Source organism: Lactuca serriola, chromosome 9 (genome assembly GCF_051521515.1).
Source record: "Lactuca serriola cultivar US96UC23 chromosome 9, Lser_US96UC23_V15, whole genome shotgun sequence".
Lineage (NCBI taxonomy): Eukaryota > Viridiplantae > Streptophyta > Magnoliopsida > Asterales > Asteraceae > Lactuca > Lactuca serriola.
Window position 1 is genome coordinate 94,375,553 of NC_136416.1, and position 72,089 is coordinate 94,447,641.

Sequence of the window (72,089 nt, forward strand, 5' to 3'; positions counted from 1 at the left end):
TGTGGGTCGAAGGCACCAATGTCGGCCCGCTAGTTCATGCTTGTAGTGTGATGATGGTCTTTGTGATAATCATATGTTATGCCTGTATTGTTTGATGACTCCATGATTTTTTTGCTATGATGTTATGTGGTAGTGGTAGGGGTGAAATATCCATGATATCCGGTTGAAATAGACTGAAGGGGAATGCAAGCATCCATATATGCTTGATAGTAGTCGGTTGAAATAGATTAAAGGGGAAAGCAAGAACCCAGATACGCTTAACTGTAGCCGATTGAAATATACTGAAGGGGAATGCAAACACCCATATATGCTTAACAATAGTCGGTTGAAATATACTGAAGGGGTATGCAAGCACCCAGATTTTCTTAACAATATCTAGTTGAAAGAGACCAAAGGGGAATGCAAGCACCCATATATGCTTGACTGTATGTTTGTATGCTATGTGGTATTTTGGAGGAACTCACTAAGCTTTGTGCTTACGATTTATTGTTTATGGTTTTAGGTAGTTCTGGTACAGAAGAGAAGAGTCTGGTGTGACTGCACCTCATCCATCCATGTTTCCGCAACCTTATGATTTTGGGATTGCACTTTGATAACTGTTTTACATTAATATACTTTTGAATGATTGGTAATACTAAATGGCGTTTTAATGGTTGAATTAAAAATGAACTTTACCTTAAAATTTTTAGGATGTTACAAATAACCTAACTACTTTCAATATGTATTTGTCAAATTTTAAACATATAATTTTACCATGTGTAACGCATGGATATTCGCTTAGTAATTATTATCAATTTGGTAGGAAATATCTAATTAAAGCATTCGATTTCGGCCGCTAAACTAAAGTTGGAGGCATCCAAATTTTTATAAATGGGAAAGGGAAGAGATGCGTTTAGAACTAGTATTGGGATGATGCTCGCAACGGAAGCTTGTGGTCCCCTATTGCCTTCTAAAATAATGAGGCCTTCATAATATTAATTTTTTTTTAAACTTATTGTCATGGATTAACTGGTTATTTAAGGTTTGACCGGTTCGATTGAACTAATTTTAGAGTGAACCGGCCGATTTTTGGCGTTTCATTTACAAACGAATTTTGGGCTATAGAAAACCGATAACCTGACCGTTTCGTAGTTAAACCGGCCGATCCGGTCCAATTTTCAAAACAATGATTTTTCTTTAAACAATTTCATGTGTTGGATAATCAATTTCTATAATATCATCATCGCCACCTTCAGTGTGACACATACCACAACGTTTTATATGGTACTAACGTTGTTTAATATGGTGTTAACGATATTTGATATGGTACAAAATATCCAGGATCGGTATACCAAATTTATTGATACGTATAATTGTTTTCATAAAAAATTGTAGATTGAATTGGTGTTGTATTGGTGTTCCATATGCAACATATCCACCAACATTTTAGGATCATTTGGAGTGATGATGTGCATACCTACTTGATTGTTGCTATCTTTTTCTTTCAATCTGATCTCAACAAAGATTTTTCTTAATCTACTACTAGACACTCTTCCGTTGATAGATCGGTTTCCACAAACAACATATCGAAAATGTTGTTTCTCCTCCATTGGATCATTATCCCCTAGATACAGATGTACATGAGTTGAAACATGAAAAATAATTTCTTTTAAATGTTTCACTTCACCTTCATCAACTATCTATATAATATATTTCAATGTAGGGTGTTGGAAGGAAACATTGATATTATGTTTGTAGTCTAAATTTGTTCTCTCCTTGACCAATTTGTATAAATCCACGAAATTAATATTTACGGGAATTACAACACCAAATTTTATACCAAATGGTCTAACGTATATCAATTCCTCATTTTATGACTGTTATGAACCACCAACACAAACAAAATTAAAATATTCATTTGTAATGTTAGAACTCATGTTATCTTTAAAAAAAAAGTTGTAGAAAGTTGCAAGTGAAATCAAACAAATAACATACTAAAAATTTTACTCCATAAATCATACAAATGTTTGGAAAGATTAAAAACGTCCTTTTGATTTTTCAAAATCACATTTCACGTCGATTTTCACAAACTTGGTTTGGAGATATTGTGGCTATTTTGACTATTTTCGATATCATGGCTATATCAATGTTTTAAAACCCGGTTCGACCCGGCCGGTTGAACCGGTTGGACCTTGACCCAGGATAGAAGATGGGTTAATCGAGACTGGGTTTTTGTAAAAACACCGACCGGATCGAATCGGCCGGGTTTACCATAAACCGCGGTTGAACCGGGTATTTTGAACCGGTAAAAACCGGATTGGCCCGTTTATTAGGGATTGCTTAATTAACTGAGTATCGTTGTATCGCTCCAGGCCACAAAAGAGACTTCCGTTCTTCGTTCTTCTCTGGGAAACGAAAGCAGCAAGTCGCAAATTGACTGGTGAGTTCCATTCTCCGGCGACTTCCATTCTTCTCCAGCCTCCAGGTGAGTTTCCAATTTCCTTTCTTTTCTTTTTTCTTTTTTTTTGCTGCTACATCGACTGGTGTTTCAGAAGTGCCTTGGTTGTTCCTTCTCCACCTAAACCCAATGCAGTGACCTCAACAACGACTGCAATGCAACGACTTCCTTTTTTTATTAGCTATAGAGACTTCCGTTCTTTTGATTAGCTGTTATGAAGTTAGTTTTCTTTTGGCTGTGAAAGACTGAAATCAATTGACTGTGAAATCAGTTGCTAGATTTGTTTTATTTTCTTCTCCAATTTTCTTTTCTTCTCTAATTGACTTGGAAATTAGGTTATTTTCTTCTATGGCTTCTGATTAGCTTTTCTTTTGAAACAAGTGATAGATTTGGTTAGTTTATTTATTGTTAATTATAAATTACAGTTCATTTATTGTTAATTATCAATTACATGTGATAGATTTGGTTAGTTTATTTATTGTTAATTATCAATTACAGGTGAAATCAATTATAGTTCATATATTGTTAATTATCAATTACAGGTGAAATCAATTATAGTTCATATATTGTTAATTATCATTGTTTCAAGGTTTTTTTTGACAAATTTGGTTAGTTTACATTTCATTTATTGTTAATTGGTCATTGTTTCAAGGTTTTGATTATGTAGATTATGAAATTAGGATCCAATTGACATATGTTTATTGATTATAAAATTACTTTTCAATGCAGTTAGATATGGAATCAAGGGAAGAACAACCATTGCAAGCACAATCTCAAGCTCAATCCCATTCTTCGGTTCAATCAAATGTACGAACAAAGACGGATATAGCATGGGAACATGTTACTCAAGTCGTTGACGAGAAAGGGAAAAAGGCATAGATATGTAACTTTTGTCAAAAAGTTATAGGTGGTCGTGGAATAAACAGGGTTAAGAAACATCCTGCTGGTATTAAAGGTGAGGTAGTAACATGCCCAAAAGTTAGTCCAGAAGTGCGGTTTACAATGCAAGGAAAGTTGAAAGAGACTGCCCAAAAAGAAAAAGAAAAACGTACCACTAGTGTTACTATCTTGGATGATGATGAAGAGATGGAGGAAATAGAAATGTCAACTGTGAAAAAGGGTAAAAGGAAATCTACTTCAAACTTGCATCTATTTTTTACAAAAGGTATAAATGATCCTTCCCAACCCACTATCAAATCTGCAATGCAAAGTAAGGCAAAAATACATGATGTGGATTTAGCTATTGATATGTGGTTTTATGATGCATGTATACCTATGAATGCATGTATACCTATGAATGCTTGCAACTCTCCTTTTTTCAAATTTAAATAAATTTTTTGGTTTAACATTTATATTTAATTTTTTGTATTATCGAACTCGTATGTTATTCATTCTCACAACTAGTTACTCAATACACTTTAAAACAATTTGATGCGTGAGAAATACGGAATTAGTGTGGGACACGTAACTGATCGTAGATGGCATGCTACACTACTATATATAAGTGGAGTTCATTCTAAATTTCTTATCTTTCACATCCATAGCATTTCCTTGGTGAAACTATTTACATTTCCTCTTAACTAATTAAGGTTTTAGATACTGGTAATTTCTCCCACTCTCGCTAAATCTCTTTTTGAACCTGTTGTTATGATTAATGGTTTATATGGGTTCAATCATTGGTCTAATTTGATGTGTATATGGTATTGTTATTGACAGATTCGAAGACATGGGTCGGTGGAAGGTACCCATGGAACACATCAACAACAGCAAGAAACGCAATCTCACATTCCAAACAAGAAAAAATGGCATCATCAAGAAAGCCCTCGAACTCTCAACCCTCTGTGACGTGAATGTATCCATGATCATCCGTACTGATCATCAAGAACCAGAGATCTTCCCTCCTGATCCTCATAAATTCACCAGTCTGACCGAACTTTACAAACGAAATCGCATTATGGATGCGGGGAAAATTCGGTATTATACTTTAGCAGATTTCTTTAAAGAGAAGACGATGAAGGTTGAAGAAGAACTCGCTATGGCCAAGAAGAAGAACTTGGAAGCCAAATACCCTACGTGGTTTGATTTCCTAAACAACTATAAGGAAGTGGAATTACGAGAACTTGCATTAAAGTTGGAGAGTAAAATCAATGATCTTAAAAACAAAGTTGAATCGCTCAAGGACATCTCCAAGATTCATAATCAAGACAATTACACAATCTACCCTACTACTACTACTGAGGTTAATGCCGACAGTTCTTCCATGATGCCATCTTCAAACCTTTGCGGAGGGGATTACGATGACCTTAGCCTTGACCATGAAGAGTTCATAGGTGATGAAAATAATGACTGCTACCCTCAGGAGAACTTCACTCTTCCACCTTATTTTTCACCAGAGAAACTAGAGCGACATGAACCAACATCGGGTGATGAACCGAACAAGTTGATCATGCAAGCATCAAACCCATATTCCATGATGAAGCTGCCATCAAGTGAAGATTATAACTACTACTACAAACAGAATCAAGAACATAACCCAATCTACCCGACTACTGTTCCTAATGTTCAGATTTCTACAATCATGCCACCTTTAAATCATTGCCCGAGGGCCGAAGAGCTTGGCTTTGACCCTATAGAGCCATTGTATGATCAAAATAGCGGCAACTACCATCATGAGAACATGAGTTTTCAACCTTCCTTTTCGCCGGAATCACTCATGCCACCTTTCAACCATTGCCCGAGGGATGACGATGAGCTTCGCTTTGACCCTACACAGCTATTGAATGAGCTTGGCTTTTCACCGGATATACTGTCACTATATAGTGATCAAAATAACATGATCATGCATCCATCAGAGCTTGATTCAATAATGAAACTAATAACTAGCGAAGATGATAGCGACCACTGTGATCATGAGAGCTTCAATCTTCAAAACGATTAGATCACCACACATCCACTTACATAGTTCTAGATGTATCTTTATTAGAGTGATTACATTCCAAGCCTACCTTGGTAAGTGTTTAGTTGTATAGTCCACCGTCTCCCTTTTTTTATAGAAGGTTTGAGTTCTGCCACAATAAAACTTATAGTTTATTATGCATTATAAATTGCTATCAAATTTTAGCATCTTTATATCCATAATGTATGAGTATGTTGATTGAAAACCGAGCCAGAATGTAAATCAATTGTCATGACCATGTGCAAACAAAGTGTATCTATTTATATTTAATCCGTTTTGGTTAGTTTGGAACTTATTATATGTCATTTTTTTTAGTGTCAGATAATATGATTAAATTTCTAGAGGCTTTACGTAGCCAATTCTTTTGTGAAACGAATTTAGGGGAAAGAAAGATTTCTTAGATAAGTTGGAGGAATTTTATGAGGAAAGAAGAATGTGGTATTGGAGTAGCTAGGCAACTTGTATTCTTTCAACCGTGTTCTCGTATACAAATTGAAGTGGCTTTATTTGCATAACGATAAGGAATTGGAAACATGCATGCTTCAATTCTCTCAGAATTTGTTTGGCGAACAAATTGAATAAAATCCTTTTAATGGATAATCAACAAACTACATAGAACAAATGAAAATTTCTTTTTTGCCAATTTATGACCTTAATCCTAATATAATCTCAGTAGAAGTTTATATGTGATTAAGAATCTGGATACAAATGAGTTGATAAGAAGAGTTGTTAACTTTACTAGAATAGTGACATGCTCCAATAATAGCAGCAGATTTAGGTGGTGAAAAGTTAAGGGTAGATCATTAAGGAAACCAAAATTAAATGTGGAAAACTTAATCTATATGTCAAAAAAATTTGGTAAAATTTAAATGGAAAAGTTAATTAACATTTTACATATAAAAAAAAATTGGTAAAATTAAGGATGAATTTCATACACTACAAGAAACCATGCCATTAGCGGCGACACAATTACCAGCGACATAAGGTTTTAGCGGCGATTCTACCGTTTGTCGCCAGTAAAACCCTATGTCGCCGCTAAAGACATTCCACCCGAATCCGCGTTATCCCCTTCTGATACACCCAGCCGTTCGATCGAGTATCTTATCCAACGGTTGGGGTGTTTTATCCGCACATAACCAATACTGGCAACATTTTGTCGCCGCTAAAAGTCGAAAATGTTGCCGCTAATAGTGGTCTAAAAAAAGACGCGGTATCCTTCCCTCCAGATAGTCGCCGCTATTAACATTTGTCGCCGCTAAAACCTAAATAGTCGATGCTAAAAGTATCGCTACTATAGGCTATCGCAGATTAATAGACACAAAAACATACACATTCTTTTCTTTTGCTTCCTCTCTTCCATCAAACGTTGCTGCTTCCTTCTTGCCCCATTCTTTGCGTTCGTTTCCGACGATTTCAACAAGAACTCTCACCACATTGTGAGATCAGGGATCAAAGGTGTTTAGGGGCTTCAATTAAACGGGTTAACTCACGACTTCTACTTCCATCTTGGGAAAAAAGGTAACTTCAAGCTCTTATATCTCTTTGTCTTTCACTTTTAGCTTCGATTTCTAGCTCCATTTAACCACACTAAAACACACCTTAATTTAACCATCAGTTTTCATCAGAAAAGTTGAGTCTCATTCAATGACTCTTTTAAACACCTTAAACTTTTTAATTTTCAAAATTGTACAAGGTGAATTTTGTTCAGGTTTCTTCCTTTAAAATGCCTACTTGCACATCTCCATACGATTTGTCTACAATTTATGGTGATTTTTACAAAACTGTCTATCACTGTAGATACGAAATCGGACCAGTCTGTGAACATGGACGTTTTCACACAAGTTAGAGGTCACTAAAAATCATAATAAAATTTATGAACCAACTAGACATAATTTCTAAACTCTCAGAGTTTATAGAATTAGTTTTAGAGTCCGTTTTTCCTGTGATTTTTCTAAAACAGTGCAGATAGACTAAAAATTTTAGTCAACTGTTTACACTAGTAATAACACTTTGTAACATGTTGAGCAAAGTATATAACAATAAATTCCGAATGTTGAATGTATTTATTGTTAGTTTTCATACTAAACATAATTTGGTTATTTAAAATATGTACTCCATGCATTACACACACATACAAATGAACTATAAGAGGTATAATTATAGATTCTACAATACAAACACTTTGATAAACTATTATAGGTATAGTTTATGACACATTTACTCTACAAACTCACCACAAAAAAAGGATTTTACATTCACACAACACGTAAACTTGTTAACGTAAATTGTGAGATATTACTTTATTGTTCTCTTAGAGTACGGTTTAAAAATTCCTGTAAGTTATAACCAGAGTATCTTGTAGGGAGAACGTGATAATTGTATATAGATCTATATTGGGATTGACACCCCACACCTTACTGTTAGCTGCAGTAGGACCGGCAGGTCTACGTGTGACAAATGTCATAACACTCTAACGTCTGAATAACCTTGTAGCAGGTTCATCTAGTCATATTATGGTTATAACGACTCACATAGGGAGTTAACGAAACATAAGGTTTATAGGGAAACTCTACTTTAAAAATGGTTTTTTTTAAAAAAATAAAATAAAACTACATACATCATTACTATTATAAAACTCACTCATACATTTGGTCTTGGGATTTAAGGCTACATAACACATTATATGGAAAATATTGGATTTTTCTTGGTTATACAATACTGTTACAAGCGAGGTTTTCAAACTCTACTTTCAAAAGCTTATGAACTCACCAACTTAATTGTTGACACTTTTTCAAAACTATTTGTATTCTCAGGAAATCAATGAAACAGGTAATCAATAGCTTTTGAGGATGGGACGTTAAGACGTCAGACATTTCATTTTTATCATCATAATGTAATTGATTTTGAAACATGTAAACACAAACTATGATGTAACTTTTTCAATTATATTTATGATGGTTGTATTGCTTTGATCATTATTATACTCGTTGTTATGATACTATACATGAAGTCTGCCGCCCCCGGACATTTCTGTCATCCTTGGTTTGGGGGTGTGACATAATGGTATCAGAGCATTGTTTATAGTGAACTAAGTATATCGAACCACATAAGATATACAACTATAAATACATTGGGACTAAAAGTCTCTGATTTAACATTTTCAAAACAATTATACTTTTAGAAATGAAATAGTTTCTTATTAAAAAGTATGTGTACATACATATGAGCTAGTATAGTGTCATACCTAGGATAACACAAAAAGTATAATGAGGAGTTGGACACTACGAGTAGACCTTGGGATATGTAATTAGACTTGGGATGAATATAGCCTTATCAACTATATTTATCCGAAGTGTGACTAATGTATGCCGAGGTATGGTCGTAGTGAGCAACAAGCCTAAAAGCTTCCCATACAAGAAAAATTATTAAGAACCAAACATAACATTTGAAATACTATAGGAGTATTTTATATTAATGTAACTCAAGTGAAAACTAAACAGATTTTTATTAGTAGATCTATAATCACTAAGTGGATATACTAAAGTTATGTATAATATAGAGGTCATAGACTTAGAATTTGTGATCATTACTTTGCTTCCTTTTCCTTGTTTTGATGTGGTCTTAGGGCAAGGTCACTTATTCGAAGGTCTATCATTTCTTTTGTTGTATATAACTAATATGCACTATGTCATTATAGAAGTAACTACTGGGGATCAAACCCCTATAAGTAATTCTAGGAATATGACTATTATATGCCTCTCACATCTCCCCTTCTCGTACAGACGTCATGGCAGGATTTCATCTACCCGGAGACCCCTACTTTCCGAATCAAGGCAACGGTGGTTGGATTGAAGAAGACCCGGAAGAAGATCCCGAGGATAAACTTGAGCAAAACCCCGAGGAAGAAGAAGGAGTAGACGAGGAAGAATTTGAAGAAGAAATGGAGGGCGAAGAAGACGAGGAGGAGCCGGAGGAAGAACCGAAGGTGATCAAACCTCCTTACATAGCCAGGGTTCCTTCAAACCGATTTGGTTACAACGGACCTGAGCCCCGTTGGGCGACCGAAAGCGAAAGGTGGAGTCGCCAACAGCGACAACGGTCACCGTTTGGCGATCAGCGAGGTTACTACAACCTCAGCCACGGAGTACCGGCTGACAAGGCCCTCCCAATCGTGATCCAACAAATCACGAACTTGGGAAATCAGAATAGGGAAACGGCCAACCGTGTTCAGGAGTTGAGCGTCATTACAGAAGTTGCCAACGTGCGCACTCGCAACTTGGAAAGAGACCACTATCCCAGGGACGGACTCATAAAGGAACTTGCCACCGCACGGGCGGAGGCAAGGGAATCTCGAGAGAGATGCCTAGCTCTCGAGGAGAGAGTACTCATAGCAAAGCGACGACTAGCAGAGCTACAAGGAACATCGACTTCGTCTCAAGCACCACAGGGGGCAGATAGTCGTGACTAGAGTTCGTACTACTCACGAGACCTTGTATATTAGGTTTATGAGTATGCGTTCGTGCTACTCTTTCAACATGTAAGCTTAACCCTGCGACTTAGTAGTTGCACCTGTTGGAGGATTATTTGCTGTCAAAACTTTTCCTTGCATGGATATGATGTAGACTCGTATCGAGGTCGAATTTTCTCTAAAAACTATATGTACTAAAATTCATATCAATGTAATGGTCTTGTATGTCATTTCACTGGGAGCTCTACCGCTAAAAATTTATTTCAATGTTTATCATTACTAAGGGTAGGGAGGACCTAGTATGGGTTAAGTCACAAGATTTTCACTTGAAACAATATTACTAAAAGTTCATAAGTTTACGCTATGTTTATAGACTTTCATTATGAATTATTTGCTATCGCTTTAAGTCAGGAATAAAATGATGATAATTTAATTCAATAACATCCGATATTGCACTGTTATCAATGACTTACCGTCTCATCACTTTTCGAATCTTGTGGCAGAATCATGCCACCACGGAAAAATCCCCGGCCTTCTGGCAACACACCACCACCTCCGCCGCCGCCTCCTCAGTAGGATCCCACTGCGATTCGGGCGGAGATAGCTGCCGCCGTAGCAGCGGCTATGGATGAAGTGAGCCACCAGGGTACAAGTGGGTCTGGAAGTGGTACCGATACTCCCAACAATGGTGAGGGTTAAGGGCATTCGAGGGAATGCTCCTACAAGGACTTTAACAATGGCAAACCCAAATCCTTCGATGGAAGCGGGGGTGTTATCACTTTGATGCAATGGTTCGAGAAGACTGAATCAGTCTTCGAAATATGTGCTTGACCCAAGCAAGAAAGGTCAAGTTTGTTGCTTGCACTTTCTCCGGCAGGGCCCTCACCTGGTGGAACGGCCATGTCAAGGCATTGACACTCCTGGTTGCCAACTCAATGAGCTGGAAAGACTTGAAGTCCATGATGATGAAGGAGTACTGCCCAAGGGGTGAAATGCAAAAATTAGAGCAGGAACTCTAGAATCTCAGGATGGTAGGCTCGGACCTCACAACCTACACTGCTCGATTCAGCGATTTGGCACTTCTATGCCCTGGGATGGTCACCCCGAAAGAGAAAAAGGTGGAAAGGTACCTCTGGGGACTGTCTGCCCAGATTTAAGGAAACGTGGTCTCAGCAAGACCCTCTACTTTTTAAAGTGCCAAGGATCTGTCACAAAGCCTTATCGACCATAGGGTCAGCCAGATCACGGTGGCAGCCACCCCGGATCAAGCAGGAAATGGGAACAATAAAAGAAAGTTCTGGAACAACAAGAAGAAACAACCAACTTAAGATCCCGCCAAGAAACAACAAATTGTGGCACTTCATGTTGCAACTACCCCTGCTGCTCCAGTGCCCTTGAGGCAATATGCTGGAAACTTTCCAAGGTGCAACAAATGCAACTTTCACCATAACGGCGCTTTTCGGGAAATGCACTGCAACAACTGTAACAAGAAGGGCATACAACCCGCTTCTGCAGGGCAGAGGTAGTTGCAACATGAAGTGCCACAATTTGTTGTTTCTTGGCGGCACCCACACAACTAACCAACCAGGCCGCTAATGCTAGAATAAGCCGAGCCTGCTATGGCTGTGGTGAGACGGGAGACTTCAAAAGAGACTGCCTAAAGTCGAAGAATGCCAATGTGGGTGGCGTAGGAAGGGTCTTGGCTATAGGACACGGAGAAGCAATGGAAGACCTCACAGTGGTTACCGGTACGTTTCTCCTCAATAAATCTTATGCATGTATACTAATCGATAGTGGAGCGGAGAGGAGTTTTGTTACCCACCAATTCAAACACATGCTTAAACAAAATCCACAATCACTAAAAGACAAATACACCATAGAAATGGCAAACGGAAAGATAGAAAACACTAACGACATATACACGGGTTGTATCCTCACTCTAGGTAACCATTCGTTCGAAGTAGATCTCATGCCAATTTCAATAAAAAGCTTCAACATCATTATTGGCATGGATTGGTTGAGTTCTAATCGTGTTGACATTCTGTGATACGAAAGGGCCGTTCGCCTCAATCTGCCGAATGGAAAAACTTTCGTCGTCTATGGCGACAAACCTAGTGCGAACCTACAAATCATATCTTGCGTCAAAGCCCAAAAGTATCTCTGTAAGGAATACCACGCCTTTTTAGCCCATGTTGTGGATAAGAAACAAGAAGTAAAAGAAATCAAGGACATTCTGGAGGTCTGTAATTTCCCAGACGTATTTCCAGAAGATCTTCCCGGAGTGCCACCTGCGCGACAAGTCGAATTTCGAATCGATCTAATCCCTGGCGCTACCCTCGTAGCCAAAGCGCCATACCGTCTCCCACCGACTGAAATGCAAGAACTGTCCAGTCAACTGAACGAGCTGTTGAGCAAGGGATTCATCAGACCAAGCTTCTCACCTTGGGGAGCACCGGTCTTATTCGTAAAGAAAAAGGATGGATCTTTTCGTATGTGCATCGACTACCGCGAACTGAACAAGGTCACCATCAAGAACCGATATCTCCTACCCCGAATCGACGACCTATTTGACCAACTCCAAGGGTCGAGCTACTTTTCAAAGATTGATTTATGGTCTGGTTATCACTAGCTGCGAGTCCAAGAGGAAGATGTTCCGAAGACTGCATTCAGGACTCGCTACGGTCACTACGAGTTCGTGGTGATGCCTTTTGGATTGACAAACGCACCCGCGATATTCATGGACTTAATGAACCGCGTGTGTCGGCCCTACTTAGACAAGTTCGTGATCGTCTTCATAGATGACATCCTAGTTTACTCTCGAAGCAAGGAGGAGCACAGTCAGCACTTACGACAGGTATTGGAGACCCTAAGGGCGAAGAAATTATATGCGAAGTTCTCGAAGTGTGAATTTTGGATCAGAGAAGTGGGTTTCCTTGGCCACATGGTTAGCAAGGAAGGAATACATGTGGATCCTTCAAAAATCAAGGCGATTGAGAATTGGTCAACACCGAGGACGCCTACAGAAATCCGATAATTCTTAGGCCTCGCAGGTTACTACCGAAGATTCATACAAAACTTCTCTAAGATAGCTAAGCCAATCACCTCGGTGACATAGAAAAATATGGTGTTTAAGTGGGAGGACAAACAAGAAGTTTCTTTTCAAACGTTAAAACAAGCCCTATGCAGCGCACCGATCTTGTCTCTCCCCGAAGAAACGAAATATTTTGTAGTGTATTGTGATGCTTCGAATCAAGGTCTCGGATGCGTGCTCATGCAAAGAGGAAAGGTCATCGCTTATGCTTCGAGACGACTTAAGACGCACGAAGTTAACTACACCACTCATGACCTCGAATTAGGAGCACTAGTATTCACCATAAAGATCTGGAGACATTACCTCTACAGCACCAAATGCACAATTCTCACCGATCACAAGAGCCTTCAACACATCCTCAACCAGAAAGAACTCAACATGAGGCAAAGATGATGGTAGAACTGCTAAATGATTACTAGTGCGAGATTCGATATCATCCGGGCAAGGCCAATGTGGTGCCGGATGCCTTAAGTTGAAAGGAATACACAGGACACTGAGTAAAGTCATTAACAATAGCAATCCATTCACACTTGTCCACGCAAATTAAAGAGGCTCAACAGGAGGCCCTGAAACCAGAGAATGTGGTAGGTAAGGCGTTAAGAGGGATGGATAAGAACCTAGAAGGCAAGGATGATGGAGCTCGTTATCTCATGGACCGAATTTGGACACCGAAGTTCGGTGGATGCAGGGATGTCGTCATGAACGAAGCACACAAAACTCGATACTCCATACATCCCGGTTCAGACAAGATGTACCTAGATCTGAAGAAACTCTACTGGTGGCCGAACATGAAAGCCGAAATAGCTACTTTTGTAAGCAAGTGCTTGACTTGCACCAAGGTTAAAGTGGAGTATCAGAAGCCTTCGGGACTACTTCAACAGCCAGAGATACCTGAATGGTAGTGGGAGCGGATAACCATGGATTTCATAACCAAGTTACCTAAGACAACGAGTGGACTTGACACCATTTGGGTAATCGTCGACAGACTGACCAAATTTGCGCATTTCCTACCAATAAAAGAGATCGAAAAGATGGAAAAACTGACTAGGACGTACATCAAAGAGATAGTACGACTTCATGGCGTGCCGATATCCATCATCTCTGACCGAGATAGTAGATTCACTTCACGTTTCTGGCAGTCTTCACAGAAGTCTCTAGGGACCAGGCTAGACATGAGTACGACTTACCATCCACAAACTGACGGACAGAGCGACGCAAACCTTTAGAATTCTAGGTTGGATACCGGGTACTACTGAAGGTCTCACCCTAGAAGGGTCTGATACGTTTTGGTAAACGTGGGAAGCTAAACCCTAGGTACATCGATCCATTCGAAATCCTTGTCAGGATTGTCCCCGACCATCCACATATCAAATTTAAAGAAGTGTCTGTCGGACGAGACTCTTGTAATACCACTCGATGAAATCGAAGTTGACGAGAGTCTCCACTTCGTAGAAGAACCGGTTGAAATCATGGATCGGGAGATCAAAAGAATGAAACAAAGTCGCATTCGTATTGTGAAGGTCCGTTGGAACGCTAAACAAGGACCCGAGTTCACCTGGGAGCACGAAGATCAGATGAAACAAAATTACCCGCATCTTTTCTCCAAACCTTGAAGTCCCAGTCGAAACGCAAATTTTGGGACGAAATTCCTTCTAATGGGGGGATGATGTGACAACCGTCAATTTCAGGTCAAGTCAAAGTCAAATAAAGTCAACAAGTCAAAGCGGTGAACTTAGCTAACCCTAGTATATTAGGTTTTCCTTACGTTTAAACTTGTACATCTCGCCATGTTAATACAAATTAATCACTTGAAAGTTTCATGTGTTCAGAAATTTTAACCCAAATTAGGGTAAGAGATGAAACTATTCGATAAAACACTATTTCATACCCTACGGGGACTTATAACACTCACAATAAGGCTTAACGGGGTTTACACACCTTGCGTACCGAAGCTAAGCATCTAAAAAGGTCTCAAACGAAATCTCTCCCAAATCTCTGTAAGTATGTGAAATCTCTCCCAAATCTCTCTAAGTATGTGAAATCTCTCCCAAATCTCTCTAAGTATGTGAAATCTCTCCCAAATCTCTCTAAGTATGTGAAATCTCTCCCAAATCTCTCTAAGTATGTGAAATCTCTCCCAAATCTCTCTAAGTATGAGAAATCTCTCCAAGTATGTGAAATCTCTCCCAAATCTCTCTAAGTATGTGAAATCTCTCCCAAATCTCTCTCAACTCTTTATAATCACACGGGGCATCACGACCCTTGATTTAGTCAAAAACCGCTCGAAAACGGAAGTTTATGCGAAAAACAGCCTTAAGGAGCCAAACCCTCTTAGGAGTCGAACCCTCTTGGAGCCGAACCCTATTAGATTCGAACCTGCCGGAAGCGATCTTGTCAGAACCGAGCCTCAGAGGACTGAACTTCGCAGCCTCGGTTCCTCCTCCGAGACTTCGGCCCACCTTCGGTTCCCACCTTCTGAGAGCTGAACCTTACAGGTTCACCCCTAATTGTCCGGTTTTCGACTACTTTCGCCTGTTAAGCCCGTTTTTGACAAGGATTTTCCCCTAAATTCATATTTTTATCATTTTAAACTCCCTAAACTCATATTTTAATCAATTTTGACGGTAATTCTTTGTAACATCTCAAAAATCAGGTATACCTTGTGAACCTTCTTCTTTGAATGATTGTCATATTTATCCCCTGATAGGAAGATGTTAGGTTGGCAGGTACGCAGGGCGTACTGGGGTGTATGCTCAACGTACTTGTTCGCGTTCTGATCGTGAGGGATTGCCAGGTACGCGGGGCGTACCCAGCCCAGAAGAGAAACCCTAACTCCTTGAGCCTCCCTATTTAAGCAACCTTATGGCCCTTTTGTTGGCCACCCTTCCCAGAGCATTATCATTTCTAAACCCTAAATCTCGTTCATATAGCAAAGGAGTGTCTAAGAGAGCCTTGTAGTGTGTTCTTGGTCATTTGGAGCAAAGTGAAAGCCTTGGAAAAGGAAGAGTTAGAGCTCAAGCTTGTAGATCCGAGTTTAGCAGTGAAAGAAGCTTCATTTTGAGGTAAAAAGCTTCAAGCTTTACATCTTTTCTGTTCATACCTTGTAAGAGAAGTTTTAGGGTTTTTGTCCCCAAGTTGATAGATTTATGAGTTAATGAGCTCTTAGAAGCCGAGATCTGTCCCATGCTAGCCCATTTAGGGTTGTTATGTGATAAAGCTCCAGTTTTGGTTGTCAAAAGTTGTTCATGCAAGAGATATAGACCTTTAAAGGTTGGAAATGGGGTGATTTGGGTGTTGGTGACCTCCATAGCCATGAAAAGGCTTAAAGTCACCAACTTTATGGATTAAGTCGTATTAGAGAAGTCAGATCTGGAATTTGGACGCAATTCTTAACTAATTAAGATCCAAGAATCAAAGAAGACTGAAACTAGGAGTTACGTCGGGCGTAATCCCAGTACGCGGGCGTAGGAGTCGCGTTCCCCCATTTTTGAGAGGTTTCCGGGTACGCCCAGCGTACATGTCTGGTACACGCAACGTAACCCGAAAAGGGTTGACTTTTGTTGACTTTTAGGGTTTGGTCAATATTTGAGTCGTTGAGCCATGGGAGGGGTATAATGGTCTTTCACCCTTCTGAGAGTGCCAAGAGAGAGTTTAGTCTAGCCTTTGAGAGTGATATTGATTAGAGTGTTTATTCATGTGATTAGGCGGAGGATAGACCAGATTTCACCGAGTCAGAGATTTACCGAGACACCCGAGGTGAGTCTTCTCACTATACTTTACCTTGAATAGGTAACCCAAGTTATGTGATAGAGTATCTTGTATGCTATCTATGTGATGTGTTGCACTGCATTATTTCTAAGTGATTTATGCTGTGAGTATATCAGAGTTAGGACCGGAAGGTCCACAGAGCTAGGACCAGGGGGTCCACAGAGTTAGGGCCCAAGGGCACACGAGACTTATAGCCTTCAGTGACTAATATGTGTTATATGTGATATTTTGGGTAACTCACTAAGCATTTTTGCTTACAGGGTTTTGTGTTATGTGTTTCAGGTACTAGTGACGATCGCAGTAAGGCGCCGATATGATTCGTACACACACTCAGAGTTTTATATGTTCTTTTGATCTTGGGATATGTTTTATGCATCGAGATGTGACACATTGAGATTTTTACAATAAATATGAATGGGAATGTGTTTTGAAAATGCGAAAAATTGTTTAAATTTTTTACGGTGTTACAATTTGGTATCAGAGCCTTGGTTTGAGGGATTCGGGTACACCTTCGGGCGTATCTGAACTCAAACTGAGGATTTGAGAGATATTTTTCAAAAAGTGAAACAAAGTTTTTCTAAAAGAGTAAAAGAATCTGAAAAGAGCATAGCAGAGCCGTGCGTACGATCAGCCAGCGCCCGAACGGTGATTTCCTAAAATACCCTTATGTTATGTGTTTATGAGACGATATGATATGTTTTGCATGCTAGAGCAGGCTAGGAATTTCTGTTAGGACTAGAGTGGCCTGATTTGTGATGCCTTAGCCTAGGGGTTGCTGCTAGGAGATGCTTGAGAGGAGGTAGATAGCAGCGAAAGGCTTATGAGAGATCTGCTGGAGAGTAGACTATGCTTAGTGAGAGTAGAGTACTTGGAATTTGGGATCCTAGGAGGAGGACTTGGGGTGTATACTGATGTGGTGTGGACAATAGTATTGGGCCCATACTACTGAAGACACCGGAGCGGTGCACAGTCAAAGTAAGAATCCTTGGAGAATTAGAGATCAAGTAGGATAGTGTTATCAAGTGCGAGTATACTCGAGCGGGTCCCTGATATTATCTTATGTTGTGTTTCAGAGATATCATGGTCAGGACATGCCTTACACCAGAGAGCAGCGGTACTAGTGATGAGGAGATTCGTAGGATCATTCACGAAGAGGTGGCTGCGGCCATCAGGGCAGGGATACCAGAGATGTTTGGGTCTATCAAGACCACACTGATAGAGAATTTTGATGAGAGATATGATGCTCTTTCTGATGCTGCTGTTGTTGCGGCCACTGCAGATGTAGATGCGGCTAGACCGTAGGGTGGTGATGCGTTGCTGTTCCGGGAGTTCAGCAACACATAACCACCAGAGTTTGATGGGACGCAGGATCCGATTATGGCGATGAGGTGGATTTCGGACATTGAGGGGAGTTTCTTCACATGCTCATGTCCAGAGCATTTGAGGGTTCGGTTCGCGCTGAACCAGCTTCACTTGGGAGCGAAGGACTGGTGGAAGTTTGTGACGGCGCACTATTCGCTTGCTGAGCTTACTGCAGTGACCTGGGAGAGGTTCACCGCTATGTTCCGAGAGGAGTATATTCCCCAGGTGGAGAGGGAGCGTTTGGCCCAGGAGTTTTTGACCCTCAAGCAGGGTACTGAGTCTGTTACAGTGATTACCAGGATGTTCCATGAGAGGGCGATGTTCTGCCCAGAGCACGTGTCTTCCGAGCAGGCACGCATGAGCCGATATCTGAGCGTTTTGAGGAGGGGTATACGAGAGTTCACAGCGAACTCATCATACCGGACATTTGCCGAGCTTCAGGCAAATGCTCGGAAGAGGGTGATCAAGCTGGAGACTCAGGCTAAGGAGGAGGCGGAGTGTCAGGGGAGGGACAGGCGACCGGCACAGTCTCACCCGGCAGCCAAGCGGGAACCAGAAGGGTCGCACTTGTGGAAAGTGCGGCAAGAGTCATGATGGGGTGTGTAGAGCAGGGTCTTGCTACAAATGTGGCAAGGAGGGGAATATGGCCAAGGATTGCCCTAAGGAGTTTGCAGTCTGTTTCCACTGCATCCAGACCGGACACCGGAAGGCAGAGTGTCCGCATTTGCGAGGATCAGCGCAAGGAGCATCTCAGGGATCTACCCCTACTACTATCAGAGCTACAGAGAGTAGTCCGGTGAAGGCTGAGGCACCTAAGGCACGAGGGAGAGCCTTCCAGTTGATCGCGGAGGAGGTCCGCGCAGCACCCGACGTTGTGGCTGGTATGTATACTTTCATGTATCTTTTTTTAATGTTGAGATATTGTGCTTATATTATGATATGCGTAGGTACTTTTCTTGTGAATTATGTACCTGCCTTGGTGTTATTTGATTTGGGTGCGAGTCGGTCTTTTGTATCTTTAGCCTTTAGTCAGCACATCAGTATTAGTCGAGAGGCTTTGAGCCGACCTCTAAGAGTTTCCATAGCTGACGAGAGAGCAGTGTATGCCACAGAGGTGATTCGAGGATGTGTACTCGAGATCTTCGGCGTTGCATTTCCTATTGATTTGGTCCCGATTGCGATGGCGGACGTCTGTGTTATCGTGGTAATGAATTGGTTGAGCAGGCTCGGAGCGGTATTGACTGTGAGCAACAGCTGGTAACCATACGAGAGCGTAGTGGGGGTGTTCTTACGGTATACGGTGAGGGTACGCATTCTGGGTCGGCATTTTGTTCGGCTGCTAGAGCGAGGCAGAGTCTACAGTGGGGCTGCAGTGGGTTTGTGGCGTATGTGATGGATACGAGGGATGATTCAAAGAGACCAAGGTCAGTTGATGAGGTTCTGATAGTGCGAGAGTTCCCGGATGTTTTCCCCAAGGAGTTGTTGGGTATGTCTCCCGAGAGGCAGGTAGAGTTCCGTATCGATTTGGTTCTGGGGGCAGCGCCCGTCGCCAAGGCGCCCTATCGCCTTGCACCGCCAGAGATGCATGAGTTATCCTCGCAGCTTCAGGAGCTGCTGGGGAAGGGGTTTATTCGGCCGAGTAGCTCGCCGTGGGGAGCACCGATCCTTTTTGTCAAGAAAAAGGATGGTTCACACCGAATGTGCATTAATTACCGGGAGTTGAACAAGCTGACGGTCAAGAACTGTTACCCCTTGCCGAGGATCGACGATTTGTTCGATCAGTTACAAGGAGCGTCTTGGTTATCCAATATTGATTTGAGGTCTGGATATCATCAGATGAGGGTGCGTGATGAGGATATCCAGAAGACGGCGTTTAGGACTCGTTATGGGCATTATGAGTTCGTGGTGATGCCTTTCGGGCTCACCAATGCACCGACAACATTCATGGATCTCATGAACAGGGTGTGCAGGTCGATGTTGAATCGTTTAGTGATCATGTTCATTGATGATATTTTGGTGTATTCGAGGTCTAGAGAGCAGCACGAGGAGCATTTGAAGGAGATATTGGTCGATCCGGCCAAGATCGAGGCGGTGATGAACTGGGAAGTACCGAGATCCCCTTCGAAGATCAAGAGTTTCCTGGGGTTGGCCGGATATTATCGGAGATTCATTCGGGATTTTTCCAGGATTGCAGTTCCTCTCACCAGACTGACCCGGAAGGGCGTGACTTTCAGTTGGGGCCCGGAGCAACAGGCAACATTCGAGACACTTCTCCAGAAGCTGTGCGAAACCGCAGTGTTGGCCCTTCCGGAGGGAATGGAGGACTTTGTGTTATACTGTGACGCGTCGATATCAGGTCTGGGCGCGGTGCTGATGCAGAGGGGGCATGTCATACCATATGCATCGAGGCAGCTGAAGCCTCATAAGACGAGATATCCTACGCACGATCTGGAGTTGGGGGATGTGGTGTTCGCCCTCAAGATCTGGCGTCACTATTTGTATGGGGTTCGGTGTACCATATACACGGACCACAAGAGCTTGAAGTATTTGATGGATCAGCCCAACCTGAACATGCGCCAGAGGAGATGGTTGGATGTGGTAAAGGATTACGATTGTGAGATCTTGTATCACCCGGGCAAGGCTAACGTTGTAGCCGATGCCCTAAGTCGTAGGGCGGAGAGCGCCCCGATACGAGACGTTTGTATTTGGTTGACAGTGATGACTCCGGTGTGGGACACCATTCGAGGGGCCCAGGCTGAGGCCGTGAGACCGAAGAACCGTAAGAGAGAGCGGGTTATCGAACAGGTATCGGAGTTCGTCACCGATAACAGAGGGCTTATGACCTTCCAGGGTTGGATTTGGGTGCCATTTGTAGGCGGGGAACGTACCATTCTGATGGAGGAGGCACACCGATCGAGGTTTTCGATCCATCCCGGGGCCACTAAGATGTATTTATACTTGAAGAGAGAGTATTGGTGGCCTTGTATGAAGAGGGATGTCGCATGGTTCATAGAGAGGTGTTTGACATGTCGTAGGGTTAAGGCCGAGCACCAGCGTCCGCATGGTAAGTTGCAGCCTTTGGAGGTTCCCGAGTGGAAATGGGAACAAATTACCATGGACTTTATCACCAAATTGCCAAGGACTGCAAGAGGTGTCGATGCAATTTAGGTGATTGTAGACAGGTTGACGAAGAGCGATCACTTTCTTGCTATCAGTGAGAGCTCCTTTGCTGAGAGGCTGGCAGAGTTGTGCGTGAGGGAGGTGGTATCGCAGCATGGAGTACTGATCTCGATCGTCTCAGATCGAGATGTACGTTTCATTTCCAGGTTCTGGAAGAAATTTCATGAAGACTTGGGGACAAGGCTGCATATTAGTACCGCATACCACCCACAGACTAAAGGGAAGAGCGAGCGGACGATTCAGATGCTCGAGGACATGCTTTGGGCATGTGTATTGGACTTCGGAGGGAGTTGGGACACGTATTTACCCTTGGATGAGTTTTCCTATAACAACAGCCATCATTCGAGCATTGGTATGCCACCCTTTGAGTTGTTGTATGGGAGGAGGTGTCGGACTCCCATCTGCTGGGGAGAAGTAGGGCAGCAAGTGATGGGCAGTACAGAGATAGTGCTCCAGACGACATAGCAGATATAGCAGGTCAGGCAGAGGTTGTTGACCGCCCAAATTCGCCAGAAGAATTATGCGGATAGGCGATGATCCGAGCTCGAATTTAGGTGGGGTATTTTGTACTCATGAAGGTATCTCATTGGAAAAGAGTGATCCGATTCAGGAAGAGGGGAAAGCTAGGGCCCCTGTATATTGGTCCATTCAGGGTGACTGCGAGGGTCGGACGGGTAGCGTATCGATTAGAGCTACCCGCGATGTTGGGGCAGATTCATGACACCTTCCACGTATCTCAGTTGAGGAAATGTATAGCCGACGAGTTAGCGATAGTGCCATTAGAGGATATTCAGGTTGACGCGAGCCTGAATTATGTCGAGAGGCCAATTGCGATAGTGGATCAGAGGATTAAGGTTTTGAGGAACAAGGAGGTGCCACTAGTTCAGTTTCAGTGGCATCATCGGATAGGGTCCGAGCTGACTTGGGAGCCAGAGATAGAGATGCGGGAGCAACATCCGGAGTTGTTCGCGGAGTGAGACTTCGGGGGCGAAGTCTGATTCTAGTGGGGGAGAATTGTAACATCTCAAAAATCAGGTATACCTTGTGAACCTTCTTCTTTGAATGATTGTCATATTTAGCCCTTGATAGGAAGATGTTAGATTGGCAGGTATGTAGGGCGTACTGGGTGTACGCTCAGCGTACTTGTCCGCGTTCAGATCATGAAGGATTGCTAGGTACGTGGGGCGTACCAATGTGTACGCGGGGCGTACCCGGCCCAGAAGAGAAACCCTAACTCCTTGAGCCTCCCTATTTAAGCAACCTTATGGCCCTTTTGTTGGCCACCTTTCCCAGAGCATTATCATTTCTAAACCCTAAATCTCGTTCATATAGCAAGGGAGTGTCTAAGAGAGCCTTGTAGTGTGTTCTTGGCCATTTGGAGCAAAGTGAAAACCTTGGAAAAGGAAGAGTTAGAGCTCAAGCTTGTAGATCCGAGTTTAGCAGTGAAAGAAGCTTCATTTTGAGGTAAAAAGCTTCAAGCTTTACATATTTTCTGTTCATACCTTGTAAGAGAAGTTTTAGGGTTTTTGTCCCCAAGTTGATAGCTTTATGAGTTAATGAGCTCTTAGAAGCCGAGATATGTCCCATGCTAGCCCATTTAGGGTTGTTATATGATAAAGTTCCAGTCTTGGTTGTCAAAAGTTGTTCATGCATGAGATATGGACCTTTAAAGGTTGGAAATGGGGTGATTTAGGTGTTGGTGACCTCCATAGCCATGAAAAGGCTTAAAGTCACCGACTTTATGGATTAAGTCGTATTAGAGAAGTCAGATGTGGAATTTGGACGCAAGTCTTAACTGATTAAGACACAAGAATCAAAGAAGACTGGAACTGGGAGTTACGCCGGGCGTAATCCTACTACGCAGGGCGTAGGAGTCGCGTTCCCCCGTTTCTGAGAGGTTGTCGGGTACGCACAACGTACATGTCTGGTACGCGCAGCGTAACCCGAAGAGGGTTGACTTTTGTTGACTTTTAGGGTTTGGTCAATATTTTGGTCATTGAGACATGGGAGGGGTATAATGGTCTTTTGCCCTTCTGAGAGTGCCAAGAGAGAGTTTAGTCTAGCCTTTGAGAGTGATATTGATTAGAGTGTTTATCCATGTGATTAGGCGGAGGCTAGACCATATTTCACCGAGTCAGAGATTTACTGAGACACCCGAGGTGAGTCATCTCACTATACTTTACCTTGAGTAGGTAACCAAAGTTATGTGATAGACTATCTTGTATGTTATCTATGTGATGTGTTGCACTGCATTATTTCTATGTGATTTATGTTGTGAGTATATCAGAGTTAGGACCGGAAGGTCCACAAAGCTAGGACCAGGGGTCCACAGAGTTAGGGCCCAAGGGCCAACCAGAGTTATTGCGTTGAGTGGCTAATATGTGTTATATGTGGTATTTTGGGGAACTCACTAAGCATTTATGCTTACAGTGTTTTGTGTTATGTGTTTCAGGTACTAGTGACAATCGCGGGAAGGCGCCGACATGATTCGTACACACACTCAGAGTTTTATATGTTCTTTTGATCTTGGGATATGTTTTATGAATTGAGATGTGATACATTGAGATTTTTATAATAAATATGAATGGGAATGTGTTTTGAAAATGCGAAAAATTGTTTAAATTTTTTACGGTGTTACATTCTTAGTCTAAGAACAAAATCTTGTTGGTAAGATAATTAGGTGGAGTGTTGACTTATCCTTTGGGCAAGGACACAAGCAACCTCCCATACCCACTCCATGACCAAATTTAGTCACCCCACCTTACCTGGTCATGTCCATTGTCCTTTTTCCCACCATTTTTCCAGCCATACTCTTGAGCAAAACCTGGAAATCCATATCTCTCCTCCCATTTCACTCACTCTCCATCAAGAAGCAAAAACTCATTCTCTCTCACTATCCCTCTCTAATATAGAAAATTCAAGGCTGATCACAAGTTCTTCTTCTACTCCTAGTAATTAATATCACTCCTCACATGATTATTTCTCTTTCTCTCTACTTAAATCATAGATATCTTACACAAACATCATCATATTTGTGTTAGATCTTCGAATCTTCAAGCATCTTCTAAAGTGTTCTTGAGTTGAACACTCCCTTTATTCATCATCCATCTACTAAAACCACACAAGGTGAGTTCATACCCCTATATCTTCATGCTATTATCAATTTTTATGGGGGAGAATACAAGTTACCACACTAAAACACACGTTAATTTAACTAACAACTTTCATCAGAAAAGTTGAGTCTCATTCACGGACTGTACAAGTTGCATTTTTTTCAAGTTTCTACCATTAAAATGACTACTTGCACATCTTCATAAGATTTTTCTACAATTTATGGTGACTTTTACATAACTGCCTATCACTGTAGATACGAAATCGGACCAGTCTGTGAACATGGACGTTTTCACACAAGTTAGAGGTCAATAAAAATCATAATAAAATTTATGAACCAACTAGACATAATTTCTAAACTCTCAGAGTTTACGGAATTAGTTTTCGAGTCCGTTTTTCTATGATTTTTCTAAAACAGTGCAGATAGACTAAAAATTTTAGTCAACTGTTTACACTAGTAATAACACTTTGTAACATGTTGAGCAAAGTGTATAACAATAAATTCCGAATGTTGAATGTATTTATTGTTAGTTTTCAGACTAAACAGAATTTGGTTATTTAAAATATGTATCTCCATGCATTATAAACACATACAATGAACTATAAGAGGTATAATTATAGATTGTACAATACAAACACTTTGATAAACTATTATAGGTATAGTTTATGGCACATTTAACCTACAAACTCACCACAAAAAAAGGATTTTACATTTACACAACACGTAAAATTTTTAACGTAAATTGTGAGATATTACTTTATTGTACTCTTAGAGTACGGTTTAAAAATTCCTATAAGTTATAACCAGAGTATCTTGTAGGGAGAACATGATAATTGTATATAGATCTATATTGGGATTGACACCCCACACCTTACTATTAGCTGCAGTAGGACCGGCAGGTCTACGGGTGACAAATATCATAACATTCTAACGTCTGAATAACGTTGTAGCAGGTTCATCTAGTCATAGTATGGTTATATCGACTCACATACGGAGTTAACGAAACATAAGGTTTACGGGGAAATTATGCTTTAAAAATGGTTTTATTTTTTTTAAAACTACATACACCATTACTAGTATAAAACTCACTCATACAGTTGGTCTTGGGATTTAAGGCTACATAACACATTATAAGGAAAATATTGGATTTTTCTTGGTTATACAATACTATTACAAGCGAGGTTTTCAAACTCTACTTTCAAAAGTTTATGAACTCACCAACTTAATTGTTTACACTTTTTCAAAACTACTTGTATTCTAAGGAAATTAATGAAACAGGTAATCAACAGCTTTTGAGAATGGGACGTTAAGACATCAAACATTTCCTTTTTGTCATCATAATGTAATTGATTTTGAAACATGTAAACACAAACTATGATGTAACTTTTTTCAATTATATTTATGATGGTTGTATTACTTTGAACACTATTATACTCATTGTTATGATACTATGCATGAAGTCCGCCACCCCCGGACGTTTCCGCCATCCTTGGTTTGGGGGTGTGACGGTTGTGGTCCAAAGGCAATCCAAACACACAATGCGGGCCCGGGGGTAATCCAGACTATAAAGCTGTGGACCCATTGCATGTTGTTTGGTTTGTTGTGTTACGATATTGCTGACATGGTTATGTGGATTGTATATGTATCGGTATTTTGTAGGGAACACACTAAGCTTTCGGGCTTACAGTTTCAGTTTATTGTTTCAGGTGCATCAGAGGATTGTGGCAAGGCAAAGGCGTGATCGTACCGCTCCTCGCTTTTATGACACTGTTTTTGAGATACTCTGATATAATACCTTTGAAAACATGTTTTGTTATAATTAATAGATTTGAAATGTTATTTTAAAAGTTTAAAATTGGCTTGAATTTTTTTGGGTGTTACATCACGACATGCGGATAGGCTGCTCATGTCGTGACGTCAGCTCATGTGTTATTCCTTGACTGAGTTGGCTAGGTTGAGTCGGGATGAGTTAGGATCTGATCAAGTGAGCTCTCACGACGTGACCAAGGGTTAGTCATGATGTGAGATGTGATTTTGGGCTTTTGGACCTTGTTAGGCCCTAGTTTTCTATCTTTAGGCCTTCTTGTGCCTAGGTCCATTTGGAGCTTAGGGTGTCTTTGAGGAATTTGGATCTTCTTGGATTAGGCCCATGATGGGTTTTGGGCCCAATTAGGAAGTTGGGTCATATTGGGTTCTAGGTGTTAATGGTTTGCGCCTCGAATTTTAGGCCAAGTAAGGAAAGGTGTAAAATGGACTTTTACCCTGAGTGTTGGACAATCGGACTAGGATTCCAACTATGGGTTGTGGATCAATTATTAACTGGGTAATATTTGATGATATTAGCGTGGGGATTCTTCGGATCGAAAGTCCGAGCATTTATCTTAGATATCTAGCAGTGTGAGATGAGTTTCCTTCATTGTATTTGTGGGTCGAAGGCACCAATGTCGGACCGCTAGTTCATGCTTGTAGTGTGATGATGGTCTTTGTGATAATCATATGTTATGCCTGTATTGTTTGATGACTCCGTGATTCTTTTGCTATGATGTTATGTGGTAGTGGTAGGGGTGAAATAGCCCTGATATCCGGCTGAAATAGACTGAAGGGGAATGAAAGCATCCATATATGCTTGATAGTAGTCGGTTGAAATAAATTAAAGGGGAAAGCAAGAACCCAGATACGCTTGACTGTAGCCAATTGAAATAGACCGAAGGGGAATGCAAACACCCATATATGCTTAACAATAGCCGGTTGAAATATACTGAAGGGGTATGCAAGCACCCATATTTTCTTAACAATATCTGGTTGAAAGAGACCAAAGGGGAATGCAAGCACCCAGATATGCTTGACTGTATGTTTGTATGCTATGTGGTATTTTGGAGGAACTCACTACACTTTGTGCTTACGATTTATTGTTTATGGTTTTAGGTAGTTCTGGTACAAAAGAGAAGAGTCTGGCGTGACTGCACCTAATCCATCCATGTTTCCGCAACCTTATGATTTTGGGATTGCACTTTGATAACTGTTTTCCATTAATATACTTTTGAATGATTGGTAATACTAAATGGCGTTTTAATGGTTGAATTAAAAATGAACTTTACCTTAAAATTTTTAGGATGTTACAAATAACCTAACTACTTTCAATACGTATTTGTCAAATTTTAAACATATAATTTTACCATGTGTAACGCATGGATATTCGCTTAGTAATTATTATAAATTTGGTTGGAAATATCTAATTAAAGCATTCGATTTCGGCCGCTAAACAAAAGTTGGAGGCATCCAAATTGTTATAAATTGGAAAGGGAAGAGATGCGTTTAGAACTAGTAATGGGATGATGCTCGCAACGGAAGCTTGTGCTCCCCTATTGCCTTCTAAAATAATGAGGCTTTCATAATATATTTTTTTTTAAACTTATTGTCATGGATTAACCGGTTATTTAAGGTTTGACCGGTTCGATTGAACTAATTTTAGAGTGAACCGGCCGATTTTTGGCGTTTCATTTACAAACGAATTTTGGGTTATAGAAAACCGATAACCTGACCGTTTCGCAGTTAAACCAGCCGATCCGGTCCAATTTTCAAAACAATGATTTTTCTTTAAACAATTTCATGTGTTGGATAATCAATTTCTATAATATCATCATCGCCACCTTCAGTGTGACACATACCACAACGTTTTATATGGTACTAACATTGTTTAATATGGTGTTATCGATATTTGATATGGTACAAAATATCCAGGATCGGTATACCAAATTTATCGATACGTATAATTGTTTTCATAAAAATTTGTAGATTGAATTGGTGTTGTATTGGTCTTCCATATGCAACATATCCACCAACATTTTAGGAGCATTTGGAGTGATGATGTGCAGACCTACTTGATTGTTCCTATCTTTTTGTTTCGATCTGATCTCAACAAAGATTTTTCTTAATCTACTACTAGACACTATTCCGTTGATAGATCGGTTTCCACAAACAACATATCGGAAATGTTGTTTCTCCTCCATTGGATCATTATCCCCTAGATACAGATGTACATGAGTTGAAACATGCAAAATAATTTGCTTTAAATGTTTCACTTCACCTTCATCAACTATCTATATAATATATTTCAATGTAGGGTGTTGGAACGAAACATTGATATTATGTTTGTAGTCTAAATTTGTTCTCTCCTTGACCAACTTGTATAAATCCACGAAATTAATATTTACGGGAATTACAACACCAAATTTTATACCAAATGGTCTAACGTATATCAATTCCTCATTTTATGACTGTTATGAACCACCAACACAAACAAAATTAAAATATTCATTTGTAATGTTAGAACTCATGTTATCTTTAAAAAAAAAGTTGTAGAAAGTTGCAAGTGAAATCAAACAAATAACATACTAAAAATTTTACTCCATAAATCATACAAATGTTTGGAAAGATTAAAAACGTCCTTTTGATTTTTCAAAATCACATTTCACGTCGATTTTCACAAACTTGGTTTGGAGATATTGTGGCTATTTTGACTATTTTCGATATCATGGCTATATCAATGTTTTAAAACCCGGTTCGACCCGGCCGGTTGAACCGGTTGGACCTTGACCCAGGATAGAAGATGGGTTAATCGAGATTGGGTTTTTGTAAAAACACCGACCGGATCGAATCGGCCGGGTTTACCATAAACCGCGGTTGAACCGGGTATTTTGAACCGGTAAAAACCGGATTGGCCCGTTTATTAGGGATTGCTTAATTAACTGAGTATCGTTGTATCGCTCCAGGCCACAAAAGAGACTTCCGTTCTTCGTTCTTCTCTGGGAAACGAAAGCAGCAAGTCGCAAATTGACTGGTGAGTTCCATTCTCCGGCGACTTCCATTCTTCTCCAGCCTCCAGGTGAGTTTCCAATTTCCTTTCTTTTCTTTTTTCTTTTTTTTTGCTGCTACATCGACTGGTGTTTCAGAAGTGCCTTGGTTGTTCCTTCTCCACCTAAACCCAATGCAGTGACCTCAATAGCGACTGCAATGCAACGACTTCCTTTTTTTTATTAGCTGTAGAGACTTCCGTTCTTTTGATTAGCTATTATGAAGTTAGTTTTCTTTTGGCTGTGAAAGACTGAAATCAATTGACTGTGAAATCAATTGCTAGATTTGTTTTATTTTCTTCTCCAATTTTCTTTTCTTCTCTAATTGACTTTGAAATCAGGTTATTTTCTTTTATGGCTTCTGATTAGCTTTTCTTTTGAAACAAGTGATAGATTTGGTTAGTTTATTTATTGTTAATTATAAATTACAATTCATTTATTGTTTATTATCAATTACAGGTGATAGATTTGGTTAGTTTATTTATTGTTAATTATCAATTACAGGTGAAATCAATTACAGTTCATATATTGTTAATTATCATTGTTTCAAGGTTTTTTGACAAATTTGGTTAGTTTACATTTCATTTATTGTTAATTGGTCATTGTTTCAAGGTTTTGATTATGAAATTAGGATCCAATTGACATATGTTTATTGATTATAATTTACTTTTCAATGCAGTTAGATATGGAATCAAGGGAAGAACAACCATTGCAAACGCAATCTCAAGCTCAATCCCATTCTTCGGTTCAATCAAATGTATGAACAAAGACGGATATAGCATGGGAACATGTTACTCAAGTCGTTGATGAGAAGGGGAAAAAGGCATGGATATGTAACTTTTGTCAAAAAGTTATAGGTGTTCGTGGAATAAACAGGGTTAAGAAACATTCTGCTGGTATTAAAGGTGAGGTAGTAGCATGCCCAAAAGTTAGTCCAGAAGTGCGGTTTACAATGCAAGGAAAGTTGAAAGAGACTGCCCAAAAAGAAAAAGAAAAACGTACCACTAGTGTTACTATCTTGGATGATGATGAAGAGATGGAGGAAATAGAAATGTCAACTGTGAAAAAGGGTAAAAGGAAATCTACTTCAAACTTGCATCCATTTTTTACAAAAGGTATAAATGATCCTTCCCAACCCACTATCAAATCTGCAATGCAAAGTAAGGCAAAAATACATGATGTGGATTTAGCTATTGATATGTGGTTTTATGATGTATGTATACCTATGAATGCTTGCAACTCTCCTTTTTTCAACTTATGGTAGATAAAATAGCAAGTATTGGTTATGGGTACAAAGCACCTAATTATCATGCTCTGAGGGTTAATTTATTGACAGATGCAAAAAAGTCAGTTTCATTGATTATTGATTCGTTAAGAAGTCAATGGGTTGATACAGGTTGCACAATTATGAGTGATGGGTGGAGGGATGTTTCACAACGATATTTGATTAATTTCTTGGTTTATTGTCCGAAAGGGATATCATTTCTTAAATCTGTTGATGCATCTGATATAGAGAGCAATGCTACAAATTTGTGTAATTTGTTTGCTGAGATTGTTGAAATGGTAGGAGAAAAAAATGTGGTTCAAATGGTAACTGATAATGTTGCTAATTACAAGCTTGCTGGTACTAAGTTATGTGAAAGATATCCTTCTATTACTTGGTCTCCATGTGCAGCGCATTGTCTTAATCTTGTATTAAAGGATCTTTCAGAATTGGATAATGTGAAAAGTTTGGTCAATCTTGCATCGAGGGTTACTATTTTTGTTTATAATCATAAGTAGCCCTTGAATTGGTTAAGAAAAAGACCCGGTTGGAAAGAAATTATCCGTCCAGGTGCTACTCGGTTTGGTACCGTGTTCATAGCATTGCAAAGTTTGTATGACCATAAAGAAGATTTACAAGCAATGGTCATATCTAATGAGTTTAAGAAGATGTTGAAAGTGGGAAATGCGGTTGAATGTAAACAGATTGTCTTGAATGAAATCTTTTGGAAGAATTGTTTGATTACAGTGAAAGTAATGACTCCTTTGTTAAAGCTTTTGCGGTTGTGTGATTCGGATGAAAAACCTGCAATTGGTTATGTTTACGAGGGAATGCGTCGGGCAAGAAGAGGGATTAAGGAATTGTTTAAGAAGAAGAAGGAATTATATAGGCCTTACACTAACATAATTGATAGTCGCCGGGATAGGATGTTAAGAAAAAGTATTTATTGTGCGGCTTATTGGTTGAATCCTGTTTTTCAATATGATCATGCAAATCTTTGTAAGAAGAATGAGGTGTTTCAAGGCATTCTTGAAATGGTTGAGAAGACTTTTAAAGGTGATGACATGTTAAATATTACATTGAATTTAGGGAGGTTTCGTGATGCTGAACGTACCTTTGGTAGATCTAGTGCCGTTGCTTCTCGTAATCTTACTCGTCCAGGAATGATTTAAATTTAATGTGTCATTATTATATATAAAATATTGTATTTTCTAATATATTTTTTTTGCTAATTATATCTTTTGTAGATGAGTGGTGGAAGTTATTTGGCGGAGATATTCCGGTTTTGCAAAAGTTTGCTATTAGAATATTAAGTCAAACGGCATCTTCTTCCGGTTGCGAACGTAACCGGAGTGTATTTGAAAGGATTCACACGAAACGGAGGAATAGATTGGAACATCAAAGGCTAAATGATCTTGTATTTGTTCATTACAACTTGCGTTTACAAAATAGGTATGGTAACTTGCTAAGATATACTATGCTATAAAATGACCAAGTTATATTTGAGATTTTTTTGAATGTTTTTGTAGATTGAAGGTTGATATGAGCTCTTACGATCCTGTTGACTATGAAAATATTGATAAGACGGGATTTTGGGTGGTTGACAAAGAGCGGGAAGGAGAACTTAATTATGATGATTTGGAAAATATGCTTGATGAGCAAGAGCATGAACCGGCTTCTGAATCACAAGGTGACCATGTTGATCATGAAGTTGATAGTGAATTTCAGTTACTAAGTGACCGTGAGATCGATGCTTATAATACTCCAATTTCTCAAGATCCATGATTTGGTTTAGTCGTAATGTGTTTGGATTTGTCTACAACTATGTTTTCTTTTGTTATTTATACTTTATGTTGTTGTTTGATGTGTTAAGATTGATCTATAACATGTTATTAATACTCTATGTGGTTGTTTGTTGTGTCAAGATTGTTTTTTGTGTTTAGATTAAACTTTGTTGGCATCAAATTATTGGTATTATATGTCTATGTAGTATGCAGGAAAGCAAAAATATATGAAAATAAAAAAATGTCATAAACCGGGTTGACTCGGCGGTTGAACCGGTTGACCCGTGAACCGGTCATCACACCGGATCAACTAAAAACCCGGGTTTTAAAACATTGGGCTATATTGTGAAACAACTTTAGAAAAAATATTTTGGTGATATTCTCTATTATTAATCAAAATCATTTATTTCACCAAATTAATTCGTCACATTTACAATGTACTATCCTTTTAAAGAAAATAATATACTAATTGTTTTGATAATTTAAATTTAAAAAACATCAAAAATCATCCTCCTTAATAAATGAAAGTTTTTTTTGCCACATGTCACTATTAAATTAACTTGGACACATGTCATTTTTTGGTATTTTTGAATAAATATTTTTCTATTTGTCTTTTTCTTATTTTTTTTCCATTTATCATTTTTTTTTATCTTTTCTTAATTAACACATCATATTTACACATTAGTTAATTGCTTTAATTGAAAATAACAAATAAATTACAAAATTACTATTCATATAGTATTTAATATGTTTACTTTTAAATTTAAATTTTAAACTTTAAATTTCAAATCTAAAATTTCAAATTTAAATAAATTTTTTGCTTTAACATTTATATTTAATTTTTTGTATTATCGAACTCGTATGTTATTCATTCTCACAACTAGTTACTCAATACACTTTAAAACAATTTGATGCGTGAGAAATACGGAATTAGTGTGGGACATGTAACTGATCGTAGTTGGCATGCTACTCAACTTAACTATATATAAGTGGAGCTCATTCTAAATTTCTTATCTTTCACATCCATAGCATTTCCTTGGTGAAACTATATACATTTCCTCTTAACTAATTAAGGTTTTAGATACTGGTAATTTCTCCCACTCTCGCTAAATCTCTTTTTGAACCTGTTGTTATGATTAATGGTTTATATGGGTTCAATCATTGGTCTAATTTGATGTGTATATGGTATTGTTATTGACAGATTCGAAGACATGGGTCGGTGGAAGGTACCCATGGAACACATCAACAACAGCAAGAAACGCAATCTCACATTCCAAACAAGAAAAAATGGCATCATCAAGAAAGCCCTCGAACTCTCAACCCTCTGTGACGTGAATGTATCCATGATCATCCGTACTGATCATCAAGAACCAGAGATCTTCCCTCCTGATCCTCATAAATTCACCAGTCTGACCGAACTTTACAAACGAAATCGCATTATGGATGCGGGGAAAATTCGGTATTATACTTTAGCAGATTTCTTTAAAGAGAAGACGATGAAGGTTGAAGAAGAACTCGCTATGGCCAAGAAGAAGAACTTGGAAGCCAAATACCCTACGTGGTTTGATTTCCTAAACAACTATAAGGAAGTGGAATTACGAGAACTTGCATTAAAGTTGGAGAGTAAAATCAATGATCTTAAAAACAAAGTTGAATCGCTCAAGGACATCTCCAAGATTCATAATCAAGACAATTACACAATCTACCCTACTACTACTACTGAGGTTAATGCCGACAGTTCTTCCATGATGCCATCTTCAAACCTTTGCGGAGGGGATTACGATGACCTTAGCCTTGACCATGAAGAGTTCATAGGTGATGAAAATAATGACTGCTACCCTCAGGAGAACTTCACTCTTCCACCTTATTTTTCACCAGAGAAACTAGAGCGACATGAACCAACATCGGGTGATGAACCGAACAAGTTGATCATGCAAGCATCAAACCCATATTCCATGATGAAGCTGCCATCAAGTGAAGATTATAACTACTACTACAAACAGAATCAAGAACATAACCCAATCTACCCGACTACTGTTCCTAATGTTCAGATTTCTACAATCATGCCACCTTTAAATAATTGCCCGAGGGCCGAAGAGCTTGGCTTTGACCCTATAGAGCCATTGTATGATCAAAATAGCGGCAACTACCATCATGAGAACATGAGTTTTCAACCTTCCTTTTCGCCGGAATCACTCATGCCACCTTTCAACCATTGCCCGAGGGATGACGATGAGCTTCGCTTTGACCCTACACAGCTATTGAATGAGCTTGGCTTTTCACCGGATATACTGTCACTATATAGTGATCAAAATAACATGATCATGCATCCATCAGAGCTTGATTCAATAATGAAACTAATAACTAGCGAAGATGATAGCGACCACTGTGATCATGAGAGCTTCAATCTTCAAAACGATTAGATCACCACACATCCACTTACATAGTTCTAGATGTATCTTTATTAGAGTGATTACATTCCAAGCCTACCTTGGTAAGTGTTTAGTTGTATAGTCCACCGTCTCCCTTTTTTTATAGAAGGTTTGAGTTCTGCCACAATAAAACTTATAGTTTATTATGCATTATAAATTGCTATCAAATTTTAGCATCTTTATATCCATAATGTATGAGTATGTTGATTGAAAACCGAGCCAGAATGTAAATCAATTGTCATGACCATGTGCAAACAAAGTGTATCTATTTATATTTAATCCGTTTTGGTTAGTTTGGAACTTATTATATGTCATTTTTTTTAGTGTCAGATAATATGATTAAATTTCTAGAGGCTTTACGTAGCCAATTCTTTTGTGAAACGAATTTAGGGGAAAGAAAGATTTCTTAGATAAGTTGGAGGAATTTTATGAGGAAAGAAGAATGTGGTATTGGAGTAGCTAGGCAACTTGTATTCTTTCAACCGTGTTCTCGTATACAAATTGAAGTGGCTTTATTTGCATAACGATAAGGAATTGGAAACATGCATGCTTCAATTCTCTCAGAATCTGTTCGGATGTACCCTGTCCAACAAATTGAATAAAATCCATTTAATGGATAATCAACAAACTACATAGAACAAATGAAAATTTCTTTTTTGCCAATTCATGACCTTAATCCTAATATAATCTCAGTAGAAGTTTATATGTGATTAAGAATCTGGATACAAATTAGTTGAGAAGAAGAATTATTAACTTTACTAGAATAGTGGCATGCTCCAATAATAGCAGTAGATTTAGGTGATGAAAAGTTAAGGGTTGATCATTAAGGAAACCAAAATTAAATGCGGAAAACTTAATCTACATACTATATGTCAAAAAAATTTGGTAAAATTTAAATGGAAAACTTAATTAACATATTACATGTCAAAAAAAATTGGTAAAATTAAGGATGAATTTCATACACTACAAGAAACCATGCCATTAGCGACGACACAATTATCAGCGACATAAGGTTTTAGCGGCGATTCTACCGTTCGTCGCCAGTAAAACCCTATGTCACCGGTAATTGTGTCGCCGCTAAAGACTTTCCACCCGAATCCGTGTTCTCCCCTTCTGATACACCTCAGCCATTCGATCGAGTATCTCATACAACGGTTGGCGCGTTTTATCCGCACATAACCAATACCGGAAACATTTTGTTGCCGCTAAAAGTCGAAAATGTCGCCGCTAATAGTGGTCTAAAAAAAGACGCGGTACCCTTCCCTTCAGATAGTCGCCGCTATTAACAATTGCCGCCGTTAAAACCTAAATAGTCGACGCTAAAAGTGTCGCCGCTAAAGGCTATCGCAGATTAATAGACACAAAAACGGACGCATTCTGTTCTTTTGCTGCCTCCTTCTTGCCCCATTCTTTGCGTTCGTTTCCGACGAGTTCAACAAAAACTCTCACCCATTGTGAGATCAGGGATCAAAGTTGTTTAAGCGCTTCAATTAAACGGGTTAACTCACGACTTCTTCTTCCATCTCGGGAAGAAAGGTAACTTCAAGCTCTTATATCTCTTTGTCTTTCACTTTTAGCTTCGATTTCTAGCTCCATTTAACCACACTAAAACAAACCTTAATTTAACCAAAAACTTTCATTAGAAAAGTTGAGTCTCATTCATTGACTGTTTTGAACACCTTAAACTTTTTTATTTTCAAAATTGTACAAGGTGAATTTTGTTTCGGTTTCTACCTTTAAAATGACTACTTGCACATCTCCATACGATTTGTCTACAATTTATGGTGATTTTTACAAAACTGTCTATCACTGTAGATACGAAATCGGAGCAGTCTGTGAACATGGACGTTTTCACACAAGTTAGAGGTCACTAAAAATCATAATAAAATTTATGAACCAACTAGACATAATTTCTAAACTCTCAGAGTTTACAGAATTAGTTTTCGAGTCCGTTTACTGTGATTTTTCTAAAACAGTGCAGATAGACTAAAAATTTTAGTCAACTGTTTACACTAGTAATAACACTTCGTAACATGTTGAGCAAAGTGTATAACAATAAATTCCGAATGTTGAATGTATTTATTGTTAGTTTTCATACTAAACAGAATTTGGATATTTAAAATATGTATCTCCATGCATTACAAACACATACAATGAACTATAAGAGGTATAATTATAGATTCTACAATACAAACACTTTGATAAACTATTATAGGTATAGTTTATGACACATTTACTCTACAAACTCACCACAAAAAAAAGGATTTTACATTCGCACAACACGTAAACTTGTTAACGTAAATTGTGAGATATTAGTTTATTGTACTCTTAGAATACGGTTTAAAAATTCCTGTAAGTTATAACCAGAGTATCTTGTATGGAGAACGTGATAATTGTATATAGATCTATATTGGGATTAACACCCCACACCTTACTGTTAGCTGCAGTAGGACCGGCAGGTCTACGGGCGACAAATGTCGTAACATTCTAACGTCTGAATAATGTTGTAGCAGGTTCATCTAGTCATAGTATGGTTATAACGACTCACAAAGGGAGTTAACGAAACATAAAGTTTACGGTGAAATTGTGATTTAAAAATGGTTTTTTTTAAAACTACATACATCATTACTAGTATAAAACTCACTCATACATTTGGTCTTGGGATTTAAGGCTAGATAACACATTTTATGGAAAATATTGGATTTTTCTTGGTTATACAATACTGTTAGAAGCGAGCTTTTCAAACTCTGCTTTCAAAAGCTTATGAACTTACCAACTTAATTGTTGACACTTTTTCAAAACTACTTGTATTCTCAGGAAATCAATGAAACAGGTAATCAATAGCTTTTGAGGATGGGACGTTAAGACGTCAAACATTTCATTTTTGTCATCATAATGTAATTGATTTTGAAACATGTAAACACAAACTATGCTGTAACTTTTTCAATTATATTTATGATGGTTGTATTGCATTGATGACTATTATACTCGTTGTTATGATACTATACATGAAGTTCGCCACCTCCGGACGTTTCCGCCATCCTTGGTTTCGGGGTGTGACAGCTGTGGGCCGAAAGCAATCCAAACTCACAATGCGGGCCCGGGGGGTAATCCAGACTGTAAAACTGTGGACCCATTGCATGTTGTTTGGTTTGTTGTGTTACGATATTGCTGACATGGTTATGTGGATTGTATGTGTATCAGTATTTTGGGGGGAACTCACTAAGCTTTCGGGCTTACAGTTTCAGTGTATTGTTTCAGGTGCATCAGAGGATCGTGGCAAGGCAAAGGCGTGATCGTACTGCTCCTTGCTTTTATGACACTTTTTCTGAGATACTCTGATATAATACATTTGAAAACATGTTTTGTAATAATTAATAGATTTGGATTGTTATTTTAAAAGTTTAAAATTGGCTTGAATTTTTTTGGGTGTTACATCACGACATGCGGATAGGCTGCTCATTTCGTGAGGTCAGCTCATGTGTTATTCCTTGACTGAGTTGGCTAGGTTGAGTTGGAATGAGTTAGGATCTAATCAAGTGAGCTATCACGACATGACCAAGGGTTGGTCATGATGTGAGATGTGATTTTGGGCTTTTGGGCCTTGTTGGGCCCTGGTTTTCTTTCTTTAGGCCTTCTTATGCCTAGTCCCATTTGGAGCTTAGGGTGTCTTTGAGGAATTTAGGTCTTCTTGGATTAGGCCCATGATGGGTTTTGGGCCCAATTAGGAAGTTGGGTCATATTGGGTTCTAGGTGTTATTGGTTTGCGCTTCGGATTTTGGGCCAAGTAAGGAAAGGTGTAAAATGGACTTTTACCGTGAGTGTTGGACAATCAGACTAGGATTCCAACTATGGGTTGTGGATCAATTATTAACTGGGTATTATTTGATGATATCAGCGTGGGGATTCTTCGGATCAAAAGTCCGAGCATTTATCTAAGATATTTAGCAGTGTGAGATGAGTTTCCTTCATTGTATTTGTGGGTCGAAGGCACCAATGTCGGCCCGCTAGTTCATGCTTGTAGTGTGATGATGGTCTTCGTGATTATCATATGTTATGCATGTATTGTTTGATGACTCCGTGATTCTTTTGTTATGATATTATGTGGTAGTGGTAGGGGTGAAATAGACCTGATATCCGGTTGAAATAGACTGAAGGGGAATGCAAGCATTCGTATATGCTTGATAGTAGTCGGTTGAAATAGATTGAAGGGGAAAGCAAGAACCCAAATACGCTTGACTATAGCCGATTGAAATAGACCGAAGGGGAATGCAAACACCCATATATGCTTAATAGTAGCCGGTTGAAATATACTGAAGGTGTATGCACGCACCCATATTTTCTTAACAATATCTGGTTGAAAGATACCAAAGGGGAATGCAAGCACCCAGATATGCTTGACTGTATGTTTGTATGCTATGTGGTATTTTGGAGGAACTCACTAAGCTTTGTGCTTACGATTTATTGTTTATGGTTTTAGGTAGTTCTGGTACAAAAGAGAAGAGTCTGGCGTGACTGCACCTTATCTATCCATGTTGCCACAACCTTATGATCTTGGGATTGCACTCTGATAACTGTTTTACATTAATATACTTTTGAAAGATTGGTAATACTAAATGGCGTTTTAATGGTTGAATTAAAAATGAACTTTACCTTAAAATTTTTGGGATGTTACAAATAACCTAACTACTTTTAATATGTATTTGTCAAATTTTAAACATATAATTTTACCATGTGTAACGCATGGATATTCGCTTAGTAATTATTATAAATTTGGTTGGAAATATCTAATTAAAGCATTCGATTTCGGCCGCTAAACTAAAGTTGGAGGCATCCAAATTTTTATAAATTGGAAAGGGAATAGATGCGTTTAGAACTAGTAATGGGATTCTTATCCTGGATTTAGTATGTTGTTTATGCACACCAACTGTTATAAGCTGAATATGGATAAGTCTTGGATGGGAGCATACAGAACATAAGAAACCTATGTAAAAGGTGTTGTAGAATTTATCAAATATGCAGTGCGCAATTACAAGATTTCTAAACATCTGGATCCTGCAGATACCAAGAAAAAGATAAGAATTCCCTGTCCATGTGTTAAGTGTGTAAACCACATATGTCATTCGGTGGATGTGGTAGATGATCATCTATTCAAGAATGAAATTGATCAAACATACACAAATTGGAATAAGCATAGAGAAACAGAAGAACCACCAAGAAGTTATGTATATGAACATAATTTTGACATGGATACATCAAACGTTGTAGATTCCACGAACATGAACACATAAATGCCAACAGATGCTGCAGAAACTCTAGAGATGGTTGAAGCTGTAGAAGAAAATTTTATTGGGAACCCTGATAAGTTTAGAGAACTGATAGAGGATGCCGAGAAGCCCCTATACACAGGGTGTCTTAATTTCACAAAGTTATTTGTGATGGGTTTTCAGCATTCTAACACTTCCTAAGTGTACATGCAACCCTAATAACCTTGGATCTATGTTTGTCTAATTATCATGCAAAGTTGAATTCCAAGGTTATATTCCTATCTAGCATACATAGGGAACAATATAAACTTGAATGAAAGATAGAATAACTTACCTTGTTGATGCTTATGTTCCTTGAAACCTTGTGAGCCTAGCACACCAAGTGTGATGCCTCAAATGCTTCACACAATACCAAATGCTCTTGGAAAGAATTTTGAGAGAACACACACTTCTTAAAATTGGCCTAGCCCTCTTGTTTCATATGTGTAGCCGATTTTGGTGGAGAATGGGACTTTTATATAGTGTTGACACATCTAGGGTTACACCATGTAAACCCTAATGTGTCATGACTCTTCATTTCCATGACCCATGGGTTTGTAACTCCCATGGAGCATCCTATGGTTGGAACCCAACTTGATAATCCATGGAGCCTCTTAGTCCACTATACAAGATATGGATGATTTGCATAATCAACCCGTATATTTAATTAGTTATCTTTTGATCACTTAATTAATTCTTGATCTAACTAATCAAATATTATTATTAATATATTAGAACTTATAATATATTAATAATCTCCATGTGTTATTTCTCTCATTTAGTCTATCCAATTGCATAGTGCCATGCAACCCAAATGGACCATGCCGGGTCGGGTCAAGTACTTACCAGAAATATTTATTATATGTCATTTTTTATAGTGTTTTGGTTAGTTTGGAACTTATTATATGTCATTTTTTAAAGTGTCAGATAATATGATTAAATTTCTAGAGGCTTTATGTAGCCAATTCTTTTGTGAAACGAATTTAGGGGAAAGAAAGATTTCTTAGACAAGTTGGAGGAATTTTATAAGCAAAGAAGAATGTGGTATTGGAGTAGGCAACTTGTATTCTTTCAACCATGTTCTCGTATACAAATTGAAGTGGCTTTATTTGCATAACGATAAGGAATTGGAAACATGCATGCTTCAATTATCTCAGAATTTGTTCGGATGCACCCTGTCCAACAAATTGAATAAAATCCTTTTAATGGATAATCAACAAACTATATAGAACAAAAGAAAATTTCTTTTTTGCCAATTCATGACCTTAATCCTAATATAATCTCAGTAGAAGTTTATATGTGATTAAGAATCTGAATACAAATGAGTTGAGAAGAAGCGTTATTAACTTTACTAGAATAGTGGCATGCTCCAATAATAGCAGCAAATTTAGGTGGTGAAAAGTTAAGGGTCGATCATTAAGGAAACCAAAATTAAATGCGGAAAACCTAATCTACATACTATATGTCAAAAAAATTTGGTAAAATTTAAATGGAAAACTTAATTAACATATTACATGTCAAAAAAATTGGTAAAATTAAGGATGAATTTCATACACTACAAGAAACCATGCCATTAGCGGCGACACAATTACCAGCGACATAAGGGTTTAGCGGCGATTCTACCGTTTGTCGCCAGTAAAACCCTATGTCGCCGGTAATTGTGTCGCCGCTAAAGACATTCCACCCGAATCCGTGTTATCCCCTTCTGATACACCTCAGCCGTTCGATCAAGTATTTCATCCAACGGTTGGGGCGTTTTATCCGCACATAACCAATACTGGTAACATTTTGTCGCTGCGAGACGTCCCTCTTTCAAAACTTTGAAGAGGAGTGGTGCTATAGAGTTTGCTGGTGTCCTTAATCCTATAATTGTTCTTACTTGGATTAAGAACACAGAGAAAGTATTCTGCATCTCTCATGTGATTGATGAAGACAACGCTAATTACGCTTAAACAATGCTCATCGGTGAAGCTTTGGTTTGGTGGGAAGCAACGTATGAAGCTCTCAACGAGTATGACCAGGAGAATTTATCATGGGAAATGTTCAAAACTCGTTTGTTAGGAAAGTATTGTCCTCTAGACATGAAGAGAAGATTGGAGAAAGAATTCCTTGAGATCAAGCAGGAAGGAATGACGGTGAATGAGTATGAAACTCAGTTTAATCAGAGAGCATGGTTTGCTGCAAAGTATATTCCAACTGAAGACGACAAAATTTAGTTATTCATAGAAGGATTACGTTATGAAATCCGTGATTTCGTAATCAATCGGGAAATTCTGTCATTTGATAAACTGTTGAGTATGCTTGAAAGCGTGAGCATGACTTGGAGATATGTTGTGCTAGTCTTTCTGTTTCAAAACATCCGTGTATTGATCGAACTGCTACTGTTTCCTCTATTCCATCAGCTTGACCTGTTCGATTTGATTCTAATTCAAGAGTGCAATCTCAAAGTGCCTTTCGTTGTCGCGGTCGATCACACTCTTTTTCTCTTCAATCACCATCATGTCGCATTTGTGGAAAGAATCATCAGGGCCAATGCAGAATAGATAAGGATTATGTGGTGTGTTATTGATGTGGAGAAACGAGCCATATAAAGCCAGCTTGCCTAACAAAGAATGTTACTTGCCCAATGAAGAAAGTTGGAGTTCAAGGCTTAATCGATTAAGTAAAAAAAGTTGGATTTTTAGCCTTAGACTGTTCTCACAAATTGAGACACAATGTCTCACGATGTGAGGAGCATTTGTTCGCTTTTCTAGATGAGCTTGTTGAGGCTCACGACATGAGGATAAGCTATTTACTTCGTGAGGTTGGGTCAGGTGTTATTCCTTGAGTGAGTTGGCTAGGTTAAGTCGGGATGAGTTGGGATCTGATCATGTGAGCTTTCGGAACGTGACTAAGGACTGATCACGACGTGAGATGTGATTTTGGGCTTTCGGGTCTATTGGGCCCTAGTTTTCTATTTGTTGGGCCTTCTTGTGCTTGGGCCCATTTAGAGCTTAGGGTGTCTTTGATGAATTTAGGCCTTCTTTGATTAGGCCCATGATGGGTCTTGGGCTCAATTAGGAAGTTAGGTCATATTAGGGTTTTTGGTGCTTTTCATTTGGGCCTCAGATTTTGAGCTAAGTAAGGAAAGGTGTAAAATAGACTTTTACCTTGAGTGTTGGACAATCGGACTAGGATTCTAGCTATGGTATGTGCACCAATTATTAATTGTGTATTATTTGTTGATGTTAGCATGGGGATTCTCCGGATCGACAGTCCGAGCTTTTATATGAGATATTCAGCAGCGTGAGGTGAGTTTCCTTCACTATATTTGTGGATCGAAGGCACGAATGTCGACCTACTAGTTCATGCTTGTAGTGTAATGATGGTCTTTGTCATAAACATCTGTTATGACTGTATTGTTTGATGATTCTATGATTCTTTTGCTATGGTATTATGTGGTAGTGGTAGGGGTGAAATAGACCCTGTATCTGATCGAAATAGACCGAAAGGGAATTCAAGTACATATATGCTTAACAGTAGTTGTAACGCCTCGATTCTCAGGTATTAATTTGATGGCATTAATTATTTTAATTTAAAGGTCTACTCGACGAGTTGGATGCCCTGACTCGTCGAGTAGCAGCGGATGGGCCACGTGTTTATGTGACCTACTCGCCGAGTCCAAGATAAGACTCGACGAGTAGGAGCTGGGGGATGAAACCCTAATTTCTGGGGCTTTGAACCCTATTTAAAGGGTCATTAGCCTCCTTTAACCTTTTATACACTCCTCCTTGAGCCTAGAAACCCTAGATCGCCGTTTGCCACCATTTTGTGTATTTTTCAAGCTTGGAAGTCGGGTTGTAGGAAGAAGAGATTGGAATACAAGGGATTGGAGCAAGGTGTGGCTGTGAATCTGAGAACTACTTCATCTTTGCACTGTTTTGGAGGTAACAAGTTGTTACCCAGGGCCGGTCCAGAAGGTGGGCAACCCGGGCGACCGCCCAAGGCCAACGAATCCAGGGGGCCCAAAATTTATGGGCTATGTAGTTTATATATAAAAAAATTATTACCCAAATGTTTTTTAGGGCTTAATGTTGGTTGAAACTCAAATTAGCTCAAAAGATAAACAATTTAGTTTGCTTGTTATTTCTAATTGAACACGTCTATATTGAAGAGTAAATGATATTTTTTGAATATTTATTATATTTTCCTTTGAGGGGCCCTTTTTTCTTTTCTCCCCGGGCCACATATAAGTTTGGACCGGCCCTGTTAATACGTTGGCTTTTCCATATCTAGATCTCTTCCTCTTTGGGTTAATGGCCATATTTGGCATATTTGTGAGCCATTTTGTGTATTGGATCGACATCTGAAGTTGTAACTTCAGATCTGGATCTCCCTTGGTCCCCATGACCATAAAGTTAGGAGATTTGGCCACATTGAGCTTTTTCATTCAAGATAAAGTCATGCAAGTATGTAAAGGTTGCAACTTTACGTGGAAATCATACCCTTAGAACTCAGATCTACCTTCTGGAACGTTTGGTTGGCCTAAAGCATCTGTATGGATTAAGGACTGGATAGTCTTGACGAGTTGCATGGCTAACTCGGCGAGTCCGATGAAGATTACCTTAAGATCCCCGAAGGAACTCGACAAGTCAGGAGGATGACTCGACGAGTCGAATGGGGTGTTCAAGGCCGTTTGGATACGCTAGTACTCGGCGAGTTTTCGAGAAAGCCAGCGAGTTAACCCGGGGCTTTTAGAGTTCTATGAGTTCCCAAGGAACTCGACGAATCGAGTTATACAGTCGAAGAGTTGGGTCAACATAGACTGTTGACATGGACCGTTGGCTTTGAATTTGACCTAAGATTGACTAGTTTGACCTTAGAAGGTAATTTGGCTGAATTGGAGATTTATGGAAATAGCTTTATGGTAATTATAGGTGGTGGAGTTCGTGGATTTGGTTCGAGAGTTTGAGTCTATCTTTCGTGTGACACTTTAGAGGTGAGTTCTCCGTACTATACTGACAGGGTCTACGACACTAGGTCGGTCCCTTGCGATTCTTATCCTGGATTTAGTATGTTGTTATACATTCATGATCTGCTAGATTGGTACCTTGGTAGTTAGGGTGTGTTTACATTGTTATGATCTGTGTTTATTGATTGATTATGTGTTATATATATATATATATATATATATATATATATATATATATATGTGTGTGTGTGTGTGTGTGTCGACATATGTGCTTGGGTTGGGTTGAGGCAGGGTCTTGCTTTGTGCGGTGAGGACAACATACCCGGGGCGGTTCGGATAGACTTTAGGCTTGCGGCCGGTCCAGTCATGCCGAAGGCCCAGCGACCGGTCCGGATAGGCTGTAGGCCTGCGGGCGGTCCAGTTATGCCGAAGGCTCGGGAGCGGTCCAAATAGGTTTAGGCCTGCGTGTGGTCCAGTCATGTTGAAGGCTCATTATGTATACTGTTTGTATCGATATGATATTTGTTGGTTGTATGGTTGGTATTTTGGGGGTAACTCACTAAGCCTTCGAGCTTACATTTATTGATTTTGGTTTCAGGTACTTCAGATGACCGAGGAAAGGTGAAGGCATGACCATAGACTTCCTCGATTGTGATTTTGGTTATGGGAATGATTCTGATATTGATTTATTTTGAAAACAAATTGTAAACTATTTTGGTTTGGATAATTTTATACATTTGGGTTGGTTTTGAAAAGTTTAAATTTTTGTGAAAATTTTATGGATGTTATAGTACCCGATTGAAATAGGCCGAAGGGGAATGCAAGCACCCAGATATACTTGACAGTAGTCGGTTGAAATATACCGAAGGGGAATGCAAGCACCAATATATGTTTGACAATATCCAGTCGAAAGAGATCGAAGGGGAATGCAAGCACCCATATATGCTTAACTATATGTTTGTTTGGTATGTGGTATTTTAGGGGGAACTCATTAAGCTTCATGCTTAAGGTTTGTTGTTTATGGTTTCAGGTTTTTCCGATAGAAAAGAGGAGGGCCCGATGTGACTGAACTGCATCCACCCATGTTTCCGCAACTTTATGATTTTGGGATTGTGCTCTGATAAATGTTTTACATTAATATACGTTTGAATGATTGGTAATACTAAATGACGTTTGAATGGTTGAATTAAAAATCAAATTTTTACCATAAAATTTTTGGAATGTTACAAATAACCTAAATACTTCCAATATGCACTTGCCAAATTTTAAACGTACAATTTTACCATATGTAAGGCATGGATATTCGCCTACGATTATTATAAATTTGGTTGGAAATATCTAATTGAAAGCATTCCATTTCGCCCGCTAAACTAAAGTTGGAGGCACCCAAATTTTTATGAATTGGAAGAGGATGAGATGCGTTTAGAACAAGTAATGTGATAATCCTCGCAACGGAAGCTTGTGGTCCCCTGATGCCTTCTAAAATAATGAGGCTTTAACAGTACTAATTTTTTTTTAAAGTTTTTCTCATCACTTAACCGGTTTTTTAAGTTTTGGCCGGTATGGTTGAACCGATTTTAGAGTGAACGGGCTGGTTTTTGGCGTTTCATTTTCAAACGAATTTTAGGCTATAGAAAACCGATAACCTGACCGGTTCCCATTTAAACCAGCTGGTTCCATTGAGTTTTCAAAACAATAAATTTTCTTTAAACAATTTCATCTGTTGGACAATCAGTTTTAATATTGTCATCATCACCACCTTTAGTGTGACACATACCACCATTATCATTATCGTTACATGTAGAATTACTAGCATCACCAAAGTTTTGATAATTTAGTGGTTCGACATAATCAATTATTCGTTATATTGCATTTGATGTGAAACTACCGACATTTGATATGGTACAAACAACATTCGAAATGGTCCTAACAACGTTTGGTATAGTGCTATAGATATTTGATATGGTACATAATATCTAGGATCGGTATACCAATTTTATCGATATGTATATCGGTTTTCATAAACAATTGTGGATTGAATTGGTGTTGTATTGGTGTTCCATATGCAACATATCCACCACCATTTTAGGATCATTTGGAGCAATATGCCGACCCACTTGAGATTAGCTACCTCTTTCGTTCAAAGATTTTTCCTAATCTACTACTAGACACTCTTCCGTTGATAGATCGGTTTCCACCAATAACATATCGATTTGTGACATTATATAGCAAATGTTGTTTCTCATCCATTGTATCATTAACCCTTAGTACAGATGTACAAGAATTGAAACATGCTGAATTTGTTTTAGATGTTTCACATCACCTTCAACAACCATCTATATAATATATTTCAATGTAGGGTGTTGGAAGGAAACATTGATATTATGTTTGTTGTCTAAGTTTGTTCTCTCCTTTACCAATTTGTATAAATCCACGAAATTAATATTTACGGAAATTACAACACCAAATTTTATACCAAATGGTCTAACGCATATCAATTCTTCATTTTATGACTGTTATGAACCACCGACACAAACAAAATTAAAATATTCATTTGTAACGTTAGAACTCATGTTATCTTAAAAAAAAAAAGTTGTAGAAAGTTGCAAGTGAAATCAAACAAATAACATACTAAAAATTTTACTCCATAAATCATATAAATGTTTGGAAAGATTAAAAACGTCCTTATGATTTTTCAAAATCACATTTAACGTCGATTTTCACAAACATGGTTTGGAGATAATTGTGGCTGTTTTGACTATTTTCCATATCATTTGTGAAACGACTTTAGAAAAAAATATTTTGGTGATATTCTCTATTATTAATCAAAATCATTTATTTCACCAAGTTAATTCGTCACATTTACAATGTACTATCCTTTTAAAGAAAATAATATACTAATTGTTTTGATAATTTAAATTTAAAAAACATCAAAAATTAGTCAATATACTTTAAAACAATTTGATGCGTGAGAAATGCGGAATTAGTGTGGGACATGTAACTGATCGTAGTTGGCATGCTACTCAACTTAACTATATATAAGTGGAGCTCATTCTAAATTTCTTATCTTTCACATCCATAGCATTTCCTTGGTGAAACTATATACATTTCCTCTTAACTAATTAAGGTTTTAGATACTGGTAATTTCTCCCACTCTCGCTAAATCTCTTTTTGAACCTGTTGTTATGATTAATGGTTTATATGGGTTCAATCATTGGTCTAATTTGATGTGTATATGGTATTGTTATTGACAGATTCGAAGACATGGGTCGGTGGAAGGTACCCATGGAACACATCAACAACAGCAAGAAACGCAATCTCACATTCCAAACAAGAAAAAATGGCATCATCAAGAAAGCCCTCGAACTCTCAACCCTCTGTGACGTGAATGTATCCATGATCATCCGTACTGATCATCAAGAACCAGAGATCTTCCCTCCTGATCCTCATAAATTCACCAGTCTGACCGAACTTTACAAACGAAATCGCATTATGGATGCGGGGAAAATTCGGTATTATACTTTAGCAGATTTCTTTAAAGAGAAGACGATGAAGGTTGAAGAAGAACTCGCTATGGCCAAGAAGAAGAACTTGGAAGCCAAATACCCTACGTGGTTTGATTTCCTAAACAACTATAAGGAAGTGGAATTACGAGAACTTGCATTAAAGTTGGAGAGTAAAATCAATGATCTTAAAAACAAAGTTGAATCGCTCAAGGACATCTCCAAGATTCATAATCAAGACAATTACACAATCTACCCTACTACTACTACTGAGGTTAATGCCGACAGTTCTTCCATGATGCCATCTTCAAACCTTTGCGGAGGGGATTACGATGACCTTAGCCTTGACCATGAAGAGTTCATAGGTGATGAAAATAATGACTGCTACCCTCAGGAGAACTTCACTCTTCCACCTTATTTTTCACCAGAGAAACTAGAGCGACATGAACCAACATCGGGTGATGAACCGAACAAGTTGATCATGCAAGCATCAAACCCATATTCCATGATGAAGCTGCCATCAAGTGAAGATTATAACTACTACTACAAACAGAATCAAGAACATAACCCAATCTACCCGACTACTGTTCCTAATGTTCAGATTTCTACAATCATGCCACCTTTAAATCATTGCCCGAGGGCCGAAGAGCTTGGCTTTGACCCTATAGAGCCATTGTATGATCAAAATAGCGGCAACTACCATCATGAGAACATGAGTTTTCAACCTTCCTTTTCGCCGGAATCACTCATGCCACCTTTCAACCATTGCCCGAGGGATGACGATGAGCTTCGCTTTGACCCTACACAGCTATTGAATGAGCTTGGCTTTTCACCGGATATACTGTCACTATATAGTGATCAAAATAACATGATCATGCATCCATCAGAGCTTGATTCAATAATGAAACTAATAACTAGCGAAGATGATAGCGACCACTGTGATCATGAGAGCTTCAATCTTCAAAACGATTAGATCACCACACATCCACTTACATAGTTCTAGATGTATCTTTATTAGAGTGATTACATTCCAAGCCTACCTTGGTAAGTGTTTAGTTGTATAGTCCACCGTCTCCCTTTTTTTATAGAAGGTTTGAGTTCTGCCACAATAAAACTTATAGTTTATTATGCATTATAAATTGCTATCAAATTTTAGCATCTTTATATCCATAATGTATGAGTATGTTGATTGAAAACCGAGCCAGAATGTAAATCAATTGTCATGACCATGTGCAAACAAAGTGTATCTATTTATATTTAATCCGTTTTGGTTAGTTTGGAACTTATTATATGTCATTTTTTTTAGTGTCAGATAATATGATTAAATTTCTAGAGGCTTTACGTAGCCAATTCTTTTGTGAAACGAATTTAGGGGAAAGAAAGATTTCTTAGATAAGTTGGAGGAATTTTATGAGGAAAGAAGAATGTGGTATTGGGGTAGCTAGGCAACTTGTATTCTTTCAACCGTGTTCTCGTATACAAATTGAAGTGGCTTTATTTGCATAACGATAAGGAATTGGAAACATGCATGCTTCAATTCTCTCAGAATCTGTTCGGATGTACCCTGTCCAACAAATTGAATAAAATCCATTTAATGGATAATCAACAAACTACATAGAACAAATGAAAATTTCTTTTTTGCCAATTCATGACCTTAATCCTAATATAATCTCAGTAGAAGTTTATATGTGATTAAGAATCTGGATACAAATTAGTTGAGAAGAAGAATTATTAACTTTACTAGAATAGTGGCATGCTCCAATAATAGCAGTAGATTTAGGTGATGAAAAGTTAAGGGTTGATCATTAAGGAAACCAAAATTAAATGCGGAAAACTTAATCTACATACTATATGTCAAAAAAATTTGGTAAAATTTAAATGGAAAACTTAATTAACATATTACATGTCAAAAAAAATTGGTAAAATTAAGGATGAATTTCATACACTACAAGAAACCATGCCATTAGCGACGACACAATTATCAGCGACATAAGGTTTTAGCGGCGATTCTACCGTTCGTCGCCAGTAAAACCCTATGTCACCGGTAATTGTGTCGCCGCTAAAGACTTTCCACCCGAATCCGTGTTCTCCCCTTCTGATACACCTCAGCCATTCGATCGAGTATCTCATACAACGGTTGGCGCGTTTTATCCGCACATAACCAATACCGGAAACATTTTGTTGCCGCTAAAAGTCGAAAATGTCGCCGCTAATAGTGGTCTAAAAAAAGACGCGGTACCCTTCCCTTCAGATAGTCGCCGCTATTAACAATTGCCGCCGTTAAAACCTAAATAGTCGACGCTAAAAGTGTCGCCGCTAAAGGCTATCGCAGATTAATAGACACAAAAACGGACGCATTCTGTTCTTTTGCTGCCTCCTTCTTGCCCCATTCTTTGCGTTCGTTTCCGACGAGTTCAACAAAAACTCTCACCCATTGTGAGATCAGGGATCAAAGTTGTTTAAGCGCTTCAATTAAACGGGTTAACTCACGACTTCTTCTTCCATCTCGGGAAGAAAGGTAACTTCAAGCTCTTATATCTCTTTGTCTTTCACTTTTAGCTTCGATTTCTAGCTCCATTTAACCACACTAAAACAAACCTTAATTTAACCAAAAACTTTCATTAGAAAAGTTGAGTCTCATTCATTGACTGTTTTGAACACCTTAAACTTTTTTATTTTCAAAATTGTACAAGGTGAATTTTGTTTCGGTTTCTACCTTTAAAATGACTACTTGCACATCTCCATACGATTTGTCTACAATTTATGGTGATTTTTACAAAACTGTCTATCACTGTAGATACGAAATCGGAGCAGTCTGTGAACATGGACGTTTTCACACAAGTTAGAGGTCACTAAAAATCATAATAAAATTTATGAACCAACTAGACATAATTTCTAAACTCTCAGAGTTTACAGAATTAGTTTTCGAGTCCGTTTACTGTGATTTTTCTAAAACAGTGCAGATAGACTAAAAATTTTAGTCAACTGTTTACACTAGTAATAACACTTCGTAACATGTTGAGCAAAGTGTATAACAATAAATTCCGAATGTTGAATGTATTTATTGTTAGTTTTCATACTAAACAGAATTTGGATATTTAAAATATGTATCTCCATGCATTACAAACACATACAATGAACTATAAGAGGTATAATTATAGATTCTACAATACAAACACTTTGATAAACTATTATAGGTATAGTTTATGACACATTTACTCTACAAACTCACCACAAAAAAAAGGATTTTACATTCGCACAACACGTAAACTTGTTAACGTAAATTGTGAGATATTAGTTTATTGTACTCTTAGAATACGGTTTAAAAATTCCTGTAAGTTATAACCAGAGTATCTTGTATGGAGAACGTGATAATTGTATATAGATCTATATTGGGATTAACACCCCACACCTTACTGTTAGCTGCAGTAGGACCGGCAGGTCTACGGGCGACAAATGTCGTAACATTCTAACGTCTGAATAATGTTGTAGCAGGTTCATCTAGTCATAGTATGGTTATAACGACTCACAAAGGGAGTTAACGAAACATAAAGTTTACGGTGAAATTGTGATTTAAAAATGGTTTTTTTTAAAACTACATACATCATTACTAGTATAAAACTCACTCATACATTTGGTCTTGGGATTTAAGGCTAGATAACACATTTTATGGAAAATATTGGATTTTTCTTGGTTATACAATACTGTTAGAAGCGAGCTTTTCAAACTCTGCTTTCAAAAGCTTATGAACTTACCAACTTAATTGTTGACACTTTTTCAAAACTACTTGTATTCTCAGGAAATCAATGAAACAGGTAATCAATAGCTTTTGAGGATGGGACGTTAAGACGTCAAACATTTCATTTTTGTCATCATAATGTAATTGATTTTGAAACATGTAAACACAAACTATGCTGTAACTTTTTCAATTATATTTATGATGGTTGTATTGCATTGATGACTATTATACTCGTTGTTATGATACTATACATGAAGTTCGCCACCTCCGGACGTTTCCGCCATCCTTGGTTTCGGGGTGTGACAGCTGTGGGCCGAAAGCAATCCAAACTCACAATGCGGGCCCGGGGGGTAATCCAGACTGTAAAACTGTGGACCCATTGCATGTTGTTTGGTTTGTTGTGTTACGATATTGCTGACATGGTTATGTGGATTGTATGTGTATCAGTATTTTGGGGGGAACTCACTAAGCTTTCGGGCTTACAGTTTCAGTGTATTGTTTCAGGTGCATCAGAGGATCGTGGCAAGGCAAAGGCGTGATCGTACTGCTCCTTGCTTTTATGACACTTTTTCTGAGATACTCTGATATAATACATTTGAAAACATGTTTTGTAATAATTAATAGATTTGGATTGTTATTTTAAAAGTTTAAAATTGGCTTGAATTTTTTTGGGTGTTACATCACGACATGCGGATAGGCTGCTCATTTCGTGAGGTCAGCTCATGTGTTATTCCTTGACTGAGTTGGCTAGGTTGAGTTGGAATGAGTTAGGATCTAATCAAGTGAGCTATCACGACATGACCAAGGGTTGGTCATGATGTGAGATGTGATTTTGGGCTTTTGGGCCTTGTTGGGCCCTGGTTTTCTTTCTTTAGGCCTTCTTATGCCTAGTCCCATTTGGAGCTTAGGGTGTCTTTGAGGAATTTAGGTCTTCTTGGATTAGGCCCATGATGGGTTTTGGGCCCAATTAGGAAGTTGGGTCATATTGGGTTCTAGGTGTTATTGGTTTGCGCTTCGGATTTTGGGCCAAGTAAGGAAAGGTGTAAAATGGACTTTTACCGTGAGTGTTGGACAATCAGACTAGGATTCCAACTATGGGTTGTGGATCAATTATTAACTGGGTATTATTTGATGATATCAGCGTGGGGATTCTTCGGATCAAAAGTCCGAGCATTTATCTAAGATATTTAGCAGTGTGAGATGAGTTTCCTTCATTGTATTTGTGGGTCGAAGGCACCAATGTCGGCCCGCTAGTTCATGCTTGTAGTGTGATGATGGTCTTCGTGATTATCATATGTTATGCATGTATTGTTTGATGACTCCGTGATTCTTTTGTTATGATATTATGTGGTAGTGGTAGGGGTGAAATAGACCTGATATCCGGTTGAAATAGACTGAAGGGGAATGCAAGCATTCGTATATGCTTGATAGTAGTCGGTTGAAATAGATTGAAGGGGAAAGCAAGAACCCAAATACGCTTGACTATAGCCGATTGAAATAGACCGAAGGGGAATGCAAACACCCATATATGCTTAATAGTAGCCGGTTGAAATATACTGAAGGTGTATGCACGCACCCATATTTTCTTAACAATATCTGGTTGAAAGATACCAAAGGGGAATGCAAGCACCCAGATATGCTTGACTGTATGTTTGTATGCTATGTGGTATTTTGGAGGAACTCACTAAGCTTTGTGCTTACGATTTATTGTTTATGGTTTTAGGTAGTTCTGGTACAAAAGAGAAGAGTCTGGCGTGACTGCACCTTATCTATCCATGTTGCCACAACCTTATGATCTTGGGATTGCACTCTGATAACTGTTTTACATTAATATACTTTTGAAAGATTGGTAATACTAAATGGCGTTTTAATGGTTGAATTAAAAATGAACTTTACCTTAAAATTTTTGGGATGTTACAAATAACCTAACTACTTTTAATATGTATTTGTCAAATTTTAAACATATAATTTTACCATGTGTAACGCATGGATATTCGCTTAGTAATTATTATAAATTTGGTTGGAAATATCTAATTAAAGCATTCGATTTCGGCCGCTAAACTAAAGTTGGAGGCATCCAAATTTTTATAAATTGGAAAGGGAATAGATGCGTTTAGAACTAGTAATGGGATTCTTATCCTGGATTTAGTATGTTGTTTATGCACACCAACTGTTATAAGCTGAATATGGATAAGTCTTGGATGGGAGCATACAGAACATAAGAAACCTATGTAAAAGGTGTTGTAGAATTTATCAAATATGCAGTGCGCAATTACAAGATTTCTAAACATCTGGATCCTGCAGATACCAAGAAAAAGATAAGAATTCCCTGTCCATGTGTTAAGTGTGTAAACCACATATGTCATTCGGTGGATGTGGTAGATGATCATCTATTCAAGAATGAAATTGATCAAACATACACAAATTGGAATAAGCATAGAGAAACAGAAGAACCACCAAGAAGTTATGTATATGAACATAATTTTGACATGGATACATCAAACGTTGTAGATTCCACGAACATGAACACATAAATGCCAACAGATGCTGCAGAAACTCTAGAGATGGTTGAAGCTGTAGAAGAAAATTTTATTGGGAACCCTGATAAGTTTAGAGAACTGATAGAGGATGCCGAGAAGCCCCTATACACAGGGTGTCTTAATTTCACAAAGTTATTTGTGATGGGTTTTCAGCATTCTAACACTTCCTAAGTGTACATGCAACCCTAATAACCTTGGATCTATGTTTGTCTAATTATCATGCAAAGTTGAATTCCAAGGTTATATTCCTATCTAGCATACATAGGGAACAATATAAACTTGAATGAAAGATAGAATAACTTACCTTGTTGATGCTTATGTTCCTTGAAACCTTGTGAGCCTAGCACACCAAGTGTGATGCCTCAAATGCTTCACACAATACCAAATGCTCTTGGAAAGAATTTTGAGAGAACACACACTTCTTAAAATTGGCCTAGCCCTCTTGTTTCATATGTGTAGCCGATTTTGGTGGAGAATGGGACTTTTATATAGTGTTGACACATCTAGGGTTACACCATGTAAACCCTAATGTGTCATGACTCTTCATTTCCATGACCCATGGGTTTGTAACTCCCATGGAGCATCCTATGGTTGGAACCCAACTTGATAATCCATGGAGCCTCTTAGTCCACTATACAAGATATGGATGATTTGCATAATCAACCCGTATATTTAATTAGTTATCTTTTGATCACTTAATTAATTCTTGATCTAACTAATCAAATATTATTATTAATATATTAGAACTTATAATATATTAATAATCTCCATGTGTTATTTCTCTCATTTAGTCTATCCAATTGCATAGTGCCATGCAACCCAAATGGACCATGCCGGGTCGGGTCAAGTACTTACCAGAAATATTTATTATATGTCATTTTTTATAGTGTTTTGGTTAGTTTGGAACTTATTATATGTCATTTTTTAAAGTGTCAGATAATATGATTAAATTTCTAGAGGCTTTATGTAGCCAATTCTTTTGTGAAACGAATTTAGGGGAAAGAAAGATTTCTTAGACAAGTTGGAGGAATTTTATAAGCAAAGAAGAATGTGGTATTGGAGTAGGCAACTTGTATTCTTTCAACCATGTTCTCGTATACAAATTGAAGTGGCTTTATTTGCATAACGATAAGGAATTGGAAACATGCATGCTTCAATTATCTCAGAATTTGTTCGGATGCACCCTGTCCAACAAATTGAATAAAATCCTTTTAATGGATAATCAACAAACTATATAGAACAAAAGAAAATTTCTTTTTTGCCAATTCATGACCTTAATCCTAATATAATCTCAGTAGAAGTTTATATGTGATTAAGAATCTGAATACAAATGAGTTGAGAAGAAGCGTTATTAACTTTACTAGAATAGTGGCATGCTCCAATAATAGCAGCAAATTTAGGTGGTGAAAAGTTAAGGGTCGATCATTAAGGAAACCAAAATTAAATGCGGAAAACCTAATCTACATACTATATGTCAAAAAAATTTGGTAAAATTTAAATGGAAAACTTAATTAACATATTACATGTCAAAAAAATTGGTAAAATTAAGGATGAATTTCATACACTACAAGAAACCATGCCATTAGCGGCGACACAATTACCAGCGACATAAGGGTTTAGCGGCGATTCTACCGTTTGTCGCCAGTAAAACCCTATGTCGCCGGTAATTGTGTCGCCGCTAAAGACATTCCACCCGAATCCGTGTTATCCCCTTCTGATACACCTCAGCCGTTCGATCAAGTATTTCATCCAACGGTTGGGGCGTTTTATCCGCACATAACCAATACTGGTAACATTTTGTCGCTGCGAGACGTCCCTCTTTCAAAACTTTGAAGAGGAGTGGTGCTATAGAGTTTGCTGGTGTCCTTAATCCTATAATTGTTCTTACTTGGATTAAGAACACAGAGAAAGTATTCTGCATCTCTCATGTGATTGATGAAGACAACGCTAATTACGCTTAAACAATGCTCATCGGTGAAGCTTTGGTTTGGTGGGAAGCAACGTATGAAGCTCTCAACGAGTATGACCAGGAGAATTTATCATGGGAAATGTTCAAAACTCGTTTGTTAGGAAAGTATTGTCCTCTAGACATGAAGAGAAGATTGGAGAAAGAATTCCTTGAGATCAAGCAGGAAGGAATGACGGTGAATGAGTATGAAACTCAGTTTAATCAGAGAGCATGGTTTGCTGCAAAGTATATTCCAACTGAAGACGACAAAATTTAGTTATTCATAGAAGGATTACGTTATGAAATCCGTGATTTCGTAATCAATCGGGAAATTCTGTCATTTGATAAACTGTTGAGTATGCTTGAAAGCGTGAGCATGACTTGGAGATATGTTGTGCTAGTCTTTCTGTTTCAAAACATCCGTGTATTGATCGAACTGCTACTGTTTCCTCTATTCCATCAGCTTGACCTGTTCGATTTGATTCTAATTCAAGAGTGCAATCTCAAAGTGCCTTTCGTTGTCGCGGTCGATCACACTCTTTTTCTCTTCAATCACCATCATGTCGCATTTGTGGAAAGAATCATCAGGGCCAATGCAGAATAGATAAGGATTATGTGGTGTGTTATTGATGTGGAGAAACGAGCCATATAAAGCCAGCTTGCCTAACAAAGAATGTTACTTGCCCAATGAAGAAAGTTGGAGTTCAAGGCTTAATCGATTAAGTAAAAAAAGTTGGATTTTTAGCCTTAGACTGTTCTCACAAATTGAGACACAATGTCTCACGATGTGAGGAGCATTTGTTCGCTTTTCTAGATGAGCTTGTTGAGGCTCACGACATGAGGATAAGCTATTTACTTCGTGAGGTTGGGTCAGGTGTTATTCCTTGAGTGAGTTGGCTAGGTTAAGTCGGGATGAGTTGGGATCTGATCATGTGAGCTTTCGGAACGTGACTAAGGACTGATCACGACGTGAGATGTGATTTTGGGCTTTCGGGTCTATTGGGCCCTAGTTTTCTATTTGTTGGGCCTTCTTGTGCTTGGGCCCATTTAGAGCTTAGGGTGTCTTTGATGAATTTAGGCCTTCTTTGATTAGGCCCATGATGGGTCTTGGGCTCAATTAGGAAGTTAGGTCATATTAGGGTTTTTGGTGCTTTTCATTTGGGCCTCAGATTTTGAGCTAAGTAAGGAAAGGTGTAAAATAGACTTTTACCTTGAGTGTTGGACAATCGGACTAGGATTCTAGCTATGGTATGTGCACCAATTATTAATTGTGTATTATTTGTTGATGTTAGCATGGGGATTCTCCGGATCGACAGTCCGAGCTTTTATATGAGATATTCAGCAGCGTGAGGTGAGTTTCCTTCACTATATTTGTGGATCGAAGGCACGAATGTCGACCTACTAGTTCATGCTTGTAGTGTAATGATGGTCTTTGTCATAAACATCTGTTATGACTGTATTGTTTGATGATTCTATGATTCTTTTGCTATGGTATTATGTGGTAGTGGTAGGGGTGAAATAGACCCTGTATCTGATCGAAATAGACCGAAAGGGAATTCAAGTACATATATGCTTAACAGTAGTTGTAACGCCTCGATTCTCAGGTATTAATTTGATGGCATTAATTATTTTAATTTAAAGGTCTACTCGACGAGTTGGATGCCCTGACTCGTCGAGTAGCAGCGGATGGGCCACGTGTTTATGTGACCTACTCGCCGAGTCCAAGATAAGACTCGACGAGTAGGAGCTGGGGGATGAAACCCTAATTTCTGGGGCTTTGAACCCTATTTAAAGGGTCATTAGCCTCCTTTAACCTTTTATACACTCCTCCTTGAGCCTAGAAACCCTAGATCGCCGTTTGCCACCATTTTGTGTATTTTTCAAGCTTGGAAGTCGGGTTGTAGGAAGAAGAGATTGGAATACAAGGGATTGGAGCAAGGTGTGGCTGTGAATCTGAGAACTACTTCATCTTTGCACTGTTTTGGAGGTAACAAGTTGTTACCCAGGGCCGGTCCAGAAGGTGGGCAACCCGGGCGACCGCCCAAGGCCAACGAATCCAGGGGGCCCAAAATTTATGGGCTATGTAGTTTATATATAAAAAAATTATTACCCAAATGTTTTTTAGGGCTTAATGTTGGTTGAAACTCAAATTAGCTCAAAAGATAAACAATTTAGTTTGCTTGTTATTTCTAATTGAACACGTCTATATTGAAGAGTAAATGATATTTTTTGAATATTTATTATATTTTCCTTTGAGGGGCCCTTTTTTCTTTTCTCCCCGGGCCACATATAAGTTTGGACCGGCCCTGTTAATACGTTGGCTTTTCCATATCTAGATCTCTTCCTCTTTGGGTTAATGGCCATATTTGGCATATTTGTGAGCCATTTTGTGTATTGGATCGACATCTGAAGTTGTAACTTCAGATCTGGATCTCCCTTGGTCCCCATGACCATAAAGTTAGGAGATTTGGCCACATTGAGCTTTTTCATTCAAGATAAAGTCATGCAAGTATGTAAAGGTTGCAACTTTACGTGGAAATCATACCCTTAGAACTCAGATCTACCTTCTGGAACGTTTGGTTGGCCTAAAGCATCTGTATGGATTAAGGACTGGATAGTCTTGACGAGTTGCATGGCTAACTCGGCGAGTCCGATGAAGATTACCTTAAGATCCCCGAAGGAACTCGACAAGTCAGGAGGATGACTCGACGAGTCGAATGGGGTGTTCAAGGCCGTTTGGATACGCTAGTACTCGGCGAGTTTTCGAGAAAGCCAGCGAGTTAACCCGGGGCTTTTAGAGTTCTATGAGTTCCCAAGGAACTCGACGAATCGAGTTATACAGTCGAAGAGTTGGGTCAACATAGACTGTTGACATGGACCGTTGGCTTTGAATTTGACCTAAGATTGACTAGTTTGACCTTAGAAGGTAATTTGGCTGAATTGGAGATTTATGGAAATAGCTTTATGGTAATTATAGGTGGTGGAGTTCGTGGATTTGGTTCGAGAGTTTGAGTCTATCTTTCGTGTGACACTTTAGAGGTGAGTTCTCCGTACTATACTGACAGGGTCTACGACACTAGGTCGGTCCCTTGCGATTCTTATCCTGGATTTAGTATGTTGTTATACATTCATGATCTGCTAGATTGGTACCTTGGTAGTTAGGGTGTGTTTACATTGTTATGATCTGTGTTTATTGATTGATTATGTGTTATATATATATATATATATATATATATATATATATATATATATGTGTGTGTGTGTGTGTGTGTCGACATATGTGCTTGGGTTGGGTTGAGGCAGGGTCTTGCTTTGTGCGGTGAGGACAACATACCCGGGGCGGTTCGGATAGACTTTAGGCTTGCGGCCGGTCCAGTCATGCCGAAGGCCCAGCGACCGGTCCGGATAGGCTGTAGGCCTGCGGGCGGTCCAGTTATGCCGAAGGCTCGGGAGCGGTCCAAATAGGTTTAGGCCTGCGTGTGGTCCAGTCATGTTGAAGGCTCATTATGTATACTGTTTGTATCGATATGATATTTGTTGGTTGTATGGTTGGTATTTTGGGGGTAACTCACTAAGCCTTCGAGCTTACATTTATTGATTTTGGTTTCAGGTACTTCAGATGACCGAGGAAAGGTGAAGGCATGACCATAGACTTCCTCGATTGTGATTTTGGTTATGGGAATGATTCTGATATTGATTTATTTTGAAAACAAATTGTAAACTATTTTGGTTTGGATAATTTTATACATTTGGGTTGGTTTTGAAAAGTTTAAATTTTTGTGAAAATTTTATGGATGTTATAGTACCCGATTGAAATAGGCCGAAGGGGAATGCAAGCACCCAGATATACTTGACAGTAGTCGGTTGAAATATACCGAAGGGGAATGCAAGCACCAATATATGTTTGACAATATCCAGTCGAAAGAGATCGAAGGGGAATGCAAGCACCCATATATGCTTAACTATATGTTTGTTTGGTATGTGGTATTTTAGGGGGAACTCATTAAGCTTCATGCTTAAGGTTTGTTGTTTATGGTTTCAGGTTTTTCCGATAGAAAAGAGGAGGGCCCGATGTGACTGAACTGCATCCACCCATGTTTCCGCAACTTTATGATTTTGGGATTGTGCTCTGATAAATGTTTTACATTAATATACGTTTGAATGATTGGTAATACTAAATGACGTTTGAATGGTTGAATTAAAAATCAAATTTTTACCATAAAATTTTTGGAATGTTACAAATAACCTAAATACTTCCAATATGCACTTGCCAAATTTTAAACGTACAATTTTACCATATGTAAGGCATGGATATTCGCCTACGATTATTATAAATTTGGTTGGAAATATCTAATTGAAAGCATTCCATTTCGCCCGCTAAACTAAAGTTGGAGGCACCCAAATTTTTATGAATTGGAAGAGGATGAGATGCGTTTAGAACAAGTAATGTGATAATCCTCGCAACGGAAGCTTGTGGTCCCCTGATGCCTTCTAAAATAATGAGGCTTTAACAGTACTAATTTTTTTTTAAAGTTTTTCTCATCACTTAACCGGTTTTTTAAGTTTTGGCCGGTATGGTTGAACCGATTTTAGAGTGAACGGGCTGGTTTTTGGCGTTTCATTTTCAAACGAATTTTAGGCTATAGAAAACCGATAACCTGACCGGTTCCCATTTAAACCAGCTGGTTCCATTGAGTTTTCAAAACAATAAATTTTCTTTAAACAATTTCATCTGTTGGACAATCAGTTTTAATATTGTCATCATCACCACCTTTAGTGTGACACATACCACCATTATCATTATCGTTACATGTAGAATTACTAGCATCACCAAAGTTTTGATAATTTAGTGGTTCGACATAATCAATTATTCGTTATATTGCATTTGATGTGAAACTACCGACATTTGATATGGTACAAACAACATTCGAAATGGTCCTAACAACGTTTGGTATAGTGCTATAGATATTTGATATGGTACATAATATCTAGGATCGGTATACCAATTTTATCGATATGTATATCGGTTTTCATAAACAATTGTGGATTGAATTGGTGTTGTATTGGTGTTCCATATGCAACATATCCACCACCATTTTAGGATCATTTGGAGCAATATGCCGACCCACTTGAGATTAGCTACCTCTTTCGTTCAAAGATTTTTCCTAATCTACTACTAGACACTCTTCCGTTGATAGATCGGTTTCCACCAATAACATATCGATTTGTGACATTATATAGCAAATGTTGTTTCTCATCCATTGTATCATTAACCCTTAGTACAGATGTACAAGAATTGAAACATGCTGAATTTGTTTTAGATGTTTCACATCACCTTCAACAACCATCTATATAATATATTTCAATGTAGGGTGTTGGAAGGAAACATTGATATTATGTTTGTTGTCTAAGTTTGTTCTCTCCTTTACCAATTTGTATAAATCCACGAAATTAATATTTACGGAAATTACAACACCAAATTTTATACCAAATGGTCTAACGCATATCAATTCTTCATTTTATGACTGTTATGAACCACCGACACAAACAAAATTAAAATATTCATTTGTAACGTTAGAACTCATGTTATCTTAAAAAAAAAAAGTTGTAGAAAGTTGCAAGTGAAATCAAACAAATAACATACTAAAAATTTTACTCCATAAATCATATAAATGTTTGGAAAGATTAAAAACGTCCTTATGATTTTTCAAAATCACATTTAACGTCGATTTTCACAAACATGGTTTGGAGATAATTGTGGCTGTTTTGACTATTTTCCATATCATTTGTGAAACGACTTTAGAAAAAAATATTTTGGTGATATTCTCTATTATTAATCAAAATCATTTATTTCACCAAGTTAATTCGTCACATTTACAATGTACTATCCTTTTAAAGAAAATAATATACTAATTGTTTTGATAATTTAAATTTAAAAAACATCAAAAATTAGTCAATATACTTTAAAACAATTTGATGCGTGAGAAATGCGGAATTAGTGTGGGACATGTAACTGATCGTAGTTGGCATGCTACTCAACTTAACTATATATAAGTGGAGCTCATTCTAAATTTCTTATCTTTCACATCCATAGCATTTCCTTGGTGAAACTATATACATTTCCTCTTAACTAATTAAGGTTTTAGATACTGGTAATTTCTCCCACTCTCGCTAAATCTCTTTTTGAACCTGTTGTTATGATTAATGGTTTATATGGGTTCAATCATTGGTCTAATTTGATGTGTATATGGTATTGTTATTGACAGATTCGAAGACATGGGTCGGTGGAAGGTACCCATGGAACACATCAACAACAGCAAGAAACGCAATCTCACATTCCAAACAAGAAAAAATGGCATCATCAAGAAAGCCCTCGAACTCTCAACCCTCTGTGACGTGAATGTATCCATGATCATCCGTACTGATCATCAAGAACCAGAGATCTTCCCTCCTGATCCTCATAAATTCACCAGTCTGACCGAACTTTACAAACGAAATCGCATTATGGATGCGGGGAAAATTCGGTATTATACTTTAGCAGATTTCTTTAAAGAGAAGACGATGAAGGTTGAAGAAGAACTCGCTATGGCCAAGAAGAAGAACTTGGAAGCCAAATACCCTACGTGGTTTGATTTCCTAAACAACTATAAGGAAGTGGAATTACGAGAACTTGCATTAAAGTTGGAGAGTAAAATCAATGATCTTAAAAACAAAGTTGAATCGCTCAAGGACATCTCCAAGATTCATAATCAAGACAATTACACAATCTACCCTACTACTACTACTGAGGTTAATGCCGACAGTTCTTCCATGATGCCATCTTCAAACCTTTGCGGAGGGGATTACGATGACCTTAGCCTTGACCATGAAGAGTTCATAGGTGATGAAAATAATGACTGCTACCCTCAGGAGAACTTCACTCTTCCACCTTATTTTTCACCAGAGAAACTAGAGCGACATGAACCAACATCGGGTGATGAACCGAACAAGTTGATCATGCAAGCATCAAACCCATATTCCATGATGAAGCTGCCATCAAGTGAAGATTATAACTACTACTACAAACAGAATCAAGAACATAACCCAATCTACCCGACTACTGTTCCTAATGTTCAGATTTCTACAATCATGCCACCTTTAAATCATTGCCCGAGGGCCGAAGAGCTTGGCTTTGACCCTATAGAGCCATTGTATGATCAAAATAGCGGCAACTACCATCATGAGAACATGAGTTTTCAACCTTCCTTTTCGCCGGAATCACTCATGCCACCTTTCAACCATTGCCCGAGGGATGACGATGAGCTTCGCTTTGACCCTACACAGCTATTGAATGAGCTTGGCTTTTCACCGGATATACTGTCACTATATAGTGATCAAAATAACATGATCATGCATCCATCAGAGCTTGATTCAATAATGAAACTAATAACTAGCGAAGATGATAGCGACCACTGTGATCATGAGAGCTTCAATCTTCAAAACGATTAGATCACCACACATCCACTTACATAGTTCTAGATGTATCTTTATTAGAGTGATTACATTCCAAGCCTACCTTGGTAAGTGTTTAGTTGTATAGTCCACCGTCTCCCTTTTTTTATAGAAGGTTTGAGTTCTGCCACAATAAAACTTATAGTTTATTATGCATTATAAATTGCTATCAAATTTTAGCATCTTTATATCCATAATGTATGAGTATGTTGATTGAAAACCGAGCCAGAATGTAAATCAATTGTCATGACCATGTGCAAACAAAGTGTATCTATTTATATTTAATCCGTTTTGGTTAGTTTGGAACTTATTATATGTCATTTTTTTTAGTGTCAGATAATATGATTAAATTTCTAGAGGCTTTACGTAGCCAATTCTTTTGTGAAACGAATTTAGGGGAAAGAAAGATTTCTTAGATAAGTTGGAGGAATTTTATGAGGAAAGAAGAATGTGGTATTGGGGTAGCTAGGCAACTTGTATTCTTTCAACCGTGTTCTCGTATACAAATTGAAGTGGCTTTATTTGCATAACGATAAGGAATTGGAAACATGCATGCTTCAATTCTCTCAGAATCTGTTCGGATGTACCCTGTCCAACAAATTGAATAAAATCCATTTAATGGATAATCAACAAACTACATAGAACAAATGAAAATTTCTTTTTTGCCAATTCATGACCTTAATCCTAATATAATCTCAGTAGAAGTTTATATGTGATTAAGAATCTGGATACAAATTAGTTGAGAAGAAGAATTATTAACTTTACTAGAATAGTGGCATGCTCCAATAATAGCAGTAGATTTAGGTGATGAAAAGTTAAGGGTTGATCATTAAGGAAACCAAAATTAAATGCGGAAAACTTAATCTACATACTATATGTCAAAAAAATTTGGTAAAATTTAAATGGAAAACTTAATTAACATATTACATGTCAAAAAAAATTGGTAAAATTAAGGATGAATTTCATACACTACAAGAAACCATGCCATTAGCGACGACACAATTATCAGCGACATAAGGTTTTAGCGGCGATTCTACCGTTCGTCGCCAGTAAAACCCTATGTCACCGGTAATTGTGTCGCCGCTAAAGACTTTCCACCCGAATCCGTGTTCTCCCCTTCTGATACACCTCAGCCATTCGATCGAGTATCTCATACAACGGTTGGCGCGTTTTATCCGCACATAACCAATACCGGAAACATTTTGTTGCCGCTAAAAGTCGAAAATGTCGCCGCTAATAGTGGTCTAAAAAAAGACGCGGTACCCTTCCCTTCAGATAGTCGCCGCTATTAACAATTGCCGCCGTTAAAACCTAAATAGTCGACGCTAAAAGTGTCGCCGCTAAAGGCTATCGCAGATTAATAGACACAAAAACGGACGCATTCTGTTCTTTTGCTGCCTCCTTCTTGCCCCATTCTTTGCGTTCGTTTCCGACGAGTTCAACAAAAACTCTCACCCATTGTGAGATCAGGGATCAAAGTTGTTTAAGCGCTTCAATTAAACGGGTTAACTCACGACTTCTTCTTCCATCTCGGGAAGAAAGGTAACTTCAAGCTCTTATATCTCTTTGTCTTTCACTTTTAGCTTCGATTTCTAGCTCCATTTAACCACACTAAAACAAACCTTAATTTAACCAAAAACTTTCATTAGAAAAGTTGAGTCTCATTCATTGACTGTTTTGAACACCTTAAACTTTTTTATTTTCAAAATTGTACAAGGTGAATTTTGTTTCGGTTTCTACCTTTAAAATGACTACTTGCACATCTCCATACGATTTGTCTACAATTTATGGTGATTTTTACAAAACTGTCTATCACTGTAGATACGAAATCGGAGCAGTCTGTGAACATGGACGTTTTCACACAAGTTAGAGGTCACTAAAAATCATAATAAAATTTATGAACCAACTAGACATAATTTCTAAACTCTCAGAGTTTACAGAATTAGTTTTCGAGTCCGTTTACTGTGATTTTTCTAAAACAGTGCAGATAGACTAAAAATTTTAGTCAACTGTTTACACTAGTAATAACACTTCGTAACATGTTGAGCAAAGTGTATAACAATAAATTCCGAATGTTGAATGTATTTATTGTTAGTTTTCATACTAAACAGAATTTGGATATTTAAAATATGTATCTCCATGCATTACAAACACATACAATGAACTATAAGAGGTATAATTATAGATTCTACAATACAAACACTTTGATAAACTATTATAGGTATAGTTTATGACACATTTACTCTACAAACTCACCACAAAAAAAAGGATTTTACATTCGCACAACACGTAAACTTGTTAACGTAAATTGTGAGATATTAGTTTATTGTACTCTTAGAATACGGTTTAAAAATTCCTGTAAGTTATAACCAGAGTATCTTGTATGGAGAACGTGATAATTGTATATAGATCTATATTGGGATTAACACCCCACACCTTACTGTTAGCTGCAGTAGGACCGGCAGGTCTACGGGCGACAAATGTCGTAACATTCTAACGTCTGAATAATGTTGTAGCAGGTTCATCTAGTCATAGTATGGTTATAACGACTCACAAAGGGAGTTAACGAAACATAAAGTTTACGGTGAAATTGTGATTTAAAAATGGTTTTTTTTAAAACTACATACATCATTACTAGTATAAAACTCACTCATACATTTGGTCTTGGGATTTAAGGCTAGATAACACATTTTATGGAAAATATTGGATTTTTCTTGGTTATACAATACTGTTAGAAGCGAGCTTTTCAAACTCTGCTTTCAAAAGCTTATGAACTTACCAACTTAATTGTTGACACTTTTTCAAAACTACTTGTATTCTCAGGAAATCAATGAAACAGGTAATCAATAGCTTTTGAGGATGGGACGTTAAGACGTCAAACATTTCATTTTTGTCATCATAATGTAATTGATTTTGAAACATGTAAACACAAACTATGCTGTAACTTTTTCAATTATATTTATGATGGTTGTATTGCATTGATGACTATTATACTCGTTGTTATGATACTATACATGAAGTTCGCCACCTCCGGACGTTTCCGCCATCCTTGGTTTCGGGGTGTGACAGCTGTGGGCCGAAAGCAATCCAAACTCACAATGCGGGCCCGGGGGGTAATCCAGACTGTAAAACTGTGGACCCATTGCATGTTGTTTGGTTTGTTGTGTTACGATATTGCTGACATGGTTATGTGGATTGTATGTGTATCAGTATTTTGGGGGGAACTCACTAAGCTTTCGGGCTTACAGTTTCAGTGTATTGTTTCAGGTGCATCAGAGGATCGTGGCAAGGCAAAGGCGTGATCGTACTGCTCCTTGCTTTTATGACACTTTTTCTGAGATACTCTGATATAATACATTTGAAAACATGTTTTGTAATAATTAATAGATTTGGATTGTTATTTTAAAAGTTTAAAATTGGCTTGAATTTTTTTGGGTGTTACATCACGACATGCGGATAGGCTGCTCATTTCGTGAGGTCAGCTCATGTGTTATTCCTTGACTGAGTTGGCTAGGTTGAGTTGGAATGAGTTAGGATCTAATCAAGTGAGCTATCACGACATGACCAAGGGTTGGTCATGATGTGAGATGTGATTTTGGGCTTTTGGGCCTTGTTGGGCCCTGGTTTTCTTTCTTTAGGCCTTCTTATGCCTAGTCCCATTTGGAGCTTAGGGTGTCTTTGAGGAATTTAGGTCTTCTTGGATTAGGCCCATGATGGGTTTTGGGCCCAATTAGGAAGTTGGGTCATATTGGGTTCTAGGTGTTATTGGTTTGCGCTTCGGATTTTGGGCCAAGTAAGGAAAGGTGTAAAATGGACTTTTACCGTGAGTGTTGGACAATCAGACTAGGATTCCAACTATGGGTTGTGGATCAATTATTAACTGGGTATTATTTGATGATATCAGCGTGGGGATTCTTCGGATCAAAAGTCCGAGCATTTATCTAAGATATTTAGCAGTGTGAGATGAGTTTCCTTCATTGTATTTGTGGGTCGAAGGCACCAATGTCGGCCCGCTAGTTCATGCTTGTAGTGTGATGATGGTCTTCGTGATTATCATATGTTATGCATGTATTGTTTGATGACTCCGTGATTCTTTTGTTATGATATTATGTGGTAGTGGTAGGGGTGAAATAGACCTGATATCCGGTTGAAATAGACTGAAGGGGAATGCAAGCATTCGTATATGCTTGATAGTAGTCGGTTGAAATAGATTGAAGGGGAAAGCAAGAACCCAAATACGCTTGACTATAGCCGATTGAAATAGACCGAAGGGGAATGCAAACACCCATATATGCTTAATAGTAGCCGGTTGAAATATACTGAAGGTGTATGCACGCACCCATATTTTCTTAACAATATCTGGTTGAAAGATACCAAAGGGGAATGCAAGCACCCAGATATGCTTGACTGTATGTTTGTATGCTATGTGGTATTTTGGAGGAACTCACTAAGCTTTGTGCTTACGATTTATTGTTTATGGTTTTAGGTAGTTCTGGTACAAAAGAGAAGAGTCTGGCGTGACTGCACCTTATCTATCCATGTTGCCACAACCTTATGATCTTGGGATTGCACTCTGATAACTGTTTTACATTAATATACTTTTGAAAGATTGGTAATACTAAATGGCGTTTTAATGGTTGAATTAAAAATGAACTTTACCTTAAAATTTTTGGGATGTTACAAATAACCTAACTACTTTTAATATGTATTTGTCAAATTTTAAACATATAATTTTACCATGTGTAACGCATGGATATTCGCTTAGTAATTATTATAAATTTGGTTGGAAATATCTAATTAAAGCATTCGATTTCGGCCGCTAAACTAAAGTTGGAGGCATCCAAATTTTTATAAATTGGAAAGGGAATAGATGCGTTTAGAACTAGTAATGGGATTCTTATCCTGGATTTAGTATGTTGTTTATGCACACCAACTGTTATAAGCTGAATATGGATAAGTCTTGGATGGGAGCATACAGAACATAAGAAACCTATGTAAAAGGTGTTGTAGAATTTATCAAATATGCAGTGCGCAATTACAAGATTTCTAAACATCTGGATCCTGCAGATACCAAGAAAAAGATAAGAATTCCCTGTCCATGTGTTAAGTGTGTAAACCACATATGTCATTCGGTGGATGTGGTAGATGATCATCTATTCAAGAATGAAATTGATCAAACATACACAAATTGGAATAAGCATAGAGAAACAGAAGAACCACCAAGAAGTTATGTATATGAACATAATTTTGACATGGATACATCAAACGTTGTAGATTCCACGAACATGAACACATAAATGCCAACAGATGCTGCAGAAACTCTAGAGATGGTTGAAGCTGTAGAAGAAAATTTTATTGGGAACCCTGATAAGTTTAGAGAACTGATAGAGGATGCCGAGAAGCCCCTATACACAGGGTGTCTTAATTTCACAAAGTTATTTGTGATGGGTTTTCAGCATTCTAACACTTCCTAAGTGTACATGCAACCCTAATAACCTTGGATCTATGTTTGTCTAATTATCATGCAAAGTTGAATTCCAAGGTTATATTCCTATCTAGCATACATAGGGAACAATATAAACTTGAATGAAAGATAGAATAACTTACCTTGTTGATGCTTATGTTCCTTGAAACCTTGTGAGCCTAGCACACCAAGTGTGATGCCTCAAATGCTTCACACAATACCAAATGCTCTTGGAAAGAATTTTGAGAGAACACACACTTCTTAAAATTGGCCTAGCCCTCTTGTTTCATATGTGTAGCCGATTTTGGTGGAGAATGGGACTTTTATATAGTGTTGACACATCTAGGGTTACACCATGTAAACCCTAATGTGTCATGACTCTTCATTTCCATGACCCATGGGTTTGTAACTCCCATGGAGCATCCTATGGTTGGAACCCAACTTGATAATCCATGGAGCCTCTTAGTCCACTATACAAGATATGGATGATTTGCATAATCAACCCGTATATTTAATTAGTTATCTTTTGATCACTTAATTAATTCTTGATCTAACTAATCAAATATTATTATTAATATATTAGAACTTATAATATATTAATAATCTCCATGTGTTATTTCTCTCATTTAGTCTATCCAATTGCATAGTGCCATGCAACCCAAATGGACCATGCCGGGTCGGGTCAAGTACTTACCAGAAATATTTATTATATGTCATTTTTTATAGTGTTTTGGTTAGTTTGGAACTTATTATATGTCATTTTTTAAAGTGTCAGATAATATGATTAAATTTCTAGAGGCTTTATGTAGCCAATTCTTTTGTGAAACGAATTTAGGGGAAAGAAAGATTTCTTAGACAAGTTGGAGGAATTTTATAAGCAAAGAAGAATGTGGTATTGGAGTAGGCAACTTGTATTCTTTCAACCATGTTCTCGTATACAAATTGAAGTGGCTTTATTTGCATAACGATAAGGAATTGGAAACATGCATGCTTCAATTATCTCAGAATTTGTTCGGATGCACCCTGTCCAACAAATTGAATAAAATCCTTTTAATGGATAATCAACAAACTATATAGAACAAAAGAAAATTTCTTTTTTGCCAATTCATGACCTTAATCCTAATATAATCTCAGTAGAAGTTTATATGTGATTAAGAATCTGAATACAAATGAGTTGAGAAGAAGCGTTATTAACTTTACTAGAATAGTGGCATGCTCCAATAATAGCAGCAAATTTAGGTGGTGAAAAGTTAAGGGTCGATCATTAAGGAAACCAAAATTAAATGCGGAAAACCTAATCTACATACTATATGTCAAAAAAATTTGGTAAAATTTAAATGGAAAACTTAATTAACATATTACATGTCAAAAAAATTGGTAAAATTAAGGATGAATTTCATACACTACAAGAAACCATGCCATTAGCGGCGACACAATTACCAGCGACATAAGGGTTTAGCGGCGATTCTACCGTTTGTCGCCAGTAAAACCCTATGTCGCCGGTAATTGTGTCGCCGCTAAAGACATTCCACCCGAATCCGTGTTATCCCCTTCTGATACACCTCAGCCGTTCGATCAAGTATTTCATCCAACGGTTGGGGCGTTTTATCCGCACATAACCAATACTGGTAACATTTTGTCGCTGCGAGACGTCCCTCTTTCAAAACTTTGAAGAGGAGTGGTGCTATAGAGTTTGCTGGTGTCCTTAATCCTATAATTGTTCTTACTTGGATTAAGAACACAGAGAAAGTATTCTGCATCTCTCATGTGATTGATGAAGACAACGCTAATTACGCTTAAACAATGCTCATCGGTGAAGCTTTGGTTTGGTGGGAAGCAACGTATGAAGCTCTCAACGAGTATGACCAGGAGAATTTATCATGGGAAATGTTCAAAACTCGTTTGTTAGGAAAGTATTGTCCTCTAGACATGAAGAGAAGATTGGAGAAAGAATTCCTTGAGATCAAGCAGGAAGGAATGACGGTGAATGAGTATGAAACTCAGTTTAATCAGAGAGCATGGTTTGCTGCAAAGTATATTCCAACTGAAGACGACAAAATTTAGTTATTCATAGAAGGATTACGTTATGAAATCCGTGATTTCGTAATCAATCGGGAAATTCTGTCATTTGATAAACTGTTGAGTATGCTTGAAAGCGTGAGCATGACTTGGAGATATGTTGTGCTAGTCTTTCTGTTTCAAAACATCCGTGTATTGATCGAACTGCTACTGTTTCCTCTATTCCATCAGCTTGACCTGTTCGATTTGATTCTAATTCAAGAGTGCAATCTCAAAGTGCCTTTCGTTGTCGCGGTCGATCACACTCTTTTTCTCTTCAATCACCATCATGTCGCATTTGTGGAAAGAATCATCAGGGCCAATGCAGAATAGATAAGGATTATGTGGTGTGTTATTGATGTGGAGAAACGAGCCATATAAA

General features: G+C 38.1%; 1 pseudogene; it reads left to right on the forward strand.

Moving 5' to 3' along the window:
• The first annotated feature begins 10,325 nt into the window (after nucleotides 1-10,325).
• On the forward strand, nucleotides 10,326-32,276 carry LOC145075942 (uncharacterized; annotated as a pseudogene).
• The last annotated feature ends 39,813 nt before the right edge of the window (nucleotides 32,277-72,089 follow it).